The sequence below is a fragment of the Brassica napus genome, chromosome A9 (assembly GCF_020379485.1).
Source record: "Brassica napus cultivar Da-Ae chromosome A9, Da-Ae, whole genome shotgun sequence".
Classification (NCBI taxonomy): domain Eukaryota; kingdom Viridiplantae; phylum Streptophyta; class Magnoliopsida; order Brassicales; family Brassicaceae; genus Brassica; species Brassica napus.
The window spans coordinates 8610399-8674419 of NC_063442.1; the positions used below are offsets into that span (position 1 = coordinate 8610399).

At 35.1% G+C, this 64021-nt stretch overlaps 15 protein-coding genes, 1 non-coding gene and 1 pseudogene across 20 annotated transcripts; 7 read left to right on the forward strand and 10 right to left on the reverse strand.

The window, feature by feature from the left end:
* Window positions 1–726: 726 nt before the first annotated feature.
* LOC106364229 (COP1-interactive protein 1-like) lies at window positions 727–5469 on the reverse strand. Its single transcript, XM_022691707.2, has 6 exons — window positions 4311–5469; window positions 3874–3937; window positions 2794–3772; window positions 2476–2580; window positions 2109–2213; window positions 727–1883 (listed from the first exon to the last, which is right to left on the reverse strand). Exons 2-6 carry the CDS (start codon window positions 3890–3892, stop codon window positions 1094–1096), a joined length of 1998 nt encoding a protein of 665 aa, XP_022547428.2. The 5' UTR covers window positions 3893–3937; window positions 4311–5469; the 3' UTR covers window positions 727–1093.
* Window positions 5470–7560: 2091 nt separating this feature from the next.
* Window positions 7561–9787, reverse strand: LOC106366478 (putative pentatricopeptide repeat-containing protein At1g64310). Its single transcript, XM_013806078.3, has one exon. It carries the CDS (start codon window positions 9597–9599, stop codon window positions 7935–7937), a length of 1665 nt encoding a protein of 554 aa, XP_013661532.2. The 5' UTR covers window positions 9600–9787; the 3' UTR covers window positions 7561–7934.
* A 304-nt stretch (window positions 9788–10091) lies between these two features.
* Window positions 10092–12457, reverse strand: LOC106364230 (probable serine/threonine-protein kinase DDB_G0278665). The gene is made up of 2 exons (XM_013803851.3): window positions 10408–12457; window positions 10092–10335 (listed from the first exon to the last, which is right to left on the reverse strand). The coding sequence occupies exons 1-2, from the start codon at window positions 12362–12364 to the stop codon at window positions 10133–10135; spliced, it is 2160 nt and encodes a 719-aa protein (XP_013659305.2). The 5' UTR covers window positions 12365–12457; the 3' UTR covers window positions 10092–10132.
* A 3-nt stretch (window positions 12458–12460) lies between these two features.
* Window positions 12461–15796, reverse strand: LOC106362810. The gene has a single exon (XM_048739744.1). The coding sequence runs from the start codon at window positions 15127–15129 to the stop codon at window positions 13993–13995; it is 1137 nt and encodes a 378-aa protein (XP_048595701.1). The 5' UTR covers window positions 15130–15796; the 3' UTR covers window positions 12461–13992.
* A 2907-nt stretch (window positions 15797–18703) lies between these two features.
* On the forward strand, window positions 18704–19270 carry LOC106362812 (kunitz trypsin inhibitor 6-like). Its single transcript, XM_013802654.3, has one exon. It carries the CDS (start codon window positions 18704–18706, stop codon window positions 19268–19270), a length of 567 nt encoding a protein of 188 aa, XP_013658108.3.
* A 236-nt stretch (window positions 19271–19506) lies between these two features.
* Window positions 19507–21879, reverse strand: LOC106366479. Its single transcript, XM_048739746.1, has 4 exons — window positions 20323–21879; window positions 20042–20121; window positions 19932–19962; window positions 19507–19838 (listed from the first exon to the last, which is right to left on the reverse strand). The coding sequence occupies exons 1-4, from the start codon at window positions 21842–21844 to the stop codon at window positions 19690–19692; spliced, it is 1782 nt and encodes a 593-aa protein (XP_048595703.1). The 5' UTR covers window positions 21845–21879; the 3' UTR covers window positions 19507–19689.
* A 993-nt stretch (window positions 21880–22872) lies between these two features.
* Window positions 22873–25842, reverse strand: LOC106366480 (annotated as a pseudogene).
* Window positions 25843–25943: 101 nt separating this feature from the next.
* On the reverse strand, window positions 25944–27360 carry LOC106364231 (ubiquitin-conjugating enzyme E2 28-like). 2 transcript variants are annotated; one of them, XM_013803853.3, is made up of 4 exons: window positions 27122–27350; window positions 26600–26727; window positions 26414–26530; window positions 25944–26306 (listed from the first exon to the last, which is right to left on the reverse strand). In XM_013803853.3, exons 1-4 carry the CDS (start codon window positions 27210–27212, stop codon window positions 26163–26165), a joined length of 480 nt encoding a protein of 159 aa, XP_013659307.2. In that variant the 5' UTR covers window positions 27213–27350; the 3' UTR covers window positions 25944–26162. The 2 variants fall into 2 exon arrangements, with proteins under 2 accessions (XP_013659307.2, XP_048595702.1); XM_048739745.1 differs by having other exon boundaries at window positions 26025–26325; window positions 27122–27360.
* Window positions 27361–27393: 33 nt separating this feature from the next.
* Window positions 27394–30577, reverse strand: LOC106364234 (putative inactive receptor-like protein kinase At1g64210). The gene is made up of 2 exons (XM_013803855.3): window positions 28509–30577; window positions 27394–28442 (listed from the first exon to the last, which is right to left on the reverse strand). Exons 1-2 carry the CDS (start codon window positions 29695–29697, stop codon window positions 27856–27858), a joined length of 1776 nt encoding a protein of 591 aa, XP_013659309.2. The 5' UTR covers window positions 29698–30577; the 3' UTR covers window positions 27394–27855.
* Window positions 27438–27746, forward strand: LOC106364232 (mitochondrial import receptor subunit TOM7-2-like). The gene has a single exon (XM_013803854.3). The coding sequence runs from the start codon at window positions 27438–27440 to the stop codon at window positions 27651–27653; it is 216 nt and encodes a 71-aa protein (XP_013659308.2). The 3' UTR covers window positions 27654–27746.
* Window positions 30578–30794: 217 nt separating the features above from the next.
* Window positions 30795–32827, forward strand: LOC106366482 (V-type proton ATPase subunit E3). The gene is made up of 6 exons (XM_013806082.3): window positions 30795–31055; window positions 31170–31270; window positions 31818–31992; window positions 32076–32272; window positions 32353–32452; window positions 32587–32827. Exons 1-6 carry the CDS (start codon window positions 30954–30956, stop codon window positions 32623–32625), a joined length of 714 nt encoding a protein of 237 aa, XP_013661536.1. The 5' UTR covers window positions 30795–30953; the 3' UTR covers window positions 32626–32827.
* A 1686-nt stretch (window positions 32828–34513) lies between these two features.
* On the forward strand, window positions 34514–35765 carry LOC106364236 (defensin-like protein 35). The gene is made up of 2 exons (XM_013803856.3): window positions 34514–34961; window positions 35189–35765. The coding sequence occupies exons 1-2, from the start codon at window positions 34901–34903 to the stop codon at window positions 35353–35355; spliced, it is 228 nt and encodes a 75-aa protein (XP_013659310.1). The 5' UTR covers window positions 34514–34900; the 3' UTR covers window positions 35356–35765.
* Window positions 35766–36965: 1200 nt separating this feature from the next.
* BNAA09G12000D lies at window positions 36966–37800 on the reverse strand. Its single transcript, XM_013803860.3, has 3 exons — window positions 37521–37800; window positions 37195–37330; window positions 36966–37105 (listed from the first exon to the last, which is right to left on the reverse strand). Exons 1-3 carry the CDS (start codon window positions 37682–37684, stop codon window positions 37049–37051), a joined length of 357 nt encoding a protein of 118 aa, XP_013659314.1. The 5' UTR covers window positions 37685–37800; the 3' UTR covers window positions 36966–37048.
* A 781-nt stretch (window positions 37801–38581) lies between these two features.
* On the forward strand, window positions 38582–41958 carry LOC106366483 (protein PAM71, chloroplastic-like). Its single transcript, XM_048739747.1, has 12 exons — window positions 38582–38890; window positions 38974–39037; window positions 39247–39450; window positions 39553–39606; window positions 39685–39746; window positions 39820–39888; window positions 39986–40037; window positions 40281–40355; window positions 40434–40563; window positions 40675–40745; window positions 40954–41001; window positions 41714–41958. The coding sequence occupies exons 1-12, from the start codon at window positions 38757–38759 to the stop codon at window positions 41783–41785; spliced, it is 1035 nt and encodes a 344-aa protein (XP_048595704.1). The 5' UTR covers window positions 38582–38756; the 3' UTR covers window positions 41786–41958.
* Window positions 41959–44359: 2401 nt separating this feature from the next.
* On the forward strand, window positions 44360–47648 carry LOC106382014. Of its 2 annotated transcripts, none has more exons than XM_013821968.3 (2): window positions 44360–44606; window positions 45158–47648. In XM_013821968.3, exon 2 carries the CDS (start codon window positions 45433–45435, stop codon window positions 47365–47367), a length of 1935 nt encoding a protein of 644 aa, XP_013677422.2. In that variant the 5' UTR covers window positions 44360–44606; window positions 45158–45432; the 3' UTR covers window positions 47368–47648. The 2 variants fall into 2 exon arrangements, with proteins under 2 accessions (XP_013677422.2, XP_013677423.2); XM_013821969.3 differs by having other exon boundaries at window positions 44365–44606; window positions 45155–47648.
* A 795-nt stretch (window positions 47649–48443) lies between these two features.
* Window positions 48444–48527, reverse strand: TRNAL-CAA. The gene has a single exon. It is a non-coding gene; the product is annotated as a tRNA-Leu (tRNA).
* A 1364-nt stretch (window positions 48528–49891) lies between these two features.
* LOC106366485 (putative cell division cycle ATPase) lies at window positions 49892–54875 on the forward strand. 3 transcript variants are annotated; one of them, XM_013806087.3, is made up of 18 exons: window positions 49892–50028; window positions 50139–50223; window positions 50381–50620; window positions 50978–51099; window positions 51183–51271; window positions 51365–51403; window positions 51486–51579; window positions 51672–51720; window positions 51832–51920; window positions 52003–52067; window positions 52147–52646; window positions 52729–52816; window positions 52910–53041; window positions 53275–53843; window positions 53991–54129; window positions 54238–54306; window positions 54391–54507; window positions 54603–54875. In XM_013806087.3, the coding sequence occupies exons 3-18, from the start codon at window positions 50400–50402 to the stop codon at window positions 54714–54716; spliced, it is 2496 nt and encodes an 831-aa protein (XP_013661541.1). In that variant the 5' UTR covers window positions 49892–50028; window positions 50139–50223; window positions 50381–50399; the 3' UTR covers window positions 54717–54875. The 3 variants fall into 3 exon arrangements, with proteins under 3 accessions (XP_013661541.1, XP_022548185.1, XP_022548184.1); XM_022692464.2 differs by having other exon boundaries at window positions 54397–54507; XM_022692463.2 differs by having other exon boundaries at window positions 49918–50028; window positions 50396–50620.
* The last annotated feature ends 9146 nt before the right edge of the window (window positions 54876–64021 follow it).

The window sequence follows — 64021 nt, forward strand, 5'->3', positions numbered from 1 at the left end:
ATAATTTGTTTAATGTCCAATCCGATCAATCCATGATATATTAATTATAGTTTAGTTTCATAATTTTTAATAAAAATTGATCAAAGAAATTATATATAACAACAAAAACATTATATATGTATAAATAAAATGATCAAATATATAAAAAAATTGTCGATATTATATACAAATAAACTCATCCAACGCAAGGTGCATCGCGCATTTCTTATCCTAGTATACATTAAAAGTAAAATCATCTCTATAATGAAATTTCTATGTTTTAAGAGGTTATAGAAATAAGTTGGAGATGTTCTAGTATTCAGTTTTTCTCCATATCTACAACATTTTCCGAGTTCTTTCCTCACTCCCACTTGATTTTAGATATGAAATAATAAAACCAAACTGACATGAGCCTGGTTTTCGTTAGTCTTCTTGTTTATTTTTAAAAACTTTCTACTACGTAAAAAGGAATTTTATCAATGATCAAAGGTCTGTGACAAAAAAAAAAAATCGATGATCAAAGGAGACATGTTCTGGTAAACAAAGGTGACGAAACAACCACTATTACATTACATCCATAATAGCTTGTATTCTTTTTTTTCTTTTTGAACAAGAATAGCTTTTATTCTTCTTTTTTCGATTTCGTTAAAGCTAACTTTTTCAATAAGAGAGAAAGCCAACAACATCAATGAGGATAGCATGAACTTTTCTCGGTCTGATTCAGATATGAGTTTTTAAAATGTGCATAAATTATTTACTTAGTAGATGCTGTAAAAAATTTAAAAATCTGAAGGTTTGAATGAAGTAGAAAGCAAGATTTATGAAGTGCGGACTCCCATTGGCTGTAGTTTCAGCTGTGGAATCCTTTGCCTCATTACATCAAATTATTTAAACATTTATAAACCTAAATACAAAATGTTTATATAATGGCCAAACAAGGTATCCATAGAAACGTTTTACATAACTGTCAAACACAACAGATCCCCGATCTTACAATCAACATTTCATATTTTACAAGATGGGGAGATGATTCTAACGTAAATAGATACAACAAATAAAACTTAAAAAAAAAACATTCGTGAAAAGGAAGACAAAAGAGTTGAGTTTTGTGACATTAGGTCTTAAGAGAAACCTTTAAGACTGATTTCTTGAGGTCATCGTATCGATCTCTTTGATAATCCACAAGAACACAGAGTTGTCTTATGGCTTCTCTCTTCTCTTCCCCTAAGCTCAACAATTCAATTTCTCGTCCCTTCACATTGATCTCAAGCTCTTTAATTCTCGCTTCAAATTTGGTCACAACTTTTGCTAGACTCAGTTTCTCAGTTCCTTCTTCCGCAAGTTTCTTCTCTAGTTTAGATAACTTTTCCTTCAACAATGTCTCTTGAGCTTCTCCGCATTCTAGCTTTGCAGCTAGAGTTTCCAACTCGCTCTTCTTCTCACACACCCAAATCTTCGCGGAATCAATCTCTTTTGCTAACCTAGCAACTCTGTCCGTGTGTTCCTCAGCTTCCTCCAGCTTCTTGGTCGATCTTGTGTACCCCTTTTCCCAAGTGTCTTTGATTCTTTTGAAATGGGTTTGGTAAAAGAGCAAACTCTCTCTAGTTTCTTTGTTTTCTTGAACAATGTCTCGTATTTTGATATATTCGTTCTTGCTCTCCAAGTGTATTTGTTCAGCTACATGGATCCTCCTGTACAGTATCCTGATATGGTCTTCTATCTTCATCCGGAAATCATCCGCTATTTCTTCCATTTTCTTCTCTATGGCATTTGGATTCAGCTTCGAATCTCGGCTTGAACCAAGTGACCAACGCTTTGATTGCTTCAGATCTTCAGAGAACTTGTCAATGGTCTCTTTCTGTTCTTTCACAAGTCTTTCTTGATCCTTGATTGTCGCCGATAGCCTGCAATATAAATAGAGCTGGATCTCAGATTTATGGAACCATAAACATTTTACTGTTAATTAGTTTAAATGATAATTAGGAACCATGTGTCTTATGTATAATAGTTCTTTAAAATTTGAGGATTAAGGCGAATATTTCATTCGACAACAGGCCATCTACATAAACCAAATACTTAAAATTCTAAAAGATTCGTAAAGTTGAATAAAAATGTTTATGTTGTTTTACCTGCCAATAACATCATCTTGTTGCTTCAGATCTTCAGAGAACTTGCCAATGGTCTCTTTCTGTTCTTTCACTATTCTTTTCTGATCCTTGATTTTCGCCGACAACCTGCGAGATAAATAGAGCTGGATTTGAGATTTATGGAGCCATAAACGTTTTTGTGTTAATTAGTTAAAAAAATGATAATACGTTTTTATGTTAATTAGTTAAAAAAATGATAATTAGGAACCATGTATCCTATGTATAATAGTTCTTTAAAATTTGAGGATTAAGGCTAATATTTCATCCGACAACAAGTCATGTATATAAACGAGATACTTAAAATTCTAAAGATTCGTGAAGTTGAATCAAAATGTTCATGTTGTTTTACCTGCGAATAACATCATCTTGTTGCTTCAGATCTTCAGAGAACTTGTCAATGGTCTCTTTCTGTTCTTTCACAAGTCTTTCTTGATCCTTGATTTTTTCCAATAGCCTGCTATATAAACCAATACTCAAAGAGTCAGATGTCCTTCCAACGTGAATTCACGTAGAACATCGCGCCACCTTACCATACGTACAAAGATGGTAAGATGAACCAAGTTGTAAAACAACTTAATTTGGAAACATAACTTAAGTGAACGTTACCTCGAAATTGAATTTAATTATTGAATTTAATTATTGAATCGTAAATGTTTTGTTGTTTTACCTGTTAATAACATCATCTTGTTCCTTGGCCAGATTCTTCTGATGAGAAAGTTCAGCGTCCAGTTTCTTGCTCTTATCTTCATTTTCATCGGTATTCTTGATCTCTCTTTCCATCTGTGATGATTCAAGTTCTGTGATTATTGTATGCAGCTTCTTATTTTCTTCTCTAAGATGGTCAATCTCTTCATGCAACTTATTCCTCTCTTCATCTGTTTCTTGTTCCACACTCTTCACTTGCATCTCTCTCTCTGTAACTTGTTCGACTTTCTTGTTCCGCAAGGATTGAAGTTCATGTTTCAAACTACTAACCTGATCCATCAAGCCGTTTACACGTTCTTTGTCCTCAACTCTCTTAACTTGAAAACTTGCAGCCTGTTCCGCGTTCCTCTCACGGAGAAAACCAATCTCCTGCTCCAAGTTTCTCAACTGGCACTTCAAATCTTCAATCCTCGACGTTAAACCTAACTCACTCTTCCCAAACTTGTTCACAAGTGTCGATATCTCATCTCCTGTTTCTTTCAAAACCAGTTTCAGACCGGAGATCTGAGACCTAAGCCCTTTGTTCATCTCTCCTAGCTGCTTACTTTCGCTAGCTTTCATCTCAATCTCTTCTTCCAAATCTCCCTTACGACGATCACACTCGGCTTTGGCCTCTTCTAGCTCTCGCTCTAGCTCCTTCACGCGTAAAGCCAGTGCATGTTCTTTCTCTTCAGCCTCGTTCCTCAATGCTTCAAGCTTGCTTCCTTGCTCAACAAGATTCACTATATCCTCCGATGAAGCAACGCGCGATTGCACTTTACTTCTGCCGCCGCTTCTTGTCGGATCCAAATCTTGTTGAAAATCATCAATGGAAGAATAAAGAGATTGACAATGCTCTTGGAGATCAGTAGCAATCGCTAGAAGCTCTCTCTTTGAATCTCTTGGGATCTTGTTTTTGTTTTGGAGGAACTTTAGAAGTCTTGACACTTTCTTCTCAACTTCTGTAGAGACAACAAGAGAACTAACCAAACCCTTACATAAACAATTTTCAAAGAACTAAAACAAACATTTTCATTGAGCATTTTATTCAAACAAATCTTACCTGTTTTTGCTTGCTCCATTTCCAAGAAATTTGAAATAAACTCTCAGGATGCTTGTTATTGTATCTGCATTTGAAAGTGCAATGAAGATTATCGATCCAAACAAAAACCAGGAAGAAGAGAGAAAAAATTCCTACAAAATCACAAAGAAGAAAACATTTTTTCCAACGTATGCATTGCTTTGAGCAATAACGTGTAGATCAAGTTTTGTCTTAATGTAGTACTCGTTTTGAATTACTTTTTCCCCCAGGACATGCATGAATCAAGAAGAAATACATGCTACACCCATTAATTAGGCCGGCATTAGAGAACAGGTAGGTTCAATTTTTTCACGTTTTCATAATATATGGATCAAATCACAATGCGATGAACCAGCTTTTTTTCTAGGGACGTTGATTTTAGGTACGGAATATAGAACGAGCTGGAATATTGCACATACCCTACGTAACACCACTTTATCTAATATTGTTTGGTCAGAAACAATCGAATCTCAGCAAAATCAAAATCTCTGATACATTGACATTTTGACTTCTTCAGAAAAGGGTTAAAAGAATTACCAGGTAAATCTAAAATTCAAATGGTCCTTTCTCCGCAGTCCTCGGAGAAATCTGATTTCTTTGAATTAGGAAGAGAGAATTTTAGCAAAAAGAAAGATAAATATTAGGGGCTGGTGGTGATCAGAAGAAAAAGGAAAAAAAGAAGAAGAAGAAGTTAAATTGAATGGCTTATTTTGGACTCTATATTTACATAAATAAAAGCCTTTGTTTGAAAGAACTATCCGGTTTAATCCGGTTAACCAATCTATTAAAAAGCCATAATTAGCTCAAAACCTATGTTTCTCGTAAATACATATTGAAGAAAACTCAGCAAACATTTGCGTACCATTTTCCATTTTTACTATATAACCACTAACGACACACACACACATAAAGACGTCCAAAAGAGATGGCAAGCAAGTTATAGCGTAAAATTAAAAATAGCTAAGGCTTGTTCGGCTTCATCGAGAGTCTTTTCATTTTTTAAAGTCAGCACAATCGCTTCATCCATTACATTCTTTGGTGATAACAGAGCCAGTCATGAGTATTAGGTAAAAGAAAAATTGATCTATAGACCTCCAAAATTATTTTACTTTAATTTGTTACATTTTTTTATAAATTATTTATAGTCTTGAAAATTTCATAACCAGTCCTGAGTGACAATACCACATATTACAATGGAATATTGTTACTCAAATTTTAGTCAAAAAAAATATTGTTACTCAAATACATGTTCCTTTCATCTTCAACTTGGATAAACGAATAATATACATTTTTGAATTTTTTTTTTTTTGGTAAAAACGTTGGTATTATTACTAGTTTTCCATGACAAAATGTAAGACACTAGAAGCATATGAGAGAACAAGAACAAAGCTAACTAATCTAACACAACTCTAAGGAAAGACAGCCTCACGTTGGCAAGGACTGAAGCAACACTAAACCAGCAAGCTAAAAGCGTACGCTATGACTGAGACCACATCGGTTCACAACATACCTTTCAATTTGTTATGACTTACTGCGACAAACCGTCAGTCTCAGAGATACCTGCCAATCCATCGTAGATACTTCATATATATATACGGACAATTCTCCTAAACAGATTATTTTCAAATTTTCATCACAAAAATAAATTTTAAAAAGAAAAATAATCAAAATGTTTCATTTAATACGTAAAAAGAATTTAATATCTTAAATATATAAATACAAATAAATAAGCAAAAAAAATTATAGTTTCAGATTATATGTTTTCAAATTCGATTTTTTTTTATAATTTTTATTTTATTTAAAAAAAAAATTTTGTAATTCAAAATACTTTTTGAAACTATTTTTCAAATTTTTAATTTTAATTTTTATTTTATAAAATTTTAAAACTTAATCTCAAATATCTACCCATTAATTCTAAACTCTAAAGTTTGGATTAGTTAACCATATGAGTATAAGTGTATATTTACCTATTTAATAAAATATTTTGGTTATTTTGATTTTTAAAATCTATATTTGTGATAAAAAAAATTTATTGCTATCCTAAGGTAATTATATTACATTCAAAAATACTTTCAATCTCCTTTGATAATTTTTTTTTTTTTAATTTGCATGTGAACATTAACCGTGTATAATATTTTATCTCATATGGTATAACAATTTTCATGTATCAGTCCGGAGGTCCATATCAAGATTGTACAGGCTCAGGCCCAGGCCCAGGCCTGTTAGATTGTCTCTTCTCTTACAGTTAGGTTAAAAAGGTGGAGGAGTTCTTCTGACGGCTTGTTACCTTTATTTTGTTGATACCTCCTCCGATTTAAAAGCCAGGACCTGCTTCAAGGACCAAGAAGACCACTACTGGATCAATGGCAACATCTCCGAATGAACCAGATGACACTCTTTCGGCTAGTAGTTTTTTCAACCCACATCTTATGAAAAAGTGGGAAGCTCTTTCATCAGTCAGACACAAACCGAACCCTAACAAAGTGGTTTGGACAAACGAGATGTTGAAGGATAGGAAGGTTATCAATCTCGATGCCTGGAATCAAGTTGGAACATTTGATGAGAGGATTCAAATCATCAGAGAAGCTCTAACTTCTCTAGCAACTGAGGTGAGTGTTAGATCTGTGGGTGCTCTCATGGTATGTGCTTGGGGTTTAGTTTCTTGTGAAAATCCAAATGAATCTGTGTTTGGTGGATTATGGGAGAGTTCAAAGGCAAGAGAGCTTGAAGAGTACACTAGACTCTCTGATGGAATACTCTGCAAATCATCGAGATGGAGATCCCCTCCTGATGATAAAGATCTGATCCTGTTTACCACAACAGGCAACGGCTTAAACTGGGTGAGAACGGCATGTTTTTACTGCGCTGCAGTGTTGAGACTAGCTACCAAGGAGCATGATGCTCTTGTAAAGGCTTGGTCTTATCTTCCTGAGCATTACCAGAGTTTTTACAAAGCTCCCTTAGAGTTTAGTCTCTCACTGGACCACGAGTGCTTAAAATGTCTGAGGAGACTTCTTCAGAAAAGTACAACAATTCGCAACTCAGTAGCTCCTTTTCTTTTAGCATTCCAAGAGCTTAGTGGATGCAGCAAGAATCGAGCCATCTGCAAAACGTTGTTTGAGAGCCATCTGGGGTTTACAGGACTTCATGCTTATACTCTGTTTATCTCAAACGCTACTAAACTCGCTGTGCCGCACCATGTGTTTCGTCATGTACTCCGTCATCACGCTGCCGAAGAAGGCCTAGAAACAATCATGGAGATATTAAAACGCTACGAGGATCCTAGCTTAGACGAGGGTGATAGAAAGTCTAAGTGCACATGGATTTACTCTAGGATATTCGACTCAGATATGTTTGGCAGTCTGCAAACGAAGAGGTGTGTGTTTTTAGCAGCTTTGCTAGCTGTCATTGCAGATACCATTGGAGGAACATCATCATCAGGAGGAGGCTCAGGTCAAGCTTCTAACATCAAACAGTTGCAAGGGTATATTCAAAACAACCAAGATGATCTTCATCTGTGGGCTGGAAGAATAATTGCATTCTGTAAGGAGTTTAATGAGAAGGAATCAACCAAGAAGTAAATCGACAACTCCTCTACTGTGTACTTTCTAATGACCTACCTAGTTGCTTTTCTTATTCTAGCTTTGTTAAGGGAGATACCGTTTGATATCAACCTTGAAATCATTATGTACTAAAAATGTTCTGCACTTTCAGTTATTGTTTAATACATAAATAAATAAATAGGAATCCTAATGATAACAACTCTACCAAGGATAGATATATCTCTGCCACTATCATTAGCAATTTACCTATCATTCACTTCTCTAAAATCCTAATTCGAGAGCTTGTTATTAACCTCATCTTCCTACTGAACATCCTTTTGCCAACCATGGCGTCCTTGATCTCCCCTCTTTATCTTCGTACTGCTTCTCAAACATCACCGAAGAGCTTCTTCTATGCTTAGCTTATACTCCATTCCTAAACTTTTTTTTCATCTATGCCTCAACATAGACCCAACCAAGCCATTAACTGCTTCCTTGCGGTTAAACCCAACTAATGCCTGGCAATTTACCTCCAAAGCTTTCTGAAACTCCATCTCTAAGCATCTCTACTTCATCCCATTTCCCATATCTTGCATACACATTAGAGAGCATAACGTTGTAAACACTTCTTCTCTCTTCCTCCTCGTTCTCCCTTATCTTCTCTGCTACAACTTCAGCCAAATGAGCATCCTCGTGAACTTCACAACATGACAATAACGCTCCCCAAATCCCTGAATCAATCGGTCTTCGCAGCGACATTACAAACTCAAATGCTTCTTCCAGTTTTCCAGCCATCCCCATCAGCTTCACGATGTAAACATGATGCTCTGTCCTTGGCTCAACGCCAAACTCCCTCTTCATTCTCATGAACATCTCTTGACCTTCGCGTAAAAGACCGGAATGGCAACATGTACAAAGGAGAGCAGAGAAAGTGACCTCGTCGGGTTTCAACCCCATCTCAAGCATCTCATTGAACATTTCAAAAGCAGAAGATGCGAATCCGTGCAAGCCAAGACCCAAGATAACAGAGTTGAAAGAAACAACGCTCTTCTCTGGAACTTTAGCGAAAAGAGTCATAGCTGAGTCAAGAACCCCGCATTTTGAGTACATGTCTATAAGAGCGGAGCTAACCTTTATATCAAGTTCCAGTCCTTGTCGAATAACATAACTATGCACCTCTTGTCCGTAGAGCGAATTCGATAACTCAGCACAAGACCCTAATACAATCGCAACGAGAACAGAATCTGGCTTCTTACCACTCATTCTCAGCTCATTAAATAGACACAAAGCCTCCTTGTGGTATCCACATTTGGAGTAACCGTTTATCAAAGAAGAACACGCAACTAAATCAATAGGCTCAGAGATGCCACTAAACACACCACAAGCAGAAGCAATACACTTGCACCTCGAGTACATGCTCACAAGCGCACAACCAACATAAGAATGAGAGTCTAAACCCACTTTCAAACAAAACCCATGAACAGACCGAGCAACGAGTGTTAAACCAGGATCAATCACTCCAGTCATCAAGGCTACCATCGTATAACAATCAGGTCTGTTTCCTTGACGTAACATTATATTAAACATACTGATTCCTTCTTCCCAATAACCACAACTTCCATATCCAGAGAGCATAGCATTCCATAGAGGAACATCTGGCTCTGGTATTGAATAAAACAACTTACTCGCTTCAAACGTAAGGCCAGCTTTTGAATAAGCTTTAACAAGTGTACTGCCGCAAACTCGGTCAAATCCAAGACCAGACACAATTGCATTTCCATGTATACACCTCAATCCCTCTGTATCAAAACTCTCTGAGCAGCCACGAGCTAAGCACGCGTAGGTGAAGCTATCTGGCTTCGTATCGGAGCTAAGCATCTGAGAGAAGAGTGAGGAAGCGGGGCCAAGATGATGAGATTTAGCGTAAGCTCGAATCACAGAGTTCCAGAGGAAAACGCTTCTCTCAGGAAATACGTCGAACAGTTTGCGTGCGGAGATAAGGTCATCATTTAAGGAGTAGTATCTAACGAGCTGCGTAGCGAAATAAGGATCACGCGCGAGTTGGGACTTGGTAACGAAGCTATGCAGCTTCTGTGTATTCAGCTTCGTTTGAGATTTTTTAGAGAACTCGTTGATAATCAAACGTAATTGCGACTGCGATGACATTGCAGAAGCTAGAAAGTGGTATCTAACAAAAGCAATGTTCTAAAAATAGGTTTGCCGCGGCAAATCATGAATTTCTTAAAATTTAATTTATACAACTTAAACTTTTTAAAACTGTTTTAAATTAGTTAAAACTTAAAATTAATTTAAATCAGTTAAATTAAACAATAATAGTGTAATCCACAATTCGTCTAGTTTATTTTTTTGTAATTCATCAAAATAACTCTATAACTAAACTCAAAAAAAAAAAAAATTTACCAAAAAAAAAAACTAAACTCAAAAAATTGAGACTAAATATATTTTTATAATTCATTAATTTTTATAATTGTATAATTCATCAAAATAATTTTTATACTTCAACAAAATAATTTTATAATTAAAAGAATTGAAACTAAAAGAGTAAAAATTACACAACAAAAATATTCAAGAGTTGAAACTAAAGTTGTCTTGTCGGAAAATTTTTTGTCTTAATTTAAGATTCTTGTGAAAAAAAAAACAAAAAAACAAAAAACAAGAAGTGTGTGTGTTTTATAAAGCTAAGTTAGCTCGGAGTCTGAAGCAGGACCAGAGAGATGTCTACTACGTCTTGTATGGCCCAAAGGACTCATAGGGCTCATAGGACTCAAAGGCAATCTTGTATCCTTCCTTGCTTTGCTGTTTCTTCCAAATGGACTTAACGGCAATGACACTTTCGGTGCTGGTCTTGGCTTTACTGGCGATGATCCTGTTGACCGTAAACCTTACAACCATTTAAAAAAGAGTTAAGTCTTTAGAACTAAGGATCATTTTGGTTGTGTAAAATGTAACTAACCTGCGCTTGAGTTTCTTCTGAGTTTGGCCATGTCACCACTTTTCTTTGAAGCTGGTGAGATCTTTTTCTTAGGAGCTTCTGAGTAAAGTGATCTTGTATCCGACTCTGAATACTCAGATATTGCATCTAAGCACAATGACTTTGTATACTTCGGCGTTGTTGTTGGTGGATCTGAAACGCTTTCTGAAGCAGACTCACCTCCTGTGTCCGAACTCTCTTCCTTGTTCAAGTTTGGAGACATCTTCTCTTTCTCTGCGACTCTGTACGAGTAAAGCTGGAACGGTATTTGCATCACGGACTCCGCGTGAGACCCTGTCTCTATTGAGAACTTTCTCAAGAATCTTGCTTCCAAGTCCCAGCAATCAACAAGCGGAGTTTGGATTTGAATGTGACCCTGATCCGGATTCACAACTAAGAACTTCTTGACGTAGCGGAGTATCCGGCAAATGGAAGAGAAAGTGGGACGCTGGCTAGGTTCAGAGTGCCAACACCGTTTGATAAGACTAACAAGGTATTTAGGGGAAGGGAATGGGAAGAGAGGTCTATCTCCCCTTCTTATGTTCTTACCCATCTCATCTCCTTGTAGATGACTATCTTCAAATGGTACTTTACCGGTTATAAGCTCAAAACACACCATAGCAAAGCTATACACATCAGCTTTATGAGTAAACTTTGATCTCGGAACTGTTATACCTTTGAGATCTTGTTCCATCTCTGTTAGAACCTCAGGTGCATACCAAATCACGGGAGCGGGAGTGGTTGGTCTAGAGGAAGCTCGAGTAAAAGTTTTGACTGAGTTCAAACCGAAACCGGATATCTTGGCGTGGAAGTAACCTTCAGTGTGACTTCTCTCTTTCAAAAGAATATTCATTGGATTCAAGTCTCCATGGAAGATCTCATTTGAATGAAGATACTCCATGCCTCGCGCGATCTGAAGGATTATATCAATCACAACGGGAACAGAGAAGAGATACCTTCTTCTAGGTCCACAATTCTCCTTCATGTAGCTTTTCAAATCTTTGTGCATTAACTCCATAACCAGAGAACATTCTTTCTTCTCTTTATCATAGAATCCACATAGGTACTGAAGTATATTCGAGTGACATAGCGATAACAGAGAAGATATCTCCGCATCCAAAGGCTCGAGATCCCCTAAAAAATGTCTCAACACGAAAGAATCACCTAACCATTGAATCTCCTTGTACTGACCACCACCGCCTAGTCTCCTCCTCACTTGGTAATCTTTGGAGCCGACGAGTATCGAACTCGGGAAGAGCTTACCGTTAAACTGTTCCAAACCGGTCAGTTTCTTCAACAGAAAGTCAGCTAAACGCTTCTCGGTCTTGCCAATCTCATCGCTCTTGGACTTCCTCTTCTGTTGTAACGCCTCCACTAGATTCCACCTGTCTTCTCTCCATGCATTCTCAAAGCGACTACAAATATCCTTGGGAATCAGATACTGTTTCCCAAACCTCCACTGAAACAGCTTAGGATCATTCCACTCTCTATCGTACTTTCTAGAGAAGACAACTCTCCTTCTGTCCATCTCAGAAGGGTCGAGACCAGAGATCTCTCCAGCTGTCTCTATCGCCTCGATGACCGCGGGGAAGTAACAGAACAAGTTGTGTATGTGAAACTCAACACAATCTTTGTTCTGATGAAAGTTGATTACTTTGCCCCACCAATCTTTATTAGACATGCAGCTTCGAACATAGGTTTCGCCTTCTTTAAACACTCTGTATAGCTCTTTCAAAGGCTGTTCAAGGGCTCTCCATTTGGTATGTTTCTCTTCCAGCTTCAAGTTTTGTCTGATCTCTTCGGCTACGGTGTTGAAACCCAAACTGAAAATGTCTAATAACAAACAGCATTGTCTTTGGTTGATCAAGATATCGTCTTGTAATACCATAAGCGCGTTTAAGCTTCCGAGAACCTCGCCGATTTGCCTGAACTGCTCCATCAAATGGCTTTGTACAAAATAACCAACAAAACCGAACTAGGTTTGATATGGCTGATCCAAAAAAAAAACATGAAAAGAATATCATAATTAAATAGAGAAAAAAAAATCAATTTACATTTAAAACCGTTTTATCATTTGAACGGACAATTAAAAAAAAAACAGAAGAAAGAGAAAAACCTGAAATGAAGATCCTTGTTCGTCAAGGATCGATGAATTCTCTTTTGGAATATTTCAAATCACATCGTTGAGTAATCGAATCTGACAGAAAAAAACACACTATATCTCAAAATTATGGGTTGATAACTAAAAAAATTGAGAAGACACCAATCGTTAAAAAGATTGAAGATATTACCTATAATAACTTTGAATCAGAAGAACCTTTCAATACCTAAAGAAATATAATTAGGGTTCAAACTAGGCAAACAAATCTCAAAAAAGTTAGGGTTCCAAATAAAGAAACCAAAACCGATAGGAAAATAGATCTTTTTACCTATAAAATGTAACTTCTAATCAGAAGAGGGCTTCAGAAGAGAAAATTATTTTCCTTTGTTCTCTTTTGGGGTTTGCTGCTTCCGAGTCGTCCTAGAAAAGATTTCCTCAAAGGTTTTCGCTGTCTCCTCTGTAACGGTTTTTTTTTGCAGAGAACGCAGAAAATATATTTTATTATTAATTGCATGCAAACTGTAACGTTTTGGTCTAAGTTTGATTTGGTTTGTGTCTGGCCGTTGTTGTCCGCCATTTATGTAGTGTTCCCGTGACTTTCGTCCTAATAATTTTATCATACAATGTTTTTTACCATAAATACGTCATGTAATTAATTGGAGTTTAAGGAGTCCTGGGAGCTTGATTTGTGAAAGAGTGTAACTTTTTAAACATTATGTGGATTCTGCAAATATGTATACTCTGGTTTACATATTTTTATTATTATAAATAAAGTAAAGTTTTTCATGATACTAGGGAAACATGAAGCAAATAATTAAAACAAGAATAAAAGACTAAAAGTAGTGTATTTTTGATTTTTAGAGCACAAATTACAACATATGGGTTTAGTGCCGCATGTCTGTATAATCGAAGTGTAGAATAATTGATCCCTTTGTTCTGGGGTTTAATAACCTTGTTTGAAAATTTTTGTAGTTGAAATTTACGTTAGATCATCCAATATCCTAGAATGGAAAAATCCTCTTTAAGCGAAATTTTTCTATTTTATCCGGAGGCAAAACCAGTTCGGAAGCAAAAAGTCGTCTGAGTAGGAAAAAAAAAAGATTTGACATACTATTAATTATCCCTAACATTTTTGATTTTACAAAATTTAAAAAATCATGTATGCATGGTATTTTAAAGTTATATTACTCTTTTTTAAACACTTTTTTGATACACTAAAGTTATATTTTACTTAGGAGTAGAATGTGGAGAATTGTTTTCATTGTTATTAGATTTAGATAGAATTAGATTATAAATGATGATGAATAACCAGAGATTTGAATGAATTTTTATTTAAATTAAACTAACAAGATATTTAAAAAAAAAATCATTTCAATAACAATAGATTCTACTGACTCCTTATTGACAAATTATTGAAAATTATCTACCAATAACCCCATATTCTCACATAAGTCTTTAAACCTTTTCTACGTCTTGTGTCTTGTTGATAATGTTGATAAGCCATTAGATCTCCCGTTAAGTTCAATTCTCTCGTAGTCAGAATAGAAAGGAAAATAACTCATGGTCCAATAATAAGAAGGGAAAAACTTTGGAGCTCTTATTTGTAGTTTCTGAGATTTCCCGTTATTCATATTGTATGAACACATTCCATCCAAGTCAGCCAGTGTTACGACGTCGTTGCTTGAGAACCCCACAGGTTCGAGCCCTATACTTTTAATCTCTTTCACATTTACCCATGAATCCCCAAAACTCCTCTCCAAAACCCATAAGTCCTGATAATCCACTCCTTCCTTCGATCTCGAACTAATAACTCCAACTTTTCCATCGTATCTTGTCAACTTTAGAGAATCGTCGCTCGCTAGATTCTCAGGAACCGGAAAAAATGACCAAGAATTGGTTTTGAAACAAAACCGGAATACATTGTTGCTGGTCGTTAACCAATGCAAGAACCCGTAAGAAGCAACCGGATTAGCTGCTCTTGGAACCAATAAGTCTTCTTCCGGTAGCTCCACGTTGTTTAATCTCTTCCATGCAAACGAATCCGAATCGAAAACTTCGCAAACGAGAGTGAAACTGAAGCTGTACCTCCTATTCTCGTTGCCAGGTAACTGTGAGAGCCTGAGGATCTTGTACCGGAAAGGATCAGATCCAATCACCATTAAACCGAGTGCAATTGTGAAGTACCGGGTTTTTGGTTTAGGAAGAATCATGTATTGTTTTGTGGTTGGTTTGCAGACGATGTACTCAGGTTGTCTTCCTTTAACCGGAAGATCATTAACACAAAGCAAAATCCCATGACTTGCGTCACAAGCTTTAATACTTACTCTTCCTGGTGGTAGAAAATCCAGCGAGATTTCATCAGACCCACTAGGAATGTTGCCTAAATCTCTGACAAAAGCGGAATGAACTCTAAGTCTCTCGCTGAATTCGAGGAAGTAACCGGAAACGGAATTGGTTCTTTGGAGATTGAGTTTGAGAAAGGAAGAATCGTAGGTTCTCTTGTTACATTCTTTGTTTAAGAGTCTACACTTTCCCACCAACGAAGCAGGAGAATGAGAAAGAATCTCGATGATCATATCTGGGTTCATATCGAAAGAAGTCATGGTGATGGAAGTCGAGAAGAATGTATAATCTGATTGATGAGTGTGAAAAATGATTGTTTCTTTTTCGTTGGGTGTGTGTATATGCGATAAGAAATAAGTCTATCCATATATATATTGGATTTTTTCGACCATATTTCCTTTTTAGCTTTGATAAATCCTATTTCCTTTTAGTTTTCAACAATAAATAAGTAATGATTTTGTTAATAATACCAAGAATTTCCATTCATTTTTCTTACTTGTGTGCAGTATTTCCTTAATATTATATCTCCTATATATTAATTGAGAAACATTACAAATTTTCTTTTTATAGCTACGTGTCATTACTATGATAATTCTTATAATCATTAGAAGAATGAGTTGGTCCATCTAATTATATATAATAAGCTTTTGATTAAACTAACCATAAATTCATTATTAAAGTTTTTTATTATTTTTTTAAATAAAAGTTATGGAATTGCCTAATGTGGCTAAAATATATATGATAATTAGTGATTTTGAATAATAAGATTTGATAAAAGTTAGTGTATCTTCAATCATATTTGTTTAATTTTAAATTATTAAAATAAATTAAACAACCACATTAACAATATAATAAAATTTAGATTTTTCTGTATATGTTATATTTTGAATTTTTAAAAACAACTATAAATTATTAAAACTAATAAAAGTCTCACATTCAAATTTTATTATCCATGGTTTATATTTTTTGTTATGAATACAAATAATTACAAATTATATAAGTAAAACGTCTAATTTACTTAATTATTAAGATTAAAAGATATATATATATATATATATATATATGTATATTGTTTTTAATTAAATTATATTCCATATAAAATACATAAATATTTTAATTTTGAAATTTACTTTGAACAATGTTTTTTTTTTATAAAAGCTTTGAACAAACATTGACAACTTAATTTAAAAAAACTATAAATTACTAAAATTATTAATCCCATAATGAATATTTTGTTATGAGTAATTTAATTTTTTCTATAAAAGATACAAATTATCAAAAAAATCATATAAGTAGAAAACATTATTTAATAGATATTAATTTTAAAAATATACTATGTATGTTAATATCATTTAAATTTAGTTATATCCTATCAAATAGAAAATATATTGCTTGGATTAATAAAATTGATATATATATATATATTTGCACCAATTTTTGAAGATGGTTTCGGAACCAGAAGAATGGCCAGCATTTGGAAGTTACCTGGAGGACATAAAGCTTTTGAGAAGAAGTTTTTTCAACTCAGACATCGTTCATGTACCACGGACGGAGAACCTACGGGCGGATAGCTTAGCACGGAGTGCTAGGAAACAACCGTCTTTCGTCGTTCACATGGATGCAGAGTTACCAATTTGGTTTACAGGGTCAATATGAGTCTTTAAATGTTTGCTGTCAAAAAAAATATATATATATATATTTGCACCAATTTAATTATATACTCCCTCTATTCCTTAAAGATCCATTTTTTAGAAGAAAAAAAATTGTTTCAAAAAGATACATTTTTTATATTTTCAATACATTAATTCATGAAAAATTGTACTTTTCAAAAAAATACAATTGTGTTTAATAAAATCTCATTGGTTAAAATTTATTGGGAATAGTTAATTAAGAAAAACAATGTATTGGAAAATATAATTTTAAATATTTTCTTAATAAATGTGAAAAAACTATAATATGGATCTTTTAGGAACAGAAAAAAAAAATTGTTTCAAAAAGATACATTTTTTATATTTTCAATACATTAATTCATGAAAAATTGTACTTTTCAAAAAATACAATTGTGTTTAATAAAATCTCATTGGTTAAAATTTATTGGGAATAGTTAATTAAGAAAAACAATGTATTGGAAAATATAATTTTAAATATTTTCCTAATAAATGTGAAAAACTATAACATGGATCTTTTAGAAACAGAGAGTATGTAATAGTTGTTGATTTTTAATTATTCAATATATATATATATATATATATTATTTCATAATATGTAAAAATATTTAATACATAAAATAATATATATATATATATATATATGTTCATACCGCGCAAACCGCGGATCTTAATCATTGTCAATTGCGACAAACAAAACCAAAAAAACTTCAAATTTACCTTTTAATTCAAAAAAAATATATTAAGAATTTCATCGAATTTCAAAAAGTTATGGAACATTCTAAATTCCACCGCCGTTTAAAAACCAAGTCAAATGATTATATCATTACACATTACTTGGATTTCTGCGTATCTAATCCAGTAACTTTTTTTGAAACCATCTAATCCAGTAACTTGATAGAGCAGATCCATCCGGTAAAGCTTCACTTGCGCTTTGAAGCTGATGGTACACAATATACATAAGATTTGATCCTTCATAGTACACGCCATGACGGCTAAACTTGATGCAACCGTTCCAGTAACACAACATTGGAGCCTCTATTATATCCATGAACAAACCTGAAAGGAATTCAAAGTAAAACCTAAATTCAGGGGATTAAACCCTAAAACACAGACTTGTCTATGATTCGCCAAGTAGCAGTAGTATAGGGTGCAGTAAAATAAACAGAAACAATTTTTTTTATCTCTAAAACAAGAGCAAGGAAGGTTATTATCAGCATCAGAAAAGCAGACATTTATAATCCTAAGATAAAATGATCATCTACATACCCCGAAATGTTAATGTGAACAAGAATCAAATCTTTCAAATTATAAATCAAAATAAGCTTTTGTTTTGATCTAGGTTGAACGGCTCACATAATAACGAACCAGATTGATCTTTCACGCACAAAAGCAGCAACACAATATTACATCACATGAACAAGACTGGTTTCAAATCTGGTTTGGAACAGACCCAAAATATAACTAACTATCAGTTATACAAGGAACCCAAAAATCAAAAAGGCTCTGTTGTCAAAGTGGGGACGAATGAATCCGGTGGAGCTTATATGTTACATAACGTATACACAAACAAGCAGCTGATTTGGATAAATCTCACAGATTGAGCATTTGTTACGTACACACTTGACTCAAACAAGTATTAATTCCAAGGCCTCCACATCGTATCAGTTGCGTTGACTAAGATCCACTCGTACCTCCAGCTGGTAAGGGGGGAAAAGAATTATTATGAGAGCTTCAGAAGCATGCTCCACAGTTCACGTGGATATATAAAAAGGAAAAAGATAAAAAAAAAAAAAAAAAAAAGACTGGATTGAAGCCATTATAAAAGATCGCCTGAAGCGTGTATAATATTTATTAATTAGTATGTAGCATTGACGAAGATCAATTCGTAATCAAAATATCCAGGTCGTAAGGAAAAAACAAATGTTTAGAAGCTTAAGAAGCACTTTCAACACTAAGACCAACATACAATAAAAGAAGAACGTTCAACAATCAACATGGCGTGTAGAAAAAAAAAGAGAGAGTAATGAACCACATTATATATCCCTAGCTAATCTAGAGCATTAGCATCATCAAAGGAACTCAACAAAAAGATCACAAAGCAAAAAAAATCAGAAAAAAAAGAAGAAAGATGAAAACAGCTGGCGTAATCAAAATATTCGGACTGATGATATCTTTCTTGCTCATTGCGATAACACCATCTGGTGCTGTTGTGGCTGGTGAGAAGGAAGTAGTACTTGACTCTGGCGGACAACCAGTAAGGGCCAATGCTCCTTATTACATCTGGAAGCCGGAAGAAAGAGCATGGATTTCCCGTTACGGAAACAGGACACTTGCTCCCTTCTCATGCCCACGAAGAGTTGTATTGTTCTCTAATGCAGTTGTAGAAACACCTCCTCCAGTTATATTTGTATTATCATCATCAGATGATGTCGTACGTGTATCAACAGAGCTTAACATCATGTTCGCAAGGCGCTTTTTCTGCCGTGATGAGTCCGGGTACTGGAGAGTTGCAAATAGCTCACTGCCAATCAAAGAAGTAGTCCTGTCCGGATCCAAGTCAAGTTACGACAGTACCTTCACCATCCAGAAATCTGTCAACGGATCTTACAAGTTTGCTTTCGGCAGTGCTGACAAACCGACCGATATCGGTTTAGATGGGATATATCCTGGTATATCGAGGTTGATATTGTCCAACAGCTCTAGTTTTGGCGTCTCTTTCATCCCGGGTTAAAACATGTTCCGTCTTTTACTTGTATTCTTCTTTTCTTGTTGTCTTTTTCAAGTTATGTTTCTCTTAAATCAAATAAACTTGTTCTTTTTTTGTTTCTCTTGTGATTGTGATGTAATGTTTGATAATAATAATAATAATATTTGGAGAACGTAAAAAATCTGACTTGAGAACAAGAGCGTAGCAAATCTGACCAGGCTTCTTGTTGTTGGTGAGTTTTTTGAGGATTTAACTAAGAATAGGGCAGTCAACTCAGTATAACCATCACAGCAAAATAGTCCCACTGGTTTGATTCTAAGCCTGGTTCAGTTTGACATAAGACCTATTTGACCAGTTACTAGAAAGCATACGCAAGAATTCAAAAGATTGTTTTAAAAAAGGGCATGAAATGAATCCTAACGAGCTAATGTTAATGCTCCCTCCTACCACAACCCTTCTTCATCTTCTTCTTCATCTTCATCCTCTTCGTCATCCTCCTCTTCGGAATCAGCTGCATACTTCTCGAGCTCATACTGGATCATTACTTCTATGGATGACTTTCGAGCGGTAAGATTGTATCGAAACTTGACAGCTGTAAAAAAAACATGGTGAAACAATGCACGTTACAAAGAAGAAACCATCAGTAAAGAAAATAAATGAAAACACCTAAATCTTACGCTCATACCAAGTTGCTTAATGATGTCAGTAAACGAAGCCTGTCACAAAACAACAAAGCTTTTGTCAAACATCTAACTTGTAACACAGAAATTACATGATGGTGTTCGAAGTCCTTACCATTTTAAAGTCCATCACTTTCAAGATATCAAGTATTGCATTTCTCAACTCTTCATTGCTTGGAGGCTCTTTGCTTTTGCCTTTCCCTTTTCCTTTTTCAAGATAACACAACGATGGTGTCAGACAAATAAGAGACTGTAATAAAAGTCACTGAGAACATAATATTAAAGAAATAACACAGGTATATAACGAATGATCTCCTACTGAATATAAACCTAAACCGGTTTAATCCTATGTCCGGGTTGATTCAATTCTGTTTAACTTTGAGATCTGAGATCTACCTGATACTTTAAGTGGAGGTGGTGCAGTGACAGGAGGAAACATTGTTGGAACTTCGGAAGCTTCCGGCCAAGCTGACATCTCCGGAACAGGAGAAAATGTAGCCTCATAAGTTTTGTAATAGCTTTCAGCGGAGTAACAGTCGTCTACATACTGAAAATGGTCGATTTTCATCTTCTTGCAGACCGCTAAAGCGTGCAGACATGGAAACTTCTTCCTCTGGAACTTCCCGCACGTGCAGGTTGAGTCATTCAACTGAACAATGCATTCCTTCTCTTCTTCATATTTCCCCATAAGAGCGCGTCCCTTTTTCTTTGAGACCTGAAACGAATCTCCTTCTAACGGCGTTATAACGTATGAAGCGGAATCTTTCACGGACTTTCGAAGTTTGTCCATAACAAACTCTGTGTAGACACCACCGCGGTTAAGAGAACGACGGCTACACTTAAAAGACACGTGGAAAGCGTCTCTCAGCTCATCTAACAGAAGCATCACACCCCCTGTCATTGTAATTCTCGGAGAGCTTCTATAAACTGCAAACAGAGCTTCTGTACCTATCTCCATGATTCCGTATCTGAGACCACCGTCATGAGCTAGAGTCCACTGATGCGGAGGGATTTGGTTAAGCCATTTCCACCCTTCTGGACTCTTCTCTTCGATGTCCTTCATGTAGGAATCAAATTCTGCCTTCTGACTCGACAACCCAGCCTTCATCACAAGATACTCCGTGTGGTGATGGTGGTGGTGGTCTGGGAAGAGGCGAGAGAATTGGTAGCACAGATGAGTCAAACAGAACCTGTGATAAGCCCAGGGCTCTTTCCACTGAGACCCCGGTTCATTAACAACAGCGAGTATGTCCGGGTGGTGCCTTAAGATGAGGCAAAGGCCCTTCCTTGGTGTTACCTTCTCTCTGATTCTAGTGAGAAACCAGCGCCAAGTATCAGTGGATACTTCTTTAGTAACCGCAAAGGCAAGTGGGAAAAAACTGTTGGCTGCATCAAACCCTGAGGCTATCATCAGTTTCATATTGTACTTACCCTTCAAGTGCTTGGTGTCCAAAACAACCAGAGGTCTGCAGTGCTGAAACCCTTGGACAGACTGTGAAAACGCCCAAAACACGCTGCGAAAGGATGCATGTTCAGGATTAGGCAAAGAGTCATCATACTGCCAGTCAACGAGCAGCCCGTTAGAAGAGTGAAGCGCAGACATTAACTTGGGTATGAATCTGAAACTCTCATCCCAATCTCCGAAGAGTCTTTTGATAGCTTTATCTTTCGCTTCCTGCATCAGCCCTTGAGCATCATCAACTTGATCAAATCCATCAAGCCCAAAGCCATGTTTGTCTTTCCACCACTTGTGCAACTCTGAAACTGAGAGCGTGGGGTGTACACTGACCACACGTTTAATCTCACACGCTAAAGCATCCTCATCAAAACCATCTGCATATGAGTAGTTCTTCGGCTCATCCTTATTAGCCGGCTGTGTCCTCTTCTGTCTTTTGGACGGACCACTGGGCTTTGCCATTGACCATGAGAAGTCAGCAGGAGGAGGAACAACAGAAGCTGTTGGTTTAACATCCAAAAACAATTCCAGAGTGTTTATAGAAGGATGTTTGCTTGGAACCTCAAGCATTCTCTCCAAATCGCTATCGCACATGACGGTAACAAGCACATACTTAGCCATCGGTTGTGAAACAACAAGCGGGTACCTAGTGAAGATTCTAAAGTTTGATGATGTCGTCTTATCTAACCCAGTTATTAGATAAATCTCATCAAGAAAACTGCTAAAGTTAGCATTTTGCTTGACTCTCATCTGTTTAAGAGTGGATCCTTCAAAGTAGACACCATCAGGGCCATGCTTGATACAACCATCCAAGTAACACATCACCTTAATCTCTCTTTCAGCCATCACCACCACAATCCTGAAGAGAATTTCAAAGAGTAAAATGCCAAATTTTAAAAGGATCGAAACGCCAAAACCCTAAAAAGATCCGTATCAAAACGACAATGTCTATCGCTAAAAGGCAGGACAAAGATCATAAACCCTAAGAAACGAAAAACAAAGTAAGGACTTGTAAGTTTCTCCGAATCAAATGATAACGAAAACAGCGACGCTTGCCGTCTGGGAGATAACAAATAATCAAGTCAACAATTGAACGTACCTGCAAATCGGAGGTTTTTTCGTGAAGAAATGGAGAGAAATTTCAAATTTCACAGGGTTTCTCCGAGGAAGCGTCTCTAGGAAGACGATGATCACTCTCGCACACTACACTCTGCTCACTTGTACACGTTCTCTCAGCTTTTTTCGAAATATAATTAAAAAACAAACAGAAATTATGTATAAATGGGCCGAAATAGAAAGGGCCCGTTTGTGTAAGCGGGAGATTTTGCCGCTTCGATAATTTTTTAAAAAACCGATAGGGGAAGAGATGTTGAAGAAGAATGGGATTTAGTTTCCGGTTTAGCTTTGTTTCGCATTACTTCATGAGATCACCAAATGTTCTCATTAACGAACCGGATTAAGTTTTAGCCAGGTAGGAGATCGAGGAAGTATTAAAAGTGAGTACATCAGTCTTATCCGATTACTTAATAGAAGTCGGTCAGTTACATAACCATACTAAAATACCCGGTTAGACCAAAAAAGCTACTAAGTTCCGAAACCGGATTAACCTTACTTCCCAAAAGTCAAAAGCTACTAGTTTCATAAATAAAAGACCAATACACACCAAAATGCCCGGTTCGGTTAAGTTCGGTTCAAACCTCTCTACCTTTTTATCAGCTCTTCTTGTTATTAGTTTTTGGAGTGGCCTTGCTTTGGGACTTACCTGATACTTTAGATGGAGGTGGAGGTGGTGGCGGAATGACCGGAGGAAACAATCTCGGAACTCCAGAAGCTTCCGGCCAAGCTGCTAGCTCCGGAACAGGAGAGAAAGTGGCGGCATAAGTTTTGTAACTCCGTTCAAAAGTGTAGCAGTTGTCTACATACTGCAAAGGGTTGATTTTCAGCTGCTTGCATACGGCTAGAGCGTGCAGGCATGGGAACTTGTAGCTTTGAAATTCCCCACATGTGCAGGTACAATCGCTCAACTGGACGATCCATTCATCATTTTGTGCTGGTTCTGCGACCTTAAACGCGTTATTGTCTAACGGCATTACAATGTAAGTAACCCTAGCTGTCCTGAACTCTTCAAGCTTGTCCGTGACAGGTTCAGTGTACACATCGCCAAAATTGAGAGAGGCGCGGCTAAAATGAGAACCGTTCTCAAACCAGTCTCTCAGCTCATCAAAGAGAAGCATAACAGAACCTGTCAACGCATGATCAGCCGACTCAAAGCCTCCACACTCTGCAAACAGACTTTCTGTATGTATCTCCATGTCTCCATATCTCCTACCACCATCATGAACCAGAGCCCACTGATTTGGGGGGATTTGGTCTAACCTTCTCCAAGCTTCTGGGTTCTCCTTTTTAATTCTCTCTATGTGTGTTTCAAATTCCTCCTTCTGACCCGTTTCTCCAGCTTGCTTCAAGAGACTCTCCAGTTCTGGAAAATCTCGACAGAACTGGGACGAGAACTGTTTCAGACAGAACCTGTGATAAGCCCCATGGTTCTTTCCACTGAGACCCGGGTTCGTTGATAACAGAGAGTATGTCCGGGTGGGGACTGGAGATGAGGCAAAGACCTTTCCTTTGGGTAACTTTCTCTTTGATATTAGTCAGAAACCAACGCCAAGTATCTGAGGACACTTCCTTGGTCACCGCAAAGGCAAGAGGGAAATAATAGTCGGCTGCATCCACCCCTGAGGCAATCATCAATTTCAACTGGTGCTTACCTTTCAGCTCTTTGGTGTCCACTAGGATCAGAGGTCTACAGTGTTGAAATCCTTGGATGGACTGTGGAAATGCCCAAAACACTCCACAGAAGGATGCAAACTTAGGATTAGGAAAAAGATCGTACTTCCAATCCACGAGCAGTCCATTAGATGATTGAAAGGCAGACATTAACTTGGGCAAATCTTCAAAACTCTGATCCCAATCTCCAAATGCTCTTTTAATAGCCTCCTCTTTAGCAGCCTGCACCTCCGAAGTTTCAAGCTCATGCCCAATATTTGCTTTCCACCAATTCTGCAACTCTGAGAATGATAGCGTTGGATGTCTCCTGACCAAACGCTCAATCTCATCTGCTTCAAACTCTGAATCAGACTTTTCTGGCTCAACGGGACGACAAGTATGTGGACCAGTATACTTGATTATCTCAAAAAGTCCATGATTTTCCATTTTAGCAGCCCCAAGTGACCACTTGCATCTCCATTTGATGCACTCAAACATACACTCGTCCGTCCCAGTCTCTCTTACTACACACTTTTGCATTCCTTTAATGGAACACCAATCCACAGCCTTCTTCAGCTCATCAGCATCTTTGAAGCACAATCCTACACGCAAGTCATGATCGTCTAGCCACAAACTAGATAGACACGGCTTTGGAACACCAGGATTCGACTCTTTATTCAAATCCTTATGCGGAATATTGCCACCATCCCCCGCCAAATTAACCACCTGAGCTACAGCATTTGAAGCAGCAATGTTATTAACATCTGTCATGTCAGCGTCTACTGCAGCATCTCCAATGTTGCCAGTACTGCTATCCCTCTCTACCTTAACAGTCTTCTGTCGTTTCGAGGAACAAGCAGCAGGACCAGTAACCCCCTCAGACTTCACTTCCAAATACAACTCCACAATCTTGACAGAAGGGTGTTTGCTTGGAACCTCAAGCATTGTCTCCAGACTACTGTTGTTCACCACAGGCAGAAGCAGATACTGAAACTTGGACTGTCCAACAACAGAAGGATACCTACCAAATATTTTGACTTTGGATCTCTGCTTGTCAACATCTACTCCAGTAAGCACATACATCTCATCCAACAATCTGTTTAACGCAATCTTGGGGTTGACTATAATCTTTTTAGGAGCTGGTCCTTCATAGTATACGCCTTCACGACCATACTTGATGCAACCGTTCCAGTAGCAGTACACAGAAACCTCTAGTTCAGCCATGACTACAACAATCCTGCAATAAATTCAAATTTTAAGAAAAAACGTCAATGCAGTGGATAAAATAAAGACCCATGAGTGACTTTAATTTTTACATGAATAATAAACCCTAAAGAGCAACATGAACACTGTCTCTCTTTGAAACAACAGCCCTAAAATGGTAACCAAAGTGTCTGATTTTGGAAGTATGAGAAGCTTTAAGAGAAACAGAAACAATTCATATCTCTAAAACTAGAAGATGATATATCAAGCAAGAACTAAAAACCCTAAAAACAAAAAAGTAGGTCTATGGAAGATGTTTAGATACCTGAGAAAATGGAGATTCTAGTCTTGGTTGTCGAAAGGAAGCTTGGATGTTCAGAAATGGAAGAACTTTCAGTTGCATTAAGGATTTCTCAGGTGATGAGATCAAGGAGGCAGACAGTCACTCTAGTACTGCTCTCTCTGTAAATAAGTTGTTTTCGGTTGTCGGGGTACCTACAAAAACATCATTGTTAATACGACCAACAGGCCCAAAAAGGCCCATTAATGTGTATGTATGTGAGGAAAATAAAGCCCATCCGGAGGAGAGGCAAGAGTATCACAAATGCACTAACCAACAACAATGCAACGTCTCATTGTTTGGATACTCCTTAAAATTTGAAAATTTGTTTTGGTATTTATCTAATTTTCAAGGATTCACATTGTTTGATTGGTCTAAATAATTATAGACTATTTAATTTTCAAATATTAATGCAAGGAAGACAACAAAATGATAATCAGGGAACAAAGAAAGGGATCAAAAGAAGAAACTTTATCCCATTGCATACTTCTGGGTCCAGCTTCTTGCAGTGGACTCATACTTGCCTCTATCGGTTTTATACATATAAGCAATCTCCGGAACCATAGGATCATCTGGATTTGGATCCCTTAACAATGAACATATCGAAACCAAAACCTAGAAAGTCACCAATAGACTGGATTACCAAATCAGAGAGTTAAAAGACTCATTATCGCCATTGCTAGTTTTTAAAAGAAAGAAAAGAGAGCTTTCTTGTAGTTCACCTTGGATATTGTGAGTGCAGGACTCCATTGTTCTTTCAAAACGTCGTGGCAAATGTTGAAGCAAATGATGCCGTTGCTGTTGACATTAGGGTGGAACACTTTTGTCCTAAACGCAACCTGCAAGAAGAAAAAAGCAAATGAATTACAACAGAATGGTTTTAAAAATGTTACAAATTTGATTCAAACCTTTGGTGGTTTGAAAGGATAATCCGGAGGGAAGTGAATGGTTAAGATAAAGACTCCACCTGAGTAAGGACTGTCTGATGGACCCGTTATTGTAGCTTGCCAATGAAACAAGTCTTCAGCAACTGGACCTTTAAGGTTTCAATATTTTTCACAGAAGGCATAAAATAAAAGTTTAGCCTCTCTTAAACATATGATCAATAGCAATAACTGAAATACACACAACAGAACATTAATGCTCTCATGCATGACCAGTTTGAGATTCTCCTACATGAATCCCTGACTCTACTGAGACCAACAGTACCGATTCATAATGAACTTTTACTACATTTTAATAAAGCAAAATCAACAACTATAACACCCGCATGCAATAGATAACGAATAGGGAACAAGAAAGTGTTCTTTTTTTTTTTAATTAAATAGCTGCAATTACATCTTAACTATGTTAATTTTGACTAAGAAGAAGAAAAATAACACTTTTTTCTGCTTAAAACGAGATACTAACGAAGAAGAGCTAAGTCTGACCAGCAGTGTACAAGGTCGAAGGATCTTTCTGAAGATCCTTGAGCTCCTTTAAGATCCGTTTCGAAGCCATTTTCTCGCTCTGAACAAACATTCGATTTCAGCGATCGTGAGAAGACGAGAGAGAAAGCCATCGAGACCAGGCCAGCGAGTTTTTCTTAAAAAACAATTTATTAAAATGGAAAAGAAGTGAGAATGAGTAAACCTTCTGACCCAACCAGAGTTTCCATAAAAGGTACTTTAAAAGGGGGGCTTTAAACCCTTTAGGGTTTTTGTTTTGGCTTAACCATAGACGCAGAGAGCTCTGAGGTTAGAATCAATGGCGGCTAAGGCTTCGTTGAAGATCAAAGGGAAAGGAGGAAAAGGATCATCTTCTTCCTCGTCATCCAAGTACGAGGTCTTCAAGGATTGGACCAACTGGTCGCTGAAGAAAGCAAAGGTCGCGACTCACTATGGATTCATCCCTCTCATCATCATCCTCGGCATGAAGTCAGATCCAAACACTCACCTTTTCCAGCTTCTCAGCCCCGTTTGATCTTCTCAATGTTTTAGTCCTTTTACTTCCCCAATTATGTTCTGTTTTTTTATTTTGTTTGTTTCTGAATCTATATAACTCAAAGTTCCGTTATTTTTTTGCAAATCTGCTAAGAAACAATACAATCAATAAACAGCTTTTATTCAAATTAAATAAACAAATTGATCTATCAAGGAAAAAAAGGATCTAATGTTTCATTCCTTCATTCTGCATCAGTTGATCGAATATCTTGAATCATTTTCACAACTTGAGCTATGTGAGGTCGCTCTTGCTGCTTCACAGCAACACAAGCCAACCCTATTTGCATCATCTCAACCACCTCTTCCTCGAACCCACCCGACTCGCTCAAAATCTCCATGTCGAATACTTCCCCTGTCCACTCTTCCACCACCACATTCCTTATCCACGTGGCCAAATCCATCTTCTCACCACCTTTCGTCTCTCTACTTGCCGGCGACTTCCCCGTCAGAAGCTCGAGTAAAACCACCCCGAAGCTGTATACATCCGAAGACTGCGTGCTTCTTCTCGTGTCTGTTATTTCAGGTGCGTGGTAACCTGAAGTAAGACAAGTCCTTTGAGGAAGAGATCTCATGATGGTTGTGAAGCCAATGTCTCCTATGCAGCCGTAGCGTTGCGAGTCTAAGAAGATGTTTGAGGACTTGATGTTCCCATGGATGAATCTCCCGTTGTTCCCTTCGTGGATCTTAGCCAATCCTCTCGCTGCACCAGTTGCTATTCTCAGTCTAGCGTCCCAACTTAAAGGCACTCGATCATACGTTCCTCTGTTTCCTGCATAACCTTTGTTTGTTTACTCGTTTTTTGCTTTTGATTTAGTTTAAATGAATAGTAACTAACCGTGCAGCATATGGAAGAGGCTTCCTTGAGTGTAATAGCTATAAACAGCGAGTTTATCGTCTTTAGAATAGTAGTAAGCCTTTAGCTCAGCTACATTCTCATGACTGATCATTCCAATCATCTCCATTTGTTGCTCAAACTCTCTTCTTCCCACCACTACTTCTTTTAGTCGCTTCACTACCACTGTGCTCGTGTCTTCCATTGTTACCTTATAGGTTGTACCAAAGGCGCCTTTACCTAAAACTTGAGCTGATGAGCTTAGCAGATCGTCTAAATCAAACAAATGGTTCTTTCCCCCGAAGAAGATGATCTTTCCTCCTTCTTCATTGTTATCATCGTCTCTAGATGTCCAGTTCCCTGGAGGAGTGGTCGACGAGGAGGAGGAGTCTCTCTTCCGAAACTTCCCGGAGATTCTGGACTTCCCGAAACAGGTGATCATTATTATACAGGAGAGTCCGGAAACACCCAAAACGCAAGCTCCGGAGAGAATCAGCAAGAAAGCAAGCTGGCTTAACCCGAAAGGAGTCTTGTGTTGCGACTCCTTTCCGGTTATGTTGTTTCCGGAAAACGCTGAAGTTTTGAATCTTTGAAGAGACTTTGGTGTTGCGCCGATGAGTTTATTGTTAGACAGGTCGATTTGCCTCAGGTTTGGGAGATCGAGATCGGGAATGTCCCCTGAGAACGAGTTGTTTGCAAGGTTCAAGACTCTAAGTCTGGTCAAACGTGAAAGAGAGGAGGGGATGCTTCCGCTGAATCCATTGTTAGAAAGATCAAGAACCTTGAGATTCTTTAACTCCGAGAAGATCGCTGGTAACGGACCAGAGAGGTGGTTGTGTTGTAGATAGAGACGAGTCAAGTTCTTGAGGTTGACGAAATCAGAAGGGAGCTCTCCGGAGAGTTGGTTGTTTCTAAGGCTAAGAATCTTTAGAGACGAGAGACGAGTGATGGTGAATGGTGGGATCAAACCGTTTAGTCCAACCGCTGGCAATCTAACGGATACGATTCTGTTTCGGCTGCAGGTAACTCCGGTCCAGTGATGGCAAGTCGGAGAGCTCTGGTTCCAGCGGTGAAGAGGTAAACTGAAATGTGACAAGAACTCAAGCAAAGCTCTCTTGTCGTCTTCGAGAGTTTCTGAGAAGATCAGAGCGAAACAGAGGACCAAAGAGAAAAAGAAGAAGAAGACTTGCATTGTAAGAAAACTAGTTTTTGTCTCTATCTTGTAACGGAGAACTTTTCTTTATCTGAAGAATGTGTGCTGATTAAAAAATGTTTTATGTTGTGAGATTGCAAAGATACGCCGGCAGGTTATAGCCGGCAAAGAAAATGTTTTATAGTCTCAGAAATTAAAATAAAACTTGATGAAGCCAATCGTGACCGTTTCTCTGCGTTTAAGTTTTCAACTGTTGTTCTGTAATTTAATTCTTGCTTGTAACATTTTGGCACCAAACGGCTACTTTCTCTATACTGTAACGCAAGCGCAGTGAGCCAGTGACTGGTGTAAAATTCAGAGGCTTGACTAACAATATCTTTGTAGAAATGGAAATAGGAATTTACTGATAAACATTATCTTTTTCGAATTGAATTGAATTGTAAACAATACCACTTTCTATCAGAATAGGTTAAAGAATCTACAATATTATATGATAGTTGAATATAGTGTTTTATTTATTAGAAAAGGTTAAAGAATCCACAACATTTTATGATAATTGAATATATTTTTCTTATTTATTTTTGTATGTTGCTTTACGTCTCTGTGTGTTTATGTATTAGTTTATAGATAGATTTATGTCAGCTATATAATTTTGAAGTGTTATTTATATTAGGGATGTTTACACACATAGCCACATCTATCCATATATGGTTTAGAAATTTGGTAGGACTTAGAACTGAGAGTAGAGATACAAAAACAAAAACAAAAACAAAAACAAAAACGCAACAAAATATGTGATACCAAATGTAATTTTTTTAGCAACATACCAAATGTAGATTACAATTTGAGTTTGAGGGTTTTGATATGGTCCCAATTGTAACTTAATATTATTAATGAAAATAATGTTTACAAAATATGTTACTCTTACTAAGTCTGTTTTTTCATAAATATTTTGATTTATCATATCAGTAAATAATTAAATATGTTTTACAGATATTTTTTGGAGTTATCATATTAATAAATGAATCTCTGTTGGTCGAGATGAAACGAGTAACACGTGGGGTGGGATGGTTCTAGTGGCAATCTAAAATAATAAAAACAGAAAAAACAACGAAACATGATCTGGCTAGGTCGACCCGACCATATAATAATAATAACTGTTTGGGGCCCCGTCCACATATTAAGACAAAACCGTTTCAATACTCCCCCTCTCTCTCTTCATCATCAATCACTTACTACAAGATCTCCTCTGTGTTTTTCTTTTCTCCCAATCGTCATTTGGTAGGTGGCTCAAGATGAACGACGCAGATGTCTCCAAGCAGATCGAGCAGATGGTGAGGTTTATCCGCCAGGAAGCCGAAGAAAAGGCCAATGAGATCTCCGTCTCCGCTGAAGAAGTCTCTCTTCTCTCTCTCTCTCTCTCTTGATCGATTTCGTTGACTGATGTTTGCAACTATTTTACTTGACCTTCGGATCTTATGATTCTGATCTGCTGAATCGTGATGTTACAGGAATTTAACATTGAGAAGTTGCAGCTCGTGGAGGCAGAGAAGAAGAAGATTAGACAGGAGTATGAGAAGAAGGAGAAGCAGGTTGATGTCCGAAGGAAGATGTAAGCTCTCTTTGCTGTTTGCTTAGAGATCTGTTCGTGTTCATAGTTTAATGGCAATTACTTTTTAATACTACAAAGGAGATGATCATAGACTAGCTCTAGGTTGAGAATCATTGACTATATTAAATGCTGGTTCCTAGTGACATTTTTAAAGAGATGTAGATTAGTTTTTGGCTTGATCTGATGCCACTTGTGACCATCTCTAAGGGCACTCTATTTTTTCCTCTATAATTTACACAAAAATAGAGTAACTCTATTATAGTGTAACTTTTGCTCCAATGGTGTTACTCTATAATAGAGTTACTCTATTATAGAGTGAAATATAGAGGAATGTCACTTTTTCACTCCAAATATAGAGTAAAATATGACATTCTTCTATATTCCACTCTATAATAGAGTAACTCTATTATAGAGTAACACCATTGGAGTAAAAGTTACACTATAATAGAGTTACTCTATTTTTGTGTAAATTATAGAGGAAAAAATAGAGTTACATTGGAGATGCCCTTAATATGTCTTTTTGCTTTTGTTCCTGTGTCTGTAAAAGTGATTACTCAATGCAACTGAACGCATCGAGGATCAAAGTCCTTCAAGCACAAGATGACATTGTCAATGCAATGAAAGAAGAGGCTGCAAAGCAACTCCTCAAAGTCAGTGAACACAGCTTCTTCAACCATCATCACCATCAGTACAAACATCTCTTGAAACATCTCATTGTTCAGGTCTCTCCCAGACCAACAATCTCAATCCCATAGTTTTGATCTAAACTGTTATACTAAAATTGTTTTTTTTGTTGAAATTGTAGTGTTTGCTTAGACTGAAAGAGCCTTCAGTGTTACTGCGTTGTCGCAAAGAAGACCTTCACATTGTGGAGTCTATGCTGGACGATGCAACTGAAGAATATTGCGAGAAAGCAAAGGTTCATGCTCCTGAGATTATTGTTGACAAGGACATTTTCCTTCCACCTGCTCCTTCCGAAGATGATCCCCATGCTCCTTTCTGGTAAGTTTTTTGATACCAAAAACACTTACAAACTATAAAGAAACAAACTATAATACCACTTGTGTTGTGATGTATAACAGTGCTGGAGGAGTGGTGCTGGCTTCTCGTGATGGGAAAATTGTGTGTGAAAACACTCTTGATGCAAGGTTGGAGGTCGCTTTCCGCAAGAAACTTCCTGAGGTTAGACATAATTGCATTAGCATCATCATAAGGCTCTTGGAACCTCTTCACAAGAACTTGATAAAATGTTTTCATCTTTATTCTAAGTTGTGAAATTGTTTCTCTAAAAGGTGTTTATATTTGAATGTTTGTAGATCCGAAAGTCGCTCTTTGGCCAGGTTGGTGCAGCTTGATGAGTGACTCCAACTTTGAACCATGAAAGGTAATGGCTCCATTATCTATCCATTCTTTCAATTGTCACCAATTTGAAAAAACTCTGTACAATGTGTTAATTGGCCTTTTGCTTTTGTCAATGGACCTTGGCCTTTGTCTGTTATTTTCTTCACATCTATGTTGGTTTGGTGTGGTGATGTTATAAATAAATATTTGGTTGAATATGCTTTTTTTTTATATAATTGGCTGGATATACGTAAAAGTGCACTAAATTGGGTGAATACCCCACACGCTTTAAAACTCTCTTACACTGTTCAACATTTGGTACCTTCTACCAATTTTGCCCCTAGGCTGAGATGATGTTGGATAAAACGTGCACACTCTAGGATTTTGTTTGATCTTTCATAGGACAGCTGTAGATAACTAGTACAAAGTAGGTCTGCAGCTAGTTTCTTTCGTAGCCACTCGTTTTGTTAATCGAACATGATATAATTATCTTAACTTAACCGGATGGAGTTGTCACCTACTCATGTGTTATGTTTTTTTTTTTACTGAATTTTTGCACGTGTTATGTGATATTGTTATGTTTACATAATAGGAAAATACTTGGTACAAATGTATTTTGATGTGCTTTAGTATTATATATAGACTAGTATTAGCTAATGAACATATTACACTGTAGATATTTGTTATGTGTATAGTTTTTTTTGCATAAGGTGTACTTAAGTTAACCTAACTGGATGAGCTGTGTCACCAAACAATATATATTAGATGTTATAAAAAAGTTTAACTTCTAAGAGAACAATTGAGACAAATATATCTTGAATTGAATTTAAATACGTACGTTAATAAATTTATTAACATGCAATATATAAGATGGGAACCATCCTATATTTGTAGCAGATAAAATATATTAAATTATTGCTTATTTTCTCTCTCGTAACTATTCCATGCATCTCCTCCATATATGTGCTCGTTGTGCTTCACCGGTGATTAAGATTGGAGACACTTTGTCATCCCACCCAAACTCTTGTGTTTAGTCATCTAAGATGAACTTAATCTTAACCAAATAAAAATCAAATAGATACAATTTGAACAAGGGACATTTAATTAGGATAGTAGTGGATAACAAGATTATTAGCAACTAATATATATAGATAGTATATGTGTTACATTTGTTCTGAACTCTACTATCAAAGAACGTATAGGTTAACAATCATGTTATCGACGAGTTCATCATCCAGCAGGGCATCCCACCCTAAAATTGTTGTTAGGGTCATCAAACATGCCTGATCATCTAAGATAAACTTCACCTCATCCTAATAAAATTTGAAAAAAATACAAAGTGTGCAATAGATAACTAATTTTAATCGTAACAGATAAGGAAACTATTAGCAACTAATATAGACAATAGTTTTTTTTTGTCAACATACAAATAGATAAATTTATACTTTTACGAAATTATTTATAAAATTACTTTTAAAAGTATTAAATTAATAAATAAATATAAAATCTTTATAAAAACTCTAAGTTTTTTAAAAAAATTATGTTTTATAAAAAATAACTGCTTTTAAAAATTTATGGAACATATAGTTTCACTATTATTTGCTTTTTAGTTTTTATAATGTAAAAGATTTTTTTTAAATGGACTTACATTCTTTCTAGATTTAATTTTATTGAAAAAAGTAGATGAAATATTCATAAATATTCGGAAATATCTGTAAATTTTCCGAATATCTAAAAAAAACGGATGTCCATATTTTCTAAGACAAAGCAAATTGAAAATTTAAATATTCGTAAAATACAAAGCAAATCACAAATACTAAAAGTAATATTAATATTTGATTCGTATCCACATCTAGGCCAGCACATGTGGTGGGATCTAATAACTCAAAATAGTTAAAAAAAAAGAAGATAAAAGCATCACAAAGTTACAAAATAGAATACAGATACTAAGATTTTTTTATGGTAATATTCGATCCGTATCCACATTTAGGTCAGCACATATGGTGAAATTTTTTCAGTATAAAATTTTTATTCAAAACAGTTGAAAAAAAAACTAAAGAGAAAAGGACATCGCAAAGTTTTATACATATACATTTGCTTGATTTAACATTTTTTTTGTTTTATTAAGATTTACGTCCAGAAAAATGTTTCATACATGGCCGAAAAACGGGTCATCCCTTTTATTTTTGACCTCTTCCCAAATGTTATTTTTAGATGTATCCTTTTTGTTATAAAATAAAAGTAATGAAAGATATGTCCAGTAAACTCTTCTAACTTTGAAACAAGAAAATGGCAACTAACAAAATCTCCTTCTTCTTGGTTCTTTGCCTCTGTGTTTTGATATCCTCAGGTGATCGATTTCTAATACATCTTATCGCTTTGATACGTTTTCAGTTATATTTATTATAATGGATTGTTTCACATGTTTATTAAATTTCGATTCAAAAGTTTGTGTGTTCGTTTCATTTATAAAATTATAGTAGTTTTTTTTTTGTTTTTATATTTAGATAAAACTCTAATTTGTTTTTTTTGGTCAAACAACTCTAATTTGTTTCTTCTTAAGAAAATATTCGATAGGATTTGGAGAAGCAGCACTAAATCCAACGGGAAGAAAATGTCCAGATCCAAATGGTGTAGACAAAAAAGCTGCATGTTATAGCTACTGTAAAACACAAGGTTTTATGGGTGGTTCTTGTCAAGGACACAAAGGTAATTACATGTGTAAATGCTATGAAGGTATATGAATACCAATTGCATGGCATCTTCGACGGCAGTCTCTCCATAGAACTCTTGCTAATAAAATACCGAAGAAACTAGATAAAAGAAGGGAGAGAAGCCCATCAACGGAGAGAGAGAATAAACGCTTCCTTGCGTTTTAACATAATAAAGTTTCGAATGATGACAGACTACACCGCTCTGCATAAAATTTAGTAGTAACAAAAATTTCTACATATAATTATGTATTATATGTTTTTGTTATTATTAAAACCGCATCGAAGTTGTTTCACAATTGCCCCGCATGTTATTTGGACCCTAAATTTATAAGTATTGCTTGTTGGAATGCTGAAATTAGTGTAAATTAATTTTTTTTTGTTAGAGAGACTCAAACAGTTGCGGAGACTATTATATCAAATTCATAATCTACTTCTTTTTGTATTAACATTTTGTGATTTTTTGTTACTTTCATATATTTGTTGGTTTGGTTTTATGATGAATAATAAACATTGGTTTTACGAGGAATAATAAACTCAAATGCATACTTTATTTGATGTATTCATTTATTATACGTTTGGGAGATATTTTTCATGATTCTTACTGATAAAAATATTGGATATATTTTTAGTATTTGCAAATATAATTAAAGTTGAATTTAATTATAATAATAATGGATAAAATAACTATACTTGACTATTAAGCATCAAAGAACAAATTGATATGTAATCTTTAAAATTTAAAATGAGACTAGAGAATCTGTATCAATAATATTTCAACATGAGTTCTTCACCAATTAAATATTTCATTAATATTGTAAGTAGACTACACATTCCCATCAATATCCAGCTTAGTTATAGAAGAAGTTCATTGAATTCAAAAGCGGAAAAATGAAAGAAGTACAATTCGTTAAAAGACAAAAGTGGATGATGAAATCGACGAGACAAGCTTGCATCCATACTCAAAGAAAAACATGTTGACTCGGTAAGCGAATATAGATGATACCGTATGATCCACATTTAGTACCTTGGGACAAAACGAGCTACACCTGCATCGTAAAGAATATGTGACTTCACTTAACAGGATTAGAGTATGTAAACTCATCAACAAGGAAAATGAGTTGTCTTCTTTTCTCATTCAAACCATCTCGCAACTATAAAAAAAACCTTGTCGATCAAACAAAGGGCTGATCTTTCTTCCTACAACTCATAGAGAGAGATTTTAGAGAGATAACATAGCGATCCTGATTCTTATTGTATACCGAGTTCGGTTCAAACATTAAAACCGCCTCACACTTGTAACATATTTATTTAAATACTTATTGTTAAATATCATATCAAAATAAATATGAAATTGAATATTTGAATTATATATTTATGTTTCAAATATTTATATTGTATATTAATTTAGATATTTAGATTGTTTTTTTTTTCCAGATTTTCCGGATTGTCTTTTCGAGTTCGGTTAATAACAGTTCAGATTCAAATATATTTTTGTAACACTATACAAAATTCATTCGGGTATTTTTTACATTTGGGACTGGGTATAGAATGAGTTTTTTGGTTAGAGATTCGTTCGGATTCTGGGTTACGAATTTTATGCTGAGCCCTATGCACTACTTTGATTTTTGCTGGGCTACTAGTTCATATCAACCATCTAGTTTATTGATCGGCGGTCCCAATAGGAAATCATCCGTAACAAAGTAAACTCATGAATTAATAAAATCTAAGAAGGTTCATAGAGGCCGAGCACATGACCGTCGAGACATCTCACAGATGCAACCTGGTTATCAAAGAAACGTTAACAACGAATATGAGATTTGAGCATCTGCAGAAAAGATAAAAGAAGAAGGTTGCTCTGTTTGCTTTTACCTTGCCATGGACTTCGTATTTGATAGAGCCATCGAGTTCGGCACCTAACTCCATAAGTTTGGAGATTGATGTATTAATGTCAGTCACAGTGAACGATAGTAGCGAAGAATATCCCTTCTCACTCACCACATGGTCACTGTATCAAAACAATTAATCCTTTTATCTTTGCAATGATTAGACACTATATGATCAACCTTTTAGTCAGACATGCTTTACAGTGAATTGAAGGCAACCAAATAAAAAAAACTACTCTAGAGAAACAAACTCAGGAAAAGAAAGTTTCACTGAGACAAATGATCGAACAGGTGATCTGCATTGATCAATACCTGGGAGATTGCATAAGAGCTAGCTTGAGAGGACCAGACTGAAGCTCAGCCCAACGTAAAGTAACGACATTGACGGAGAAATCGAGACCTTGCGCGTAGAAGCGAGCAGCTTTTGGTACATCTTTGTGTAGCTGCAAAATCCACCTGAACGACGCCGTCGACATCTCTCACTTTCTCTATCACACCGCTGACTTTGTTAAAAACAAGCCCACTAATCAGCTTAACACGATGCCGTTTTGATGTCTTCAGTATTCTCTCTCACACATAAAACAACATTTGATTCACAGTTTCATCAGTGTGTTTATTTTGATAAATAATGGGCTTATTTTGGATACCCGTTCGGGTTCGGATCGAGTATTTCAGATTTTCGGGTATTTCGGTATAGAGGTGTAGAACCCGTTCGGGTATTTCTGTACTTCGGGTCGGATTCGGGTATTTTTAGTTCGGTTTCGGTTATTTCGGATCGGGTTCGGATATTTAGATTTTGAAAAAAAAAATTAAAATTTTCATTTTTCAAATTTCTTGTATTTAAATATATAACTTTCACTTAACTATTTTTTGTATTTTTAATAGATTGAATGGTTAATAGATTTGGACATAACATTTTCAAACTAAAAAGACATTAATTTGGTTATTGTTTTTAAATTTTGGATGTAGTTTTTTTGTTAATTGTTGAAATAAAAAGTTTGACATGTATTTTAAGTGCATAGCAAATCATCTTCTACGTAATTGTATGTATATCATATGAATTTAAAGTATGTGTAGTATCAATATAAATATTTTATATAAAATGAAAGATGTAAATTAAAAATATAAGGTTAATTATACATATGTTCGGTTATCTTCGGATATCCATTCGGGTTCGGATATTACCCGTTCGGGTTCGGATATCCAATCTCTCCTAATTTAATACCCGTTCGGATATTTTGCTATTTCGGTTCGGATTTCGGTTCGGGTTTTTTGGTTCGGGTTCGGATGCCACTTCGGATTTCGGGTAAAGTGCTCACCCCTACATGTGTTGTTTATTGAATAAATCGCTTTGACATACGTGGAGGGGCGCGCACGTAACAAGTTGAGTGGATTTTCACTATCTTCAGACAACCAAACAGAACCAGAGGTTTCTCTTTTCTTTGCCAGTAAACTAAAGAATCAAATATTCACACTGTCTGCGAAGACGAAGAAGATAGATTGAACACACAAAACTCGGGGAGGAGGAGTATAAGATTTAAAAGAGAAATGCTTAGTTTGAATTCGCTTCTTCGTCTTCCATTCCCAAACCCTAGTCCTCCTAACTCTTCTTCCTCGTCGTCGAGGAGATGCGTCTCCGCTTGTCCAATTCCGGTCGGTTTTTCGGTTCGATGCATCTCTAGGTATGTTTTGTTCTCTCCTAATGTTCATCGGCTTTTCAATTTGCTCTGCGAACGGAACTTAGTGTCTTGACAATTCTGTGCAGACGTTTGCGTCGAAATGAACCTGGGAGATGTTTCCAACGGGATGAAGCTTATTTCCTCGATGAGGTGACTTTGATTCTTTTTTTTATTTGAATCTCGCTATTTTTGAATTGCTTTGTATCCTAATGTGGTAGTCTAGGGGTTAGTATAGAGACCTTGGAGTTGATTAGGATTCATTTGAAGGTTGAACTAAGATGGAGAATTGGAGAGTATGTGCGTGTGTGTGTGTGTTTAATGCATAAGCTAAGTTGTTTGGTTTTGCTCTTTTTGTTCAGAAATCTGAAGAAAAAGATAGAAATCTTGATGTATTGGTCGGCACATCGATAGCTCACTCGACACAGAGAGTTCTGAAGCTCTTGACTGTATCTGCTCCGCTCGCATTACTGGGAACTGACCCAGCTTTTGCGGTTACGCAACTTCCCCAGTCATTTGTCGCTTCTCTTGGAGACCTCGGAGACATTAGCTCAGGTTTTGCTTCGGTTAGATAATCTTCCTTTTTTGCATTGAACCAGAAACTATGTCTTCATCTTCTTCACTGTCAGTCTTATAAATTTTACAACTTTCTCTCTCTCTCTCTGCAGGCCTTCTTGCTTATATTTTTCTCTGAACTTGGAGATAAAACTTTCTTCATCGCGGTATGGTGTTGAGCTTCAAATGTTAAATCTACGCTTTAGAAACGATTTATTGACACTGTCTTGCGGTGGTATGTGTAGGCCCTTTTAGCAGCGAGGAACAACGCTGCTACTGTTTTCGCTGGGACTTTTGGCGCTCTTGGGTATGCTTTCTTTTCTCAAACACTTTTCACTTACTATGTAGAGAAACGTTACTAAATTTTGGTAATTTTGCAGGATCATGACGATTATATCTGTAGTGCTAGGACGAACTTTCCACTATGTCGATGAAATTCTTCCATTCAGGTTTGAGAAATGAAATAAAAAAATTCCGGCTCAAAATTTATGTTTCAGGTTTAAGTTTGATGCTGAATCAGAATGTCAATGACTTGAAACCACACAGGTTTGGTGAGACGGATTTGCCTATAGATGATATTGCAGCAGTTTGTCTCCTGGTAAATCGTTATTCATTCACCTTTCTAAGTAGAGCTCAGGGGGTTTTGGTTTGGAACTTTCAGTTTAGTAAGTATATATATCTACCAAAGAATGTTGTTCGGACCCGTTTGGTATGAGTTTTTTTAATTGAAGTTTAAGTCTCAGGTTCGACTAAACCAAATGAAGATTTTGATTGCTTTTAATATCTTACAGGCTTATTCTTAACCATGACATAGTATTTAACCATTTTTTGTTGCATTTAGGTTTACTTCGGTGTTTCAACGTTAGCAGATGCTATCTCTGATGATGGACTTAAAGCTGAGGAAGAACAGAAAGAAGTAAACTCTCTTTTTAGCCTTTTGACTTTTTTTTATATTTCCATAGACATTCAAAAACTCAATACTTGTTTTCTACAGGCAGAACTAGCGGTTTCAGAGCTTTCAGGTAACGGAGCCGGGTTAGCAGCAGCCGCGAACACCATCATCAGCACTTTCGCATTGGTTTTTGTTGCGGAATGGGGTGATAAATCCTTCTTCTCAACTATTGGTTAGTCTTTAAACTTTTAAACTTTCCATCATATAAACTTGGCCAGCATTATTACCAAAGCTCAGTTCCAAAAAATCCAATATGCATTATAATCGTTTTAATTATTTGAAGCTCTTGCGGCTGCATCATCGCCATTGGGTGTCATCGCTGGAGCATTGGCGGGTCACGGTGCTGCGACTCTGGTCAGTTATAGTTCATTTTCTTTGTCAGAAATGTATTAACTTATACTACCACCCTAACAACTAGGCTAATCAAAAGCATTTATAAACCCTAAAAATCTTAATATTGATAGGGCTTTAAAACCCATCAACGAGGAGAACTGTTACTCTCCAGAAACTTGGAACACAAGAACCATAACTTGCTACTTGGATTTGTTTTTCCTTATTACAGCTTGCGGTTTTGGGAGGTTCTTTGCTAGGAAACTTCTTGTCAGAGAAGGTATCAGATATCTTTATACATATATATTAGTTCCTAAAAGCATATCCTTGGAATTTTTCAGCTTTTATTACACAAAACACAGATTCTAATGGCAATATTACTAGCTTTTATCCTTAGTTTTTTTTTCCAAAACCCCCTTTTTGAGTTTTGTTTTAGTCAAAGGATCTCTTTTTGCACTTTATATATAAGAAAGTGAGAGAAGTTAGAGATTAAGGTTTTTATTCTATGGCAAGTGGCAACAAATAGGCTTCTATGTTCATTGATCTCAATCCTTCCACATCATTTGGTATCGATTCCTCCCCTCCCCCAGAAAGAGTCAAAATAACATCTTTTATTGTTTTGATTCTTTCCTGTGTCCGATTTAATCTGTCAACAACGTGATACTATTCCTAAACAAATAAGCTAAACGCCAACAAATCTTTCAGAAAAAGTATATGAAAAGAGTGTTCGACGTTAGGTTTTGAAGTTTATAGTTCTGTTTGAAGACTTTGGATTTAGAATTTAGATTTTAGATTATATTTTAGTAGTTTTATATAGAACCTTTACTACTATCATAACTCTTACAATATTTTTTTTTCCTTTGATAAACAAACTTTCTAAAACTGCTTTTTGGAGTTGCTCAAAAATTTAATTCTTTATTTATTGAAGTGTTTTGAGTGAGAGAGAATTCTTAACAGGAAGGTAAGCTAAATGTTTGTTTTGTTCAAAACAGGCAATAGCTTATGTCGGAGGAGTTTTGTTTCTCGTGTTTGCTGCTGTGACAGTGTCTGAGATCATTACGTAAGTGACGAAATTAATAATGATATTTCTTTTCCTCTTATTTGTTTGTGAATTTAAAATACAATTTCATGTTATTTGTAAATTTTATCATTGTTTACTGTCCACTCTTTTTCTGCTAACTATACTGTGGATTCACAGTTTTCATGTGTACTATCAAGCATCGATGCATTTGTTTTAGTGGTTAGAGTTGCTTACAGGTCAACAACATAGGTAATAATCTTATTATGTTTTTGAAAGATATGTCCAAACATAACACGTGTTCGGGACAGTAAAGAATATAAAGGAGTCGAACATGGTAGAGCATATTCTTTTATTATTCTTCGTGTAAAGGTATATTTAAATATTATAATCGTGGATCTGTAATAAAGTATATGAAAAGTTACAAATTTACACGCTTTATAAGTTCCACTCCCAAATGAGTTTCTTTTCTTGTAGCTTGTAGTTTTATTAAATAAAAAGAAAAGATTAGAAGAAAAACTGTAGAAAGAGCACGTACAGAAAGAAATAACTTTTCCCACCTATATTCAAAATCACAAATAAAATGCAAGTTGTCTATTTTAAAACTACATATTTATATAAAATTATCAAAATTTGATATTTAATGTTGAGAAAACTAAAAAGTTGCAGCTACCGGTATCAATAGTAAAATATACTCCATTTGTTTCTTAATGATAGGCTTTCTAAAAAAAAACTTTTGTTTCAGAAAGATGTAACTTTTGTGTTTTTTATTAAAAAATTGTAAAATTCAAGAAAATTAATTGACTTTATTGAATTACTATTGGTTAAAAGTTATTGAAAATTGAAAATTACAGAAAACGATACATTTATTATGGTAGGTTAATGTGTTTTCTTAATATGTGTAAAAATACTAAAAATTCTATCTTTTAGAAACATATGGAGTATCTAACATGTTATGTACTGATCCATATGTTTCAAAATAATGTATATTCTAAAGTTTTCACACTTATTAAATAAACACGTAAACTTTTGACAATAAATATATTATTTTCCGTCTTAAGCTATTTTATATAATTTTTAACCAATCAAAGTTTAGTAAATACAATTAATATCTTTGAAATTAAAGTTTAGTAAATTTACAATTAGTAAAACATGGTTTTTTCAAAAAAAAAAATTCTAAAACATGAAAGATTCTGAAACGGAAGGAGTATTTTATTGTTGTTGATAAAACTCTAACACGCTTTAATTGAAAAGAGTAAACAACAAAAAAATTGTTGAATTTGAGAATCAAAACATCTGACCCCAAAAGAGTAAATCCATTTTTACAAAAAAAGGTAACAAAATCTAAGGTGTCTAGTTTACAAAAAAAAGAATCTAAGGTGTCTGCATGTGCAACCTGAACCACTCTTTGATCGTACGTGGGCCTTCTTCTTTGGTTTCTTAATACGGACAATGAATGATATAGCAAAGGGAAGAAACGATGTCGCTTTATATATTGTTCTCAGAATAAAAATAAAATAAAAATCGTGAAAATTAGGCTATCGATCGTAGACATTCCCGAGGGAATCATAAGGGCCCACACAAAGAGGCAAGTAGGGCCCAGACTCATAATCACAGAACCAAATTGAACGGTGACGAGCCGCTGCTGCTTCAGCCGCCACGCACTGCGTTATGCTGACGCTGGCAACCGCCGATTGTTGATTCGGTCATACGCTAATTACTTAAATTCATTCATTACCAGCAACATTAATCTTTCTTAATTCTTGCAAGAAGCTCATCTATTATTTATTACATTGTTCAACTTAAACCTTAAAAAAACTTGTTCTCGAAATAGTACTCCTTCTATTTTAAAATATTTGATGTTTTGGATGAAAACACAAAAAATAAAACATATATTTAAAAAAATAGTATTTAAAATATGAATTAAAATTTATTCAAGCAATCATAAAAATACCAAAAAACATCATTGGTGACCCAGTTTAAAACTAAAATTAATATAAAATACCATATATTTTAAAATATTATAAACTCTCCAAAACATCATCTATTTTGAAACAGATAGAGTATCTCTTTTTATTAAAATATGTATGAAATAATTAAATTACCTTGTATATTTAATACATTTTAATAAATTTGTTGCAAGACCAAATATAAATTTGCTGGAAAAATGTTTTTATATTTAACATTTTACCGAGAAAAAAGCATTTTTATTAGTTGACCTTCTATTTAACTGCAATTGATACAGTAGTAAGAAAAAAATCTTGCATACAAATTAAGACATCTGAATGTAAGAGAGGTAATAAAACTTGCAACATATAGTTAAAAACGCAGAGAAAAACAACTTGACTGAAAAGAGAAAAAAAAGGAAATGAGGAAAAATGGGATGAAAGTGGAGGACACAACCAAATCATGTTTTGACAGGTAATTAAGTATCTTTTTAGCTGTGCTTACAAACAAATAATTAATTTAATTATTGATTTATTTTGCTCTGATAATGAAAATAATAATAATCCAACACAAAAAATGAAGGAAGAAGACGAGAAAAGGGAAATGGCACGTGCCAAAGATTCGGAAGGCACGTGTGGGGGAAAACAAGTCTTGTAAGCCCTGTTTTATTTCCTCCTCTTATTTTGAGATTCGATGATTACCACTCCTTTGCTTTGTTTCTCCTCTATTTATATATCTCCTTCAACCTCTCTCGCCGGCGCTGTAAATCCCCAACCCGAAACAAGAAGAAGAACACGAAGAAGAAGACAATTGGTGAATAGTATTCTTTTAAAGAATTTCGTTGAAGAATTGCGGTTTGATTAATCATTTGATGCCGTGAAAATCTCTAATCAGATTCAAAAAAAGAGAGTTGAATTGAGGTAATACTTCATCCCCCAAATCGTTATTTTAATTCGTAGGTTTGACTTTGTGTGTTCGATTGATTTGCATGTTTGTTTGATGAAAATTGTGTTAAAAGGATGAGTCTCTCTGAGATCTCGGTCGATGTATGTTTTCGTTGGAAATTGAGCTCTTTCGAATTTATTCCGTTGCTTTTTGTTGTGTTTTCTTTTTAATTATTATCTCTGAAACCGATGGAGTTAGTTCGTGTCGGTGAAAGACTTAGTTTTCTAGCGGTGCTCTCGTTTTGGTTGTTTTATGTTATATCTCCCTCGTCTCATAAACGCTGAGGTTAATTAACGAATTAAAAGACTTCTCTTTTGAATCTAATTTCTGATGAAATCCATTTATCTTTGTTATGCTGTCACAATCTTATTATTTATGCTTGTTTTTTTTTATTTTCTTGAACGGTTTTGTTAACTTGGTAGCCACTTGAATTTCTCACTGTTTTTGTTTTCCTTTTCTCTACGTTAATTGCAATGAAACTGACACTCACGTGAATATTATCTTGTTTTTTTTTGTTATGAAGCAGGATCAGGATGGTTAGCTGCTACTTTAATACTTTGGTCAAGGTTGAGAGTTAATTCAGAGAAAGTATTGGAATCAGCTGCCAGATTTGGTTTTGGAACTTTTAATTTGAGAAATGGATAGGTGTGATACCTCAGGATTTGTAAGCGGAGGTGGAGATGCTTATAAGGTCTTCTAACTCTTAGTACTACTACTACTGCTGCTGTGGCTTTTTCTCCTCGAACCCCCGGAAGTTTGTGGTCTTTCTCTTGAACAGTTTTCATCTTTTTAGTTGTGACCATGCATGCCAGATTCCAAAACACTGGCTTTGCTGCTAAGTCTTCCCCCAATTCCTTTAAGATCTTGGGCCGTTCCCTTCAAGTCCAAGAATCAGAGGCGGCCGCTGATACTACTCTGCGTCTTGATTCCCTTTCCTCTCCACTTTCCAACTCAATTGGTACTAAAAGAAAATGGAAGGATCAAGAAGCTGATCCTTTACTCTCCTTGAGGCTCGGTCACTCTTCAAGCTCTTCTGATAGCAAAGGGAGTTCGGCAACTGCTTCCATGAGTTTATCTTCTGCCAAAGAGATCGAGGAAGCCTCCTCCATGGATCTTGACCTCGACTTTACCCTCCATCTTGGCAAAGAGAAGCCTGCCACCAACCATAAACCAGCTAATCTGAAAATGAAAGAGTTGCAGGTCCCCTCCCCAGAATTTGATCTTGAATTGAGTCTTTCCTGTCAATCTGAGATCACTGCGGTCCAGCAGCAGGCGAACCAGTTTCCAACTCTTGGGGACATGCTACGTGCAACTAATGAAGGATCCACGTCACGTGGCTGGAGACCAGGGTTTGCATCATCACCTGCATTGCAAGCTTTATCAAGTAAAGAAACAAGCTCCTTCTTAGCTCATGCTCCTAAGAAGATAATCATTCCTTCTGCTCCTCATGTTCTGGACCTCTCATCTAGCTCGGCAACAACAACAACAACAACAACACCAATAAGTTCCGGTACATGTACTTCCGTTTTATCTCAGCAGTTGAAGCCACAGCATAAGAGTTCTTCTAGTTCCAAGCTATGTCAAGTTGAAGGATGTCAAAAGGGCGCAAGAGGCGCGTCTGGCCGTTGCATTTCCCACGGTGGTGGACGTAGATGCCAGAGACATGGTTGCCACAAAGGCGCTGAAGGTCGAACTGTCTACTGTAAAGCTCACGGAGGTGGCCGAAGATGTGAGTTTCTCGGATGCACCAAAAGCGCTGAAGGCCGTACTGACTTCTGTATAGCTCATGGAGGTGGGCGAAGATGCAGCCATGAAGATTGCACACGAGCTGCTAGAGGAAGGTCAGGGCTCTGTATCAGGCACGGTGGAGGAAAGAGATGCCAAAGAGAGAACTGCACAAAGAGCGCTGAAGGGCTTTCGGGACTCTGCATCTCTCACGGAGGTGGTCGTCGATGCCAGTCTAGTGGATGCACGAAAGGAGCGCAAGGGAGCACTATGTTCTGCAAAGCACACGGTGGTGGTAAACGGTGCACGCACCCTGGTTGCACCAAAGGCGCGGAGGGAAGCACGCCGTTCTGTAAAGGACATGGTGGAGGTAAAAGATGTGCCTTTCAAGAGGGTCATCCTTGCTCCAAGAGTGTTCATGGAGGTACTAATTTCTGCGTGGCTCACGGCGGTGGTAAGAGATGTGCGGTTCCTGAGTGCACTAAGAGCGCTAGAGGAAGGACTGATTTTTGCGTCAGGCACGGTGGAGGGAAGAGGTGCAAGTCTGAAGGATGTGGGAAAAGCGCGCAGGGTAGTACTGACTTTTGCAAGGCGCATGGAGGAGGGAAGCGTTGTGCGTGGGGTCATCCCGAGACCGAGTATGCGGGTCAATCTTCTTCTGGTCCTTGTACCTCGTTTGCTAGAGGTAAGACTGGTCTCTGTGCACTCCATACCAGTCTGGTTGAGGATAACCGGGTTCACGGAGGAATGACTGTGACTTCAGAGAGCCAAGAACCGAGAATAAGCAGCAGCGAGGAAGAGTTTAGTGGTTCTCAAGACATGAACATGGATAGGATGAAAGCGAGAAGCGCTGTTGGATCTCCAGAGACTGATATTGATCTCAATGAGAATGAAACAGGACCGGGGTTGGCTCCAGAAGGAAGAGTCCATGGTGGAAGTTTGATAATGGCGATGTTGGCTGCTAGAGAGGGTGGCTCTGGCTCAAGCAACCTGCCTAAAAGGTGGGTGTAAAGTTAATAATTGTCTTCAGTTTGCTTCCAGTCTTTAATTCTGCACGTGTGGAGTAGTATGTTGGCACGTGAGAGTGAAGTGAAAGTGTTACGGAGTCTTGTGTTTGTTCTTGTTTAGGTTTGTGTTTAGAGAGTACAAAAGGGATCAAAGTCTCTATTCTCTGTCTTATTTTCCTGTAGATATTGAATTTATGGGTTCAAGCAACGTTATTGTGAATTGTCAAAACAGTCTATCTTATGATGATGATGATGATGAGAATAAAAGTCATGTCTTTGTTTGCAGATTGCAAGTTTTGTTGCTTCTTTATTTGTGTTAAGGTCATGTTAATGTTTACTCTCCTTGTCTAACCAATTTAAACAACTAATAGGTGCATATTGAGTTATGAACAAAATATCATACATGAATATATTAGGAGATTTTTTTTTGATCAAAGAGGAGATTTATATATTAGATAAAGATATCTTAAGAGCTCAGATCATCTACTATATATGATCCATGGTTTCGAGAAAACATCCCCACATTGATCTTGCTTTATTCGGAAACTCAAGCTCCATCTTGTAAACTCGTTTCAGTGACATCTCTTCTTGATGCTTTGTCGTTGTTACTAGATCATATGATTGTGAGCTCTGTAAATAATTTTCTTCTCACTCTATTGCATGTTTATACAAGACAAACCACGTGTCTGTGGTCGGGTGGTCAAGGCGTTCCGTGTATCCCCAAGGGATCCGAGTTCGAATCTGTACCATATCAGATTTTCACAATGCGTGGTCATCGGGATTTCACATTTTCTCTCCAGAAAATAGTTTATCATTTTTTTTTATGTTTATACAAGACAAATGTATTTCTGTTTTTGACAACATAAGACGACTGTTTAGGAGATATATTGCATTAGTTAATACTTTATTAGCAAATTACCCAATACTTTTTATGAATCGACCAAATTATATAATAACATCTCCGATCTTTCTTCATGATGTTTTGTCTTTGCTACTAGCTTATACGATTATGAGGTTTGTAAATATTTAGAAAAATGGCATATAAATATATGGAAGGTACAAAAATAAAAAAAAAAACAATGTCAGAAGTGGGATTTGAACCCACGCCCTCTCTCGAAGACCAGAACTTGAGTCTGGCGCCTTAGACCACTCGGCCATCCTGACTTTTGTTTAAGTAGCACATTCTTAAATTAATATCGAATACTATACAAACAGGAAAAAGAATCGGCTCATTTAAAATATAAAGCCTACATATATATGATTACTGATTTACTTCAAATGGGTTAGATTTCTCTTTTGAGACCATTTATAAAGTTCCTCCATTTTTCGTGAAACACAGCAAGTAAGGGCCTGACTATTCAAACACAGCGATTGTGGCTGCGGTTGCGGGAGTTTGCAGATGTGAGTGGTTGAAATTTTTATCGGTTTTAAAAGATTTGTACGACTGGTACTGCGGTTAGAAATTGATACGTTTGCAGAATACTTATGACTGGTTAACTATCAAATACAGCTGCGTTTAAATAATAAATTAATAATATTTACATTTTATATAATTATAAAAATATCAAAAATCATAATATTATAAGAAATATAAAAATTATTTTAAAAGTTATAGTTTTAAATTTTTTAAAATTATAAAAATGTTTTTATTTTAAAAATTTATATTATTAATGAAATTATAATATATATATTTTAGTATTTTTATAATTTCAATTTAATTTTTTTATTGAATATTTTTATTTTTTTATATTTATTGTTTTAAAAAAAAAATTTTTACCTCGTAACCGTCCGCAGCCGCAAATGCTAGCTGAAATCAGCTTTTGAATTCAAAAGGTTTAAAACGGTATAAAGCGGTTTGAGTAATTGTTGCAAAACACCAACCACCGCTACGAACCGTAAAAGTTATGTTTGCGGGTGCTAAAGGGAAACCAGGATTAATTACAACGCGCATACAAGGCACGTCGCACCCACTCCTCCAAATATAAACAATACAAGTTCACGCGATATATTTGGGTGCGTGGCGATAAGATGATGGTTCAGACATGCTGCGAAGATAGGAGAAGCCATACCTTTCGATCTAAGCCGTCAAAGTATCCCCTTACGTGGATCGTACTTTGGATCTACTAGTTTCTGACTTTCTGTGCCTTCTTTTATTTTATTTCATTTCCAGTTTCAATTGATTTCTCTATCGTTTTTGGCGGTACAAATCTAGTTTAGATATATACCCATAAACTATTCAATCATTAGAAATAAAATCATAATCTCATTTTACTGCGCCTAATTTTACAGCCATTGAACAAAATATTTTGACTTTTTATTTTCTAATATCATTAATTTGACATGTAGTTCTAGAATTGCAAAAACTGAGATATATTTTACTGAAACAGTATACATTTTCCTGGACTGGAATGTCAATTTTAGAAATACCGAGGAATAAGTTGAAAGAGCAACAGAATTAAAGGGTATTAAAGTAAGAAGCGGCAAAATCGAATTAAAAACTGCCAAAACCGAACCCGCTAGCCGTTGATTTTACGACACGCAAGCAAAGTCCCGTAATGAGTCATCAGTTTTCATGTGTATGTATGAAGTAGTGTATACACTCATCTCATAAAATACACACATCTCTTGATTAAAATACAGAGAAGCGATTCCAACAAACAAATCTGTAAGAAAACCCTCTAAATCTCTTATTCGCCGCCGTCTCCGCCTCATTTCTACGGCCTGTGATGACGTGCCAGTAGATCCTGTTTTAACATTGGTTTCTGTGATTTTCAGACAGTTTGAAGCGGTTTATGTTTCGAGAGAAACTAAAAGAAAGAAACTGCTGAAGAAAATACCTTACGACACCTTAAACAACAAGGTTATTTTTTTTCTTGTTAAATAATTCAAACTACTTGGAAAGTTTGTGTGCGTTCTAGGTTTGGATGTTATTATATGATTTAATTATTGTTACACTTAGTATTTTTCGTATAGATCTTAATCTATATTATATGATATTACTAATACTCTGTTGTTAGTTTCGTTTCTGGAAGAACAATGGATAGCAAGCAGATGTTATTATCGGCGCTCGGCGTCGGCGTTGGAGTCGGTGTCGGTTTGGGCCTTGCTTCAGGCCAAGCCGTCGGAAAATGGGCCACCGGTAATTCGACGTCAAGTAACACCGTTACGGCGGATAAGATGGAGAAGGAGATACTCCGTCAAGTTGTCGACGGTAGAGAAAGTAAAATTACTTTCGATGAGTTTCCTTATTATCTCAGGTAAATTTATAAACTATTTTTAATTCATTTTCTGATAAATTGTCGAAACTTTTCCGAACTTCAAGACGATAATACAACTATACAAGTGAGGATATAGAAATGATAAAGTAAATAAAAAAGAGTCATGACATGTTTTATATTTTTTAAAGTATTAAAATTAGATTATTATCAATAAAAACGGATAAGATATTTGATGGAGTGAAAGAAAAAAAAGTGAAGGCATGTGAGTTTCTGTTTATGTACGGCGGGGATGGTCTCATTGTCTTCTTGTTCTGGCACGTGGCACAAACAGTCAGATCCTGTGATCTTTTACTCCCTAGATGTTTGGAATTATTCCGTTCATCAATGTTGATGCAGTGAACAGACGCGAGTGCTTCTAACAAGTGCAGCTTATGTCCACTTGAAACACTTTGATGCTTCAAAGTATACAAGAAACTTGTCTCCCGCGAGCCGAGCCATTCTCTTGTCTGGCCCTGCCGGTTAGATTCTGATGATTCGATCTCAATATGCCGTTCTTGAACCCATTTGGTCATGTTTTGATTGGTAACCCGTTTCTTTGCAGAGCTTTACCAACAAATGCTAGCCAAAGCCCTAGCGCATTTCTTTGACGCCAAGTTACTTCTTCTAGACGTTAATGATTTTGCGCTAAAGGTACCTTAAACCCTTAACCAATAATCTGTTTGTTTATGTGAGTTTTCTATGTTGTGAACCTTAAATTTACTTTTTTATTGTGTGTGTTTCCAGATTCAGAGCAAGTATGGCAGCGGAAATACAGAATCATCGGTAAGCGGTCTACTGATTTGGTTTGCATAGTGTTTCTGGGTTCGTGCATATGATCTAAATTAGAAATCTGTTATTTTTTCAGTCGTTTAAGAGATCCCCTTCAGAATCTGCCTTAGAGCAACTATCTGGACTGTTTAGTTCCTTCTCCATCCTCCCTCAGCGAGAAGAGCCCAAAGGTAAATGTCTAAACCGATTGTCCTTAACCGGGTAATAGACTTTGGTGATCAACGATCCTTAATAACAAATGTAACGATGTGACTCCGTTTAGCTGGTGGTACCTTGAGGAGGCAAAGCAGTGGTATGGATATTAAATCAAGGTAATGTTTGTGCCCTTTACTTCAAACTTTCAAGGAACGTTACTATTTGTTAACAATCAAAACTTATGTGGAAGTGTATCGTTTAACGTGTGATCCATGATCAATATACAGCCCAATGGAAGGCTCTAGTAATCCTTCAAAGCTTCGTCGAAACTCTTCAGCAGCTAATATAAGCAACCTTGCCTCTTCATCAAACTCAGGTCTAATCAATGACACTAAAATTTTTTAGTCTATATTTTATTCCCGGCACGTAGATTAATAATATATGATTCCATTTTTCAGCGCCTCTGAAGCGTACTAGTAGCTGGTCCTTCGACGAAAAGCTTCTAATCCAGTCTTTATACAAGGTAACGTATTATAAAACTATGCATTTACGTTGTTATGAGTATTGTTTATAACATGTTGCAACTACCATTTTAAATGCAGGTCTTGACCTATGTCTCCAAGGCGAATCCGATTGTGTTATATCTCCGAGACATAGAGAACCTTCTGTTCCGCTCTCAGAGAACTTACAACCTGTTCCAAAAGCTTCTCCAGAAACTCAGTGGACCGGTCCTCATTCTCGGTTCAAGAATCGTAGACTTGTCCAGCGAAGACGCTCACGAAATCGACGAGAAGCTCTCTGCTGTTTTCCCTTATAACATTGATATAAGACCTCCTGACGACGAGACCCATCTCGTTAGCTGGAAATCTCAGCTGGAACGCGACATGAACATGATCCAAACTCAGGACAATAGGAACCATATCATGGAGGTTTTGTCTGAGAATGATCTTATATGCGACGACCTCGAATCAATCTCTTTTGAGGACACGAAGGTTTTGAGCAATTACATCGAAGAGATTGTCGTGTCTGCTCTCTCGTATCATCTCATGAACAACAAAGATCCTGAGTACAGAAATGGAAAGCTCGTTATTTCTTCCACAAGGTTTTAAAAAAAACCTAACTTGTATAAGAAGCAAACCTCAACGCACATAATGTTACTAATATATTTTTTATTTCGAGGTTAGTTTGTCGCATGGATTCAGCCTCTTCAGAGAAGGAAAAGCAAGTGGTCGTGAGAAGCTGAAGCAAAACGCTAAGGAAGACAAATCCAAGGTCTCTCTCTATACTCTATTTTTAACTGAAAACAGAGGATTCTGACATGAACAGAGTAGAACCAATAGCTTGTCTGTTTCTTAACTGTTTTAGGAACCAAAAGCTGAATTAGCGGCTGCTGTCAAACCGGATACCAAACCAGAGAGCATCACTACCGCAAGCAGCAGCAAGGCCGAACCGGAGAAGGAAGCTAAATCTGAGAAAGCAGCAACTCCCAAAGCTCCGGTATGTTTGATCTAATCTATTATTTTCCGGTTTGTGCCCGGTTGGGCCCTTATTCTTGATTTTTTTTTTTAAATCTATTATTTTCCGGTTTGGCCCTTATTCTATTATTTTCCGGTTTGTACCCGGTTGGGCCCTTATTATTTATTTTTTTTTTTAAATTCATTCAAAAAAAAAATCTGTTATTTTCCTACTTGATTGAAATCTTTGTCAATGATGTTAACCATATGGAACAGGAAGTTGCGCCGGATAACGAGTTCGAGAAACGGATAAGACCGGAAGTAATCCCAGCAGAAGAAATCAACGTGACATTCGAAGACATCGGTGCACTCGACGACATAAAAGAATCACTACAAGAGCTTGTAATGCTTCCTCTCCGTAGACCAGATCTCTTTACAGGTGGTCTCTTAAAGCCCTGCAGAGGAATCCTGCTCTTCGGCCCGCCTGGGACCGGTAAAACAATGCTGGCTAAAGCCATAGCGAGAGAGGCGGGAGCCAGTTTCATAAACGTTTCCATGTCGACCATAACTTCGAAATGGTTTGGAGAAGACGAGAAGAATGTTAGGGCCTTGTTTACTCTGGCTTCGAAAGTGTCGCCCACGATTATATTCGTGGACGAAGTTGATAGTATGTTGGGACAGAGAACGAGAGTTGGAGAACATGAAGCCATGAGGAAGATTAAGAATGAGTTTATGAGTCATTGGGATGGGTTGATGACTAAACCTGGTGAGCGTATCTTAGTCCTTGCTGCTACTAATCGACCTTTTGATCTAGACGAGGCCATTATCAGACGGTTTGAACGAAGGTACCCCCAAGCTACCTACTTTTTTGTCTACCCTTTTACATTTAAACTAATGATAGGGTTTTGGTTTAGATTTTTGATTCTTCGGTTTATTTTGATTTGGTAGGGGTTAAGATTGGTTTAGTTAGTTTATTATTTTTCCTTCCATAGGATTTTGGTGGGACTACCAGGTGTAGAGAACAGAGAGAAGATACTAAAGACATTGTTGGCAAAAGAGGAAGTGGATGAAAACTTGGATTACAAGGAACTTTCAATGATGACAGAAGGTTACACAGGAAGCGACCTCAAGGTTTTATTTATTTTTTTTCAATTCATCCCTTTTTTTTTTGCACATTTTGAATTCATCCTAAAATAAAAAAGAAATGATCTATTATGACCGTTGATTTACCTAAAACAGAATCTGTGCACAACTGCTGCGTATAGGCCAGTGAGAGAACTTATACAGCAAGAGAGGATCAAAGATACTGTAAGAAATCATATTATTCTTGGGTTCTTTCTCTCAATTTTTTTTGTTTGATTTTTTTGTTGTACGTAATTAATTTTTTAAAAGGAGAAGAAGAAACAGAGAGAGGCTACAAAGACAAGTGAAGATGATGAAGGGAAAGAAGAGAGAATTATCACACTACGTCCGTTGAACAGACAAGATTTTAAAGAAGCCAAGAATCAGGTTTGAAAGAGACGGAAGCACATTTGTTCTGGCATTTATTATATATTTGGAAAATAGCGTTCGAGTTCTAAAACGTTTTGAAATTGAAAACGCAGGTGGCAGCGAGTTTTGCGGCAGAGGGAGCTGGAATGGGAGAACTGAAGCAGTGGAATGAGTTGTATGGAGAAGGAGGATCCAGGAAGAAAGAACAACTCACTTACTTCTTGTGATGATGATGATGATCTTCTTGTGATGATGATGATGATGAATCAAATGAATAAAGACACGGTACTATGTTGGATGTGAACTCAGTTTGGTAATGTAATAATATTATGATGACCTTTTTCATGGTTTAATAATAAGAGAGGAGAAACGATAATATTTAATTATCTTGACATGTATTCCGGAAAAATAAATTATATTAGGTTACTCGATTATATGTCCAGGTCTGGGGTTCAAATTTCAGACTATATAATTTATTTGTAGATTACAGGAAATCCAGGTTTCAAGTCCCAAAGAGAATGATTTATTAAATAATTGTGTAGACTACGAAAAAAAAACTTACAAGAGATCTTCAACATGGTGCAAATAAATCTAGTCTGGCGTGAATTTTCATAGGACGGCTCAGGTGATGCAGTTAAACGTAGGTCTTCATAAGACAGATAGTATTATCAGTTGTCAAGTCGTCTATGTAATCTTTCTCATATCATAATAATAAGATCATAATAAATCAGCGTTAAAAAAAGATTATATACAAATTATATATATGCTTAATAATACATCATAAATAAACACTAAGACTACCGGATGGTTCCTCAACTATGGGTAGATATAATAATTTTAACAAAATATTTTATTTTTATTATACTTAGTGTTAAAAAAATTCACATTTCTGACACAATTTGGTTAATTAGAAAACTAACTTGTTTATTCGAGAATACTTCTAAAAAAATCTTTTTCTGATATTTTTAGAATAAAAAGGAATAAAAGTAAGCCAATATTTACAAAAAAAAACCTAAATGGTAGACTTCGTAGAAGTATTTTACCGGAAGACTTTCTTAAAAAAGATTTATGTGAAAGTATTCTAGGTCAATGTTAAATAAAATTTCATTTTATATACAGTTAAGAGACTTTTTAATATTTTTTTGTTAATTCATGTATATTAGTCAAAATTTGGGCTATTCAATTAAATTGATAACTTAATTAGTGATAATTGTGGAGAGACCGTATGAGTTTATTTACGTTGATGATAAAAAAAATGGTGACAATTGTGAGGATTCCAACATTCATGTTTATTAATGTTTTTACCTATTGAGATCATGCTTTTAAGACCCAAAAGTATTATACATTAGTTTTTGTATAATTTTTATTTTTAACAGTGCTGAATAATTTCAAGATATATTTTTTAATTTTCAAAAGTGTTATGTAGTTTCAAAAATATCAAGTCATGTGGTTTAATGTGTCTTTTTAGATCGTAAGATATACCTTTGAACTTTCATAAGATTTAAGTTTTCAATTTTCACTTAAAAGTTAACTTTTCAGCTTAAATTTTAATTTTTCGTTTAAATTTTTTGCATATTTTAAATTCCCGTAAAGTTTCCTACTTGAAATTTAGATTTTTTGAGAAGACTTCCCGGAAAACTTCCTAAAAGACATCTAGTGAAAGTGTTATATGTTTGAACTTATGTGATGTTAGATCTTTAATTTGTGAATATGACTATGTTTTTTAGAAGTCTTATTAGTGGAAGAAATATGTGTATCATCCCAAAGACACATGCAATGAGAATAATGGGGTTTCATCTATTTAACTTTTTTCTATAAGATACCTACTAAAATAATTGTCTGGATTAAAAAAGCTTTTAGATTTATAAATACAATCTTGGCCATTTTGCTTATGCAGTTGAGGAAGTAACATCTGACAACTAATAATCTTAAAGAAGTTATGTTAACGAGTTTTTAGTAAACTGGGATTCATCTGAATAGGTTAATGTACCGATCAAACTGACATGGTTTGTTGATGCAATCCAATGTCACATGTCATCATTTTATGCTTTCATACTGACCCTCTCCAGGCTTAACAAGGCTACACACTTTACCACTGGTCAGATCATTTGTTAATAGTTTGGGAGATCGGCATGGAAAATTAATCCAGGAGAAAAAAAATGCTGGCAAAGGTTTGGAGTTATGTGATTTCTCTTCCTTACAGTGTAGAATTCTTTCATCGAAAGCAACATATTTTACGCAGCAGGGGAATTTCCCATACTTTTGTTTTTTTTTCAGCGAGTTTTTACTTTCATCTTTAACATTGTATAATAACTTTCAATGAGTCGAAACTTTGGTTATTTCGGTAAAATGTTCAAAGTGATTAGCTGATCTTAAGCATATAGTCCCAAAATTCAATTTTATCACATGTAGGCTGTCAATGTGGAAAGAGAGATTTTCATGTTTACCACTTTGTTGGTACTATTACTCATGTTTATCATTACTAAAGAGACATTTTCAAAAATACATTCTTCATAAAGAAATAAAAGACTCTTATACTTTTGTTCTCTATATATATAACAAATAATTTTTTTAATAAATAAATAAAAAAATTTATGTTTTCGAATTATAATTTTTCTAATTCAATTTTTTTAAAAAAAAATTAACTTTTTTCGAATTTATTTTTTCAAACTTTATTTTTGGAAGTCGAATTTATTTTCTGAAACTATTTTTTAATTTTTTTTAATTATTTTTAAGTATTTTTATTAGAATCCTAAACTTCACATTCCAAAAATCCTACCCCACCCCTCAACTCTTAACCTTTAAGTGTAGATTAATTAAAGCTAGCGTTATAATTTTTTTTTTCCTTTTTAAAATTAATAGTAAAAGTGGTTAGTGTAAACATGAAAAGTGATATTATGAATGTGATATTTTTAATAATTTTCCATGTGGAAATTGTTATGTTTACTCAAAATAATATTTATACTGTGTAAAATTTCTAAATATAATACTAGGCTAACCAAGTTATGTGGATCAGATCATCCAATGTAAAACTACATAATTACAAATATCATGATTTATTTTGGATACCTGAAGTAATCAATATGGTTAACAAAAGTAAAATTTGTGCAAGGAACTTAATTGTCCACTCATCTACTCTATTAAAATAGAGTCCTATTTTTTATCTACCATACACAAATCTATGTTAGACCATTCATTAGAAATTTAACTAAACATGCTAAAATTACTCATATATAATATTCTTCTAACAAAAAAATATACATCTAAACATTAACATTTCTAAGAAAAAAGAAATATATTGTCATTAGGTAATTATCATTTGACTGTTTATCATATTTAATATAGATCATATTTAATATATTTCAGTAACTAATTTTGAAATTAAATAGTATAGCCTAATTCTTTTTAAATTATCAAATTATTTTTTATATAAAACAAAATAAATAATATTTTATTGGTTGTAACATTTTATGTTTGATATTTTAGTATAAATAAAAACATTAAACTGAAATATAATATATTAAATAAAATAATATTTTAAAATAAAAAAAAATTAATTTATTCACATAAAAACATTTCGAGAATAAAAATTTCTAAACAAAGAAGCTAATAATTTTTTTTATTAATTCATATAAAATTAATATTTAAAATTTAACTATTAATATTGATGTTGCATTTTAAATAAATAAACAAAAATACTTAATTAATATATGATTTGTACAATATCATCAAACAAATTTCAACAAATAAAATTTTTTTAAATAAAAATTATATACATAAAAGTGATATTAAATATATTTCTTTATAACATATTTTATATTTTAAAAGTTAATTTAAAAATATAAATATATCCGCACGGATGTGCGGGTTAATATCTAGTCTTTTTTTAAAGTAGAGTCAGTATGGTTAGTTTAGATATCCAAAATATATGCACCTTACCTCTACACAATATCTTTAAAACAAACAAAAACATATTTTTTTAAAAAGAAGCAAAAATAAACTGAGAAAAATAAAGTGCATGCATCATATCAAACATTATTGATTTATTTCCTGAAGTAAATTAATGATCAAATTTTTTTAACACTCTCCGCAGTCACATTGGTGATTAGTACATTTTTGAAATTTGCACGAATCAAAACAACTATTTTTGCAATCACTATTTTTAAAGCAACTCCCAAAATATTGATTTGGTTGGGCCAGCTTTGGTTGACATGATGCTCCAGCACAATCTTGCACATATCGTCCAGGTTTCATTAGTTCCCTTGCATTTGATATACAGACACCTATAAAACAGAATTTAGTATATGCACTTTCATTCCAAATATCAAACTAGTTAGGCATCACACACACATATATATACATAGAGAGAGAGAGAAACAAACATGAAAGGAGTGCGACCAGAACAATAAGCAATGTTGTCTTTGATACTGTCATGTCTTTTACAGTTTGTACTCGATGTATATGTTTTATGATTGTGCTTTGAGATTTTTTATATGTCTTAGTGTCTATTTATATAATGTTACGAGGCATAGAAATGGTAGGTAACATATAAAATTTCTTCTCTGAGTAATAAGTTGTAGCCAATACATGAACAATGAGAAGAAGAAGAATAACATGAATCAAAGGAAATGGAAAGGAACAAAACAAGAATAAAATCCACAGGATAGAGTCAAATCTACACAAAAATCAACCATTTCCACAAATTGTACAATTTTTTAAAAAGCCAGTTTAATTATGTAAACCCTTAGTTATATCATCTATTTATTTAGAATATGACCTGTAAAGTCACACAAATGTATTTTTATTTTTTATGGATCAAAATTTTATGATTATATATAATAAAATTGTTGTATAAACTATTTTTATGGATCACAATTTTACGATTATGTATAATAAAATTTTTGTATACTATTTACTATGTATATGTGGAATTAGTAAAATAATTACCGTATAATGTATGTAATTATGAAATGTATATATGGAATTAATTATTTTCAAACACACATATGTATAATAAAAAAAAGAAAAGACAATTAATATTAAAATTTAGGTTTATTAATTATTGTTATCATGATTTTTTAGTTAGAATTTGATTTTGGAAATACATTAATTGAAGAGAAAAGACAAAAATCCTAAAAGATAGGTTAATTAATAACTTCAGTGGCATGCTATTGTAAATATAGTGGAAAACTAAGGGATAATCTAATTTTGTACTCCTCTTTTAATAGATTAGATAGTATACAACAATTTTATTATACATAATCATAAAATTTTGATCCATAAAAACAGTTTATACAACAATATAATCATAAAATTTTGATCCATAAAAAATAAAAATACATTTGTGTGACTTTACAGGTCATATTCTAAATAAATGGATGATATAGTTAAGGGTTTATGTGATAAAATAAAACTACTCAATATAAACTATAAAATTATTGTGTTTAGAAATGTCATATTAAAAAAAAATTGAATGGGTAAATTTTAAAATATATATTATCACTTATAGAAATAAATATTCATTTATAAAAAAACTAACACCTGCGCGGATGCGCGGGTCAAGCTCTAGTAATTAATTATACGAAATTACTTACTTCTTTTAACATAAGTTCATTTTAATGAAACTTTTATATTAACAGTTCTTTTATTTTTATAATTTAATAATAATTATAAATATAATTTACGTTTATAGTATGTAACCAGATTTTGTAATTATTTTATTTTAATAATTTTACCAAAAATCAAAGTATTATCATCAAATTTTTACATGTACATGTCATAATAATTAATAAGAGAGAAATCATGTTATCTTTTCGACTTTTCTTTCAAAATGAATGTGGTGATGACATATAATCAAAATTTAAAAAAATCACTTCCCAAATAATTTTTAGAAGATATCACTTTTTGGTTAGATAGTGGCTTATAGATTTTTTTTTTCTATATCTCATTCTAAAATGTATTGATCACTAATTCACTTGTGGACAATAATGTTAGAAATGATGTATGCACTTTATTTTTTCTTGATTTACTTTTGCTTATTTGTAAAAATATTTTTTTCTATTTAATTGACCTTGAATACAATACAGATAAAGTGCATATATTTTGGATATCTAAATCAATCATATGGGGACTACTTTAACAAAACTAGATTGATAGTTAAATTCATTGCACAAATTCACAATAGTTCGAACCATTATCGAGTGTGATTGTGATTTTGATTAACTTTTGATAATTTTAACAAATTTAACTTTGGTGGTCTTTTTTGCAGCAACCATGGTGGTCTATTTAGATAATTTGTGGATGCAAATAATTATTCCCCTCATGTTACTAATATTGATAATTTCATATATCAAAAATCAGATTATTGGGGGGTTATGTATTGGGGGTTTTTGCCAAAACTAACCCACAACTTGATTTTAATTCCAAACCTATACCCAAACTTGAATCAAATGCAAAACTAACCTAAAAGCCTAGTGAAATTACAGCTCAGCCCCTTGTGACCAAACAAAAAAACAGAAGCCATTTTTACGAATATAGCCCCAGTAAATCGTCTGAGTCGTCTGAGATGTTGGAAGTCGTCTGGACGACTGAAGTGTAAGTCGTCTGGACGACTGAAGTGTAAGTCGTCTGGTACCAGTTTATTTTAAAAATAATTTATAAATCTTGTAAAAAAATATTTTGATGCGTAAAAAATAAAAATCAAGTAATTATAAACAGTTTTAACTGATATAAATTAAGATATGATAAAATTGATTTGTTTTGAAGATATATGAGTGGAAGTAGTGAATCATGAAATACTTTGGTTTAGGAGTTTGGCAAACATATGTTGTAGTATTGTATGTATTGTTAGGGTTATATTTTGGAAAACTAAAATGTTTTTTTCAAAAATTAGTTTTCACCTATATGTGTTTATTTCTGTGTATAGTAAACACTTTTCAAGTTTGATTTGGTTTTATGAAGTGTTTAATTAGATAATTAAGTTTAGGGGTTATGTTTAGGGTGTGGACGACTTATATTTCAGTCGTCTGTTAAATAATTTACCCGGACGACGTATATTTCAGTCGTCCAGACGACTTACTTGTAAGTCGTCTGGAAAGTCTTCTATTTTAGTTTCCCGCTAAAAATATTTAATTTCCCGCTAAAAATATTAAACTCTTCTGGACGACTTACATGTAAGTCGTCTGTTTTAATTTCTTCACCAGACGACTGAAATGTAAGTCGTCCAGGAAGTCGTCTGAGTCAAAAATATTTAATCTAATTGGATTTTTTGTCTCCCTATATAAAGAAAAATTTACACATTCTCTCTCCTCCTCTCAAATGGCTGCAACAAAAATGTAATGTTCATCATTCTAAAACTCTCCAACCTCTCTCTAATCTCTTTGACTTGAAAACACCAAACTTTATATGAATTTTTCAGTTTTGTCTCATGTATTTCTTACTAATCTATCTCTTTTGCAGGTTTTTAATCAAATGGTACTCATCTTCCACTAATTTAGAGGTAGATCTATTAATTTTAGATATGTATTTTTGTGTGTTCTAGAAATGTAGATTTATCTAATCTTCCACTCATTTTCTCTATTTTTAAGTCATTTGAACGTTTTTGAATATGCAGGTTTTTCAGATCTGGATTTGATGTGCAAGTTTTTCAGATCTGGAAGACTTCTGGGACGACTTACCTGTTAGTCGTCTGGAAGTCGTCTGGAAGTCTTCTGACAAAGTCGTCTGGACTTCCAGGAAGTCGTCTGGACTTCCTGGAAGTCGTCTGGACTTCCAGGAAGTCGTCTGGACTTCCAGGAAGTCGTCTGGACTTCCAGGAAGTCGTCTGGACTTCTAGGAAGTCGTCTGGATTTTTCTGAGCGTTTTGGTAAGTTCTTATGTCTGATTTTTCTTCATTTGGTAACTTCTTGTTGTATAAAGTTCTTACTTTTTTCCCAAACTAAAACTCTCCAAACCCACTCTAATCTCTTTGACTTGAAAACATCAAACTTTATATGAATTTTTCAATTTTGTCTCATGTCTTTGTTACTAATCTATTTTTTTTTTGCAGGTTTTTAATTATTTGGTACTCATCTTCCACTAATTTAAAGGTAGATCTATTATTTTTAGATATGTATTTTTGTGTGTTCTGTAAAGGTAGATTTATATAATCTTCCACTCATTTTTTCTGTTTTTAAGCCATTTGAACGTTTTTGAATATGCAGGTTTTTCAGATCTGGATTTAATATGCAGGTTTTTCAGATCTGGAAAACTTCTGGGACGACTTACTTGTTAGTCGTCTGGAAGTCATCTGGAAGTCGTCTGGAAGTCGTCTGGACTTCCTAAAAGTTGTCTGGACTTCCTGTAAAGTCGTCTGGACTTCCTGTAAAGTCGTCTGGAAGTCGTCTGAACTTCCTAAAAGTCTTCTGGCAAAGTCGTCTGAACTTCCTGGAAGTCGTCTGGACTTCTTAGAAGTCGTCTGAACTTCTTAAAAGTTGTCTGGTCTTGTCTACTCAAGTGGAATCCAAGCTTGTCTTTGTAGATGAATGATCTATAATAGTTTTGTTTGTGATCTGTTTTATGAATTGCATGTATACTCTTTTAGTTGTGAATTTTTTGTAAAATCAGTAATAATGTTTTCCAAGATGTATTAAATGTGGTAACAATGTGTTTACACATTTACAAATCAATGAAATAATAGACTTCAGTAGCCTTTTTCTTATCTTTGGATCTCTCATATGCAATAATAAACTCCAATGGCCTTTTTCTCATCTTAATAAACAAGAATGTTGGTAAGAGATGGAAACAAACAATAGTAACTAGTCAAAGCATATCATATTTTTTATAAGTTTGCATTGAAAAACTTAGTCAAATTTAGTAAAACTAAGGGAGAGAACATATTTTGTAAATATGAGTTTTACATATCTTGAAGTTACTTATCACTCTTAAAAATACAAGTTATTCAAAAACTAACGTAGAAGACTTAAAAACTAGTGGAGAAGACGCGGACGACTTCAATCTAAGTTGTCTAGACGACTTCAATCTAAGTTGTCTAGACGACTAAACTATATGTCGTCTGGTCAACGCAGAGGTTATTTTTGCAATTGACTTTGAAATCTGTTATTTCGGACGACTGAAAGTTAAGTCGTCTACTATTGTTTGGTTAAAAAAAAAACTCCAAAAAAGCTAGACGACTTACATTTCAGTCGTCAGAGGTTAGTTTTGCATTTGACTGGATTATTTCAGAAGTTTGACTTTTTGGACGACTTACGTTTCAGTCGTCTAGTGAAAATTAAAATAATAATATTTTTTTAAAAGTAGACGACTTAAAGTTAAGTCGTCATAGGTTAGTTTTGCAATTGAAAAAAAAAACTTCAAGATTTAATTATATACAGACGACTTATAATTCAGTCGTCCACGAGACGACTGAAATGTAAGTCGTCCAGGATTTACGAGGTTTGACCAGAATCTCGGAAAAAAATCCTGGACGACTTACAATTAAGTCGTCTGGTGGACGACTGAATTATAAGTCGTCTGTGTATAATTAAATCTTGAA

Excerpts from the sequence above, each read along its gene's own strand:
- LOC106364231 (XM_013803853.3), bottom strand. The coding sequence starts at position 27,212 with ATGTTTGTTCAGAGCGAGAAAATGGCTTCGAAACGGATCTTAAAGGAG. Across the intron at positions 26,531-26,599 it reads ATCCTTTCAAACCACCAAAG|GTTGCGTTTAGGACAAAAGT; the intron begins GTTTGAATCAAA and ends TTCTTCTTGCAG. Across the intron at positions 26,307-26,413 it reads CTGCACTCACAATATCCAAG|GTTTTGGTTTCGATATGTTC; the intron begins GTGAACTACAAG and ends GTGACTTTCTAG.
- LOC106364230 (XM_013803851.3), bottom strand. The coding sequence starts at position 12,364 with ATGGAGCAGTTCAGGCAAATCGGCGAGGTTCTCGGAAGCTTAAACGCG. Across the intron at positions 10,336-10,407 it reads CAGAAGAAACTCAAGCGCAG|GTTTACGGTCAACAGGATCA; the intron begins GTTAGTTACATT and ends AATGGTTGTAAG.
- LOC106366479 (XM_048739746.1), bottom strand. The coding sequence starts at position 21,844 with ATGGCAAAGCCCAGTGGTCCGTCCAAAAGACAGAAGAGGACACAGCCG. Across the intron at positions 20,122-20,322 it reads ACCTCCACTTAAAGTATCAG|GCAAAAGCAAAGAGCCTCCA; the intron begins GTAGATCTCAGA and ends GAAAAGGGAAAG. Across the intron at positions 19,963-20,041 it reads AAGTGATGGACTTTAAAATG|GCTTCGTTTACTGACATCAT; the intron begins GTAAGGACTTCG and ends GTTTTGTGACAG.
- LOC106364229 (XM_022691707.2), bottom strand. Across the intron at positions 2,214-2,475 it reads CAAGATGATGTTATTCGCAG|GTTGTCGGCGAAAATCAAGG; the intron begins GTAAAACAACAT and ends TTTATCTCGCAG. Across the intron at positions 1,884-2,108 it reads CAAGATGATGTTATTGGCAG|GCTATCGGCGACAATCAAGG; the intron begins GTAAAACAACAT and ends TTTATATTGCAG.
- LOC106366483 (XM_048739747.1), top strand. The coding sequence starts at position 38,757 with ATGCTTAGTTTGAATTCGCTTCTTCGTCTTCCATTCCCAAACCCTAGT. Across the intron at positions 38,891-38,973 it reads TCGGTTCGATGCATCTCTAG|ACGTTTGCGTCGAAATGAAC; the intron begins GTATGTTTTGTT and ends AATTCTGTGCAG. Across the intron at positions 39,038-39,246 it reads AAGCTTATTTCCTCGATGAG|AAATCTGAAGAAAAAGATAG; the intron begins GTGACTTTGATT and ends CTTTTTGTTCAG.
- LOC106366478 (XM_013806078.3), bottom strand. The coding sequence starts at position 9,599 with ATGTCATCGCAGTCGCAATTACGTTTGATTATCAACGAGTTCTCTAAA.
- LOC106362810 (XM_048739744.1), bottom strand. The coding sequence starts at position 15,129 with ATGACTTCTTTCGATATGAACCCAGATATGATCATCGAGATTCTTTCT.
- LOC106364234 (XM_013803855.3), bottom strand. The coding sequence starts at position 29,697 with ATGCAAGTCTTCTTCTTCTTTTTCTCTTTGGTCCTCTGTTTCGCTCTG. Across the intron at positions 28,443-28,508 it reads CCTCTTCCATATGCTGCACG|GAAACAGAGGAACGTATGAT; the intron begins GTTAGTTACTAT and ends AAGGTTATGCAG.
- LOC106364232 (XM_013803854.3), top strand. The coding sequence starts at position 27,438 with ATGGCGGCTAAGGCTTCGTTGAAGATCAAAGGGAAAGGAGGAAAAGGA.
- LOC106364236 (XM_013803856.3), top strand. The coding sequence starts at position 34,901 with ATGGCAACTAACAAAATCTCCTTCTTCTTGGTTCTTTGCCTCTGTGTT. Across the intron at positions 34,962-35,188 it reads CTGTGTTTTGATATCCTCAG|GATTTGGAGAAGCAGCACTA; the intron begins GTGATCGATTTC and ends AATATTCGATAG.
- LOC106366482 (XM_013806082.3), top strand. The coding sequence starts at position 30,954 with ATGAACGACGCAGATGTCTCCAAGCAGATCGAGCAGATGGTGAGGTTT. Across the intron at positions 31,271-31,817 it reads GTTGATGTCCGAAGGAAGAT|TGATTACTCAATGCAACTGA; the intron begins GTAAGCTCTCTT and ends TGTCTGTAAAAG. Across the intron at positions 32,453-32,586 it reads TCCGCAAGAAACTTCCTGAG|ATCCGAAAGTCGCTCTTTGG; the intron begins GTTAGACATAAT and ends GAATGTTTGTAG.
- LOC106382014 (XM_013821968.3), top strand. The coding sequence starts at position 45,433 with ATGCATGCCAGATTCCAAAACACTGGCTTTGCTGCTAAGTCTTCCCCC.
- BNAA09G12000D (XM_013803860.3), bottom strand. The coding sequence starts at position 37,684 with ATGTCGACGGCGTCGTTCAGGTGGATTTTGCAGCTACACAAAGATGTA. Across the intron at positions 37,331-37,520 it reads GCTCTTATGCAATCTCCCAG|TGACCATGTGGTGAGTGAGA; the intron begins GTATTGATCAAT and ends GTTTTGATACAG. Across the intron at positions 37,106-37,194 it reads AATACGAAGTCCATGGCAAG|GTTGCATCTGTGAGATGTCT; the intron begins GTAAAAGCAAAC and ends TTTGATAACCAG.
- LOC106366485 (XM_013806087.3), top strand. The coding sequence starts at position 50,400 with ATGGATAGCAAGCAGATGTTATTATCGGCGCTCGGCGTCGGCGTTGGA. Across the intron at positions 51,921-52,002 it reads TGCCTCTTCATCAAACTCAG|CGCCTCTGAAGCGTACTAGT; the intron begins GTCTAATCAATG and ends TCCATTTTTCAG. Across the intron at positions 53,042-53,274 it reads CAGCAACTCCCAAAGCTCCG|GAAGTTGCGCCGGATAACGA; the intron begins GTATGTTTGATC and ends CATATGGAACAG.
- LOC106362812 (XM_013802654.3), top strand. The coding sequence starts at position 18,704 with ATGATATCTTTCTTGCTCATTGCGATAACACCATCTGGTGCTGTTGTG.